Source organism: Nuphar pumila, chromosome 15 (genome assembly GCF_984573655.1).
Source record: "Nuphar pumila chromosome 15, dmNupPumi1.hap1.1, whole genome shotgun sequence".
NCBI classification, from domain to species: Eukaryota; Viridiplantae; Streptophyta; class Magnoliopsida; order Nymphaeales; family Nymphaeaceae; genus Nuphar; species Nuphar pumila.
The window spans coordinates 7399945-7472033 of NC_143263.1; the positions used below are offsets into that span (position 1 = coordinate 7399945).

At 37.6% G+C, this 72089-nt stretch overlaps 2 protein-coding genes and 1 pseudogene across 3 annotated transcripts in view; 1 reads left to right on the top strand and 2 right to left on the bottom strand.

Annotated features, from left to right (window-relative positions):
- Positions 1-297: 297 nt before the first annotated feature.
- Positions 298-675, bottom strand: LOC149814337 (short-chain dehydrogenase/reductase 1 pseudogene; annotated as a pseudogene).
- Positions 676-4037: 3362 nt separating this feature from the next.
- On the bottom strand, positions 4038-43339 carry HEME1 (Uroporphyrinogen decarboxylase). Of its 2 annotated transcripts, none has more exons than XM_089989270.1 (6): positions 43168-43339; positions 42898-43034; positions 41635-42017; positions 11026-11310; positions 9382-9617; positions 4038-4668 (listed from the first exon to the last, which is right to left on the bottom strand). In XM_089989270.1, the coding sequence occupies exons 1-6, from the start codon at positions 43188-43190 to the stop codon at positions 4500-4502; spliced, it is 1233 nt and encodes a 410-aa protein (XP_089845396.1). In that variant the 5' UTR covers positions 43191-43339; the 3' UTR covers positions 4038-4499. The 2 variants fall into 2 exon arrangements, with proteins under 2 accessions (XP_089845396.1, XP_089845395.1); XM_089989269.1 differs by having other exon boundaries at positions 42898-43037; positions 43168-43288.
- A 5968-nt stretch (positions 43340-49307) lies between these two features.
- Positions 49308-72089, top strand: part of LOC149814339 (calcium-dependent protein kinase 1-like) — a 30698-nt gene continuing 7916 nt past the window's right edge. Inside the window, exons 1-5 of the mRNA XM_089989268.1 lie at positions 49308-50073; positions 55487-55630; positions 55726-55878; positions 56704-56819; positions 56918-57085. Coding sequence (XP_089845394.1) covers positions 49371-50073; positions 55487-55630; positions 55726-55878; positions 56704-56819; positions 56918-57085 — 1284 coding nt within the window. The 5' untranslated portion in view covers positions 49308-49370. The remainder of the gene's footprint in view (positions 50074-55486; positions 55631-55725; positions 55879-56703; positions 56820-56917; positions 57086-72089) is intronic.

A 72089-nucleotide genomic window follows, 5' to 3' on the forward strand; every position in this document is an offset into this window, starting at 1 on the left:
GGTCTCATTTAACTCATGTTGATTAACAGACAGTGGCTTTTCAGATGGGCATCGTTTGGCTCTGTGGGTCTGTCTACTTTCTATGGAGGAGACAAAATACTAAACAGAAAAGATAAAAGTATGAGAAGAACTCAGAAGCACCCATCTTTATTTGTTATTACATATCTTATTGCAGAAAGAAAACCACTAGTCTGGTGTACTTAGGAGCAATATGTTCCACCACGGTTTACATAACAGTCTGTTGAGATCAGATGAGAGAAAAGCATATTGTTTTGCATTCATTACTAACATAGGGATTCAAGCGGATAGAAATTTGGTGATCGTCACTTGCTGGCCATCAAATGGATAGTCCTCACCTTCGAGGAAGTTGTGTCCCGAAGGACCACCGGTAGGGAAGAGAGCAACACGCACCACATTCTCAGCTCCTTGAGTGGCAGATATATCACCAGAGCCAAACACCATGTCAGTCTTCACATACCCAGGATGCACACTGTTCACGCATGCTTTACCCTCCAATTCACTCGCCAACAACCTCGTGTACGCGTTCAAGGCAGCCTTGGAAATGCAGTAAGAAGGAAACTTGAGGGGCCACTTCTTTAGGTCCTTCCTAGACTTCAGATCCTCCAAGAACAGGTCTAACACCCCATCGATCTTTTGCTCTGTCAAGCTCGACATCTCTGACAATTGCTTCTTCAAATATTCATCTCTTACAAACTGAAAACAAGCATTTTAGTGTTGGGACCCTTCATGCATCAAGTGGGCTTATTTGTTTAGCATGTCATTAGTGAAAAGAATTAAGATCATAAAGGTTAATTGGTCATTGATGGTGTGCCTTGCCGATCTTAGATAGCATGGAATGGATGGTATGAGCATAATTGTACGTTGATGGAGCAATCTAAACTCTTAAGTTGAAAACTAGATGTGTAGATGTTGCGAGCTACAAATAAGAATACGTCAACTGCATAAAATCTCTCAAAGATGACAAGTTGTGAATCCCATATATAGTCATAAATATTGGTATTGGCTATATCTTGGTGAGGAAAACTCTTAGGATATTATTGTTTTCTCGATAAAAAATTTAAAAAAGATGAAAAATATAAAAAAATACGTGTTAAGCAAATAAGCAATAAAACATGAATATAAATATAAATAAGGAAAAAAGCATGTTAAGCAATAAAGATAAAACATATATAAATATAAATTTCCAAGATTTTTTTTTATATTATCTTGATACTAGACCAAGGACGTTACATGGTCAAGTTGTCATGTTTTTTATTTGTTCCAAAAACATGTCTATAATAGGACTTCCAGGATTCCAACCATATGTGATACATGAACCAAATGTCAATTGGACATACCAACTAGGGCCAACGTGATCGGGTTTCATACTTTGAACATCTAGAAGAAATACTAGAGTATGGGTTGTAGAGACTTACACTTAGCAATCCCAAGCTAGAAGAGACGTTGACTATTCTGGGCTTGTGAGGAGAAGGTCGAAGGAGAGGCAGTAAGGCCTTGGTCAGCCATTTGGTTCCGTAGTAGTTGGTGCCAATGCACTCCCTTGCTAATTCATATTTCTCTGAGATCCCATCTGTACAGGTAAAGTCCACCTGCACCAACCAAGTTTTAACACTCTTTGTCACCAGCAAGAGTTTTTTCTTTCTTCCCTTGAGAATGAGTTATTTCCTAATAAACATATATAAACTAGCGGAAGAAAATTAGTGTCGCAAGAATGGTAAACATATTTTGATGCCGTGAATAAACAAAAATTACCTGGAGCTAACGGGAGTGTCACAAGCTGTAGGCACTGTTGAGCACACAGGTGAAAGAGGGCACTCGGTGTTTTGCACCAATGTGTATGCATAGTTTGGGTGCAGACATATGTTGTGTGCTGGGTGTTGCGAGGCAGCATCATTGGTAGAACCAGTCATGAGTGTGATAACAGGTACTCGACATTTAGGCAGACAATGGGCGTATTTGGTAGGAGATGTGTATGCAGTGTCCAGTGTTGAGAGGGTTGGAATGTGACAAGGGTAGTGTGAAACACCATTAAGTGAAAAATATATCGGGCGTAGTAGTAGCAGGTGGTATGTGTTGCCATCGGTGACATGCAGTTGTAGCATGACATGCTATGGGCAACGATATCGACATTGATACGACAATGTGTGACATTGTTTTGCATTATATTGTATCTATTGACTAGATGATGCCTTTGAAGATGTGGATAAGTACTTCTCAACTTGGGATAAGAGTATCCCACACATAGTGTTTGATACACACAGGAGTGCGTGCAAGCTAGAGCTAATTCTCTCAGGGATTGCATTACACGATCCCAATCGTGCATGGTGGCATAGACCAGATAAGTGAGTGACTAGGGGTCGATGAGTAATTTGGGTAGCGTTGCTCATTATGACATATAGTTATCAACTGGCCACAAGGTTGGTGGCCATTAACAACCTTTCCAAGTCCTGACGTGTCTGAAGGTCTCCTAGGTGACACTTTCAGGAGATTGCATTGTTGCTTTGGTGGTGTGACATTGCAATTTCATTCGTTGTTGGTTTGGAGGGGTGCGAGTGTCGCCCCCTTCTCAAAACTTGAACGATAACTACTGTCGCACATTTATGAAGAATACTGTGGCATGATGCATAAGGTGGTGAGTGAAGTCGTGGCTTGGGCTAGGTCGTTGCACATGAGGTGGTGTGTAGGGATAAACATTCATCTAGGCAGCTACATATGGGATCATGTGCAATGTTAATTATCATTTTGGCAGTCACACATGGGTAATGTGCAGGGCCTAGGGCTACTAAGTTGGTCAGGTTGGGTATGCCTGGCATAGCACATGCTCACAAAGAATTAATCTGTGACAACTGGTAGCAGATCAGAATGATTCATGGTGATGTTGCTAATGATTGAGTAGCATGTTGTGCACTCTCATGTGGTCATGAGGCACATTAAGTCAAGTGGTAAAATAAAGACTATTTTTGGTTTAGATTTGGTTTCAAAATTGCTGGCTTAATAAGTTGTTGCTGATGGAAAAACACACTAGATGCCTGTGGTGTGTGTGAAGGGGTGCTTATGAAGTTTGCAACATGAGAATTTTATGATTGGTATCAGACTAGAAGTAAAAAGACCTATATCTTTGATCATGCTTGCAGAGGAGCATAAAGAAATACTTCGCTTTGGTGAACATGGAGCATGCGGTATTGCTCGCAATTCTCATTATGGATTCCGCTCTTGATTTATCTGGGATTTATCAGGATAAGATCAAGCATCCAGGCCCATGAATATGCGTTGTCAAGTCCTGTGGGCACATTGAAGAACTATTTAACCATGCCCAGTCTCAGCTTGATTAGCTGAAGAAACAAGCGAATGTGATCCATCAATCTTATACAACATGGTCCAAGCTCTTAGGGGGGCGCTTGTTTCATGCCCTCTTTCCTAAGAACAGTGAACAAACATCTCCAATGGAAATATGTGACAGGTCTCACGTAACAAATGCAAAAAAAAAAGAAACATCTTTCCTGTAAAAATGTGTTGCACACCATCCATCAGAAAGTACTTCCCCTCCTAGTCATCCCTTTAAGGGAAAGTAGCTCCGCTTGGGTAGGGATGCCCCATTAGAAGCACAAAAAGGATGGGAAGAAAAATAATTTCTTGACCAGGTACTTGTTTTTAAAATGAAGTCCCACTAGCTACCTTTTGACAACCTTTTCCGTTACCCACATTATACCCTGATTTTTGTACGTTCCTGTGGCCTGATAGAAACTTGAGTTAGGGCGTCATTCTAGGTCAACATATTACAATTCAAGAAAGCAAAACTAAAAGGATATCATCAAACCCCAATTGCATGGGCAATTTCAGAGAATGTTTATCAGCTTCATCGATTAGGGAGAGCATCAATCATAAAAATCCTCCTAAAGCAAAGATAAGAAACTTGGTTAAATGACTTCCTAAACCATCTTACAGTTTAAGAAATGCAATTTAAGATGATGTTTTGTGGACAACCCAAAAATAATGCAAGTGTCCTTGTGGACAAGTTTAATGGAAAAACTGCCTCTTAAATTGATGAGAAAGGACCCACCACACCTCAATCTATGATGAGTTCCAACATTGGAAGTCAGGAATTTGTAACAAGGATTAAGAGCCTTGTTCCCTTGTAGTTTGACCATGAATGCTCTCTCTCTCTCTCTCTCTCTCTCTCTCTCTCTCTCTCTCTCTCTCTCTCTCTCTTGCAGCATTTCCACGAGCAGAGTAGACAGAGATACAAGAACACAGTACAACAGAACTTCCATCATTGAGGCTGAAGGAGGATTTGAGCTCCTTCAAAGCCATAATGCCCTAAAACATCCACAGGAGCTAGCACAAAGTACATATTTCGAATCAGGCACAGATTTCTCAGCAAATATGCTCCCCTGGGAAATGAAGATTCTGAAAACCGAACATAGATCCATCAATCTTGATCATACCAGATGAAGCAATTCACGCATGAAATTCCAGCCTTAAGCAACTGGCTCAAACTCTTCCACGCCGCTATTTTCACGGAGATCATAGTATTTCAGGCCTTTCACCACATCAAAGAAATGTGCCACTGCCTCTTCTGGTGTCCCAACAAGCACACCATGTCCAAGATTAAGTATATGCCCACGAGGACCAGCACATCTCACAACCCTGTAATGAACTCATACCATCAGCAGAAGTGAAAAACAGTAATAAAAAATAGAGAATTAGCAGGCCATCAAGAATGACAGGATCAAAGCCACATGCCAAACCAAAATAATCCAGAAGCTCACTGGGATATCTGTTAGCCATAATGGATTTACAGTTACAAAACAAGCTGAATAGTTTTGTCTGCCATCATCTATATTGTAAGAATGTGATTGCACATACAAGTTTGGTTTTAAATGAATGAAACACTTCACAGGAAGGTGGTACATGTATGAACACCATAACTTGCCCAACATGTGTATCTATCACATGCTCAACCATGATAACAATGTGCACAAGGAATGTAGGTGTTGCATGCACCACTAAGCATTGAACAGAAAGAATAAAAAAAATGAAAGCAAGGACAGAAGAAGATTAAAAGGGAGAAAAAGAAAAGTAAACTGCTAGCTTCTATGAAGGCAAGGAAGAAAAATACGAGCAAAAGGAAAAAATGGCATATAGGTTCAAGTGGGGTGTTAGAAAAGTATGGCAAAGCAGAACATCTTGTTCACTGAAAAGCACATGCACCTAATATGACATAATGTTGTCAAGACATACAGATGATTGTGAAACATGACAGACCCTCCCTTTTTCCTTTTACACATTGCTGGAACTAATTTTAAAAATGTTATCATTCAGTATGATGTTCTTGTAGATTATGCATGCCTCATCTAATGAATATATCATGAAGTTTTTCTCCATGAAGGATGGGGAAACCACCCTCAGAATCAGAGACCTAGTCGTGCTGGCTAAGCCTGCGTAAAGTTGCTGTCCCGACAGTGTAAACCCGTGGGGCACCCCTTGCCCCCAGGGAGTCGCCAAGCTTCAGCTAAGCAAGGGCCTATGAGAATATATGCATTGATGATGAATACCCAAGTCAAATTAGAAAGAGACAAGGTAAAAGATGATTAACATGTTAGCAAATGAGAATAGAATGAAACCTGGAGAAACCTTTTTGTTCCACCAAAAAAAAATGAGGATATTATTTAATTGTCTATAGCAGGAACTACAAGTATAAAAATTCAGATATTTTGCCATTTTGAGCAACTATTTTTTCATGAATATTTGAAGGAAAGCATATATATTTTTGCATTAGCTTCTCATTTTCCTTTTTTTTCATTTTTTTTCTAGGATTTACCTACTAAAGAGTGTGCCAGAAAAAATCTGTAAAAAACTATATTTGTGAAATACCATTAAGTTAATACATCATTTTATGTTTTAGGACAAAACAGCTTTCAATGTTTACATTTGAGATCATTTCTTTGAATGGAAACATATATCAAAATGAAAGTTTCAGTTAAACAGTAACAAGAATGTCTTACCATAAATTACATGCAAAGACTTCCTTTCTGTAATTAGATATCACTAGAATGTCCGGATTGCCTGCCCAGAAGTTGGGCATGAATTTTTTTTGGTACTCATAAATAAGCAAATAAGTAAACAATCAATAAATTAGAGAGAGAGAGAGAGACTTTTTAATTTTAAGTTTAAAACAGTGCCTAGGGGGGGATGGGGGTTGATCCTGAGGACAGGGCTGTCCACGAGACACCCACTGTGTGGGGCCCACGCGCTGCCAGTGTGCCCACGCAAATGGTGTTGGAGGGCATCCTGCAGACAGCAAAACGCTGTCTCGAGGTGTTCCACCCCTTCCCACGGGACACCATGGATGGGACGCTCAGACAAAAAAACAGAAAAAAAAAGAGTTGAGTGGGGTATACTCCGACTCTCTCATCCCCCTCCTCTCTTCTCCGGTGACGAACACCATCCGGCAATACTCTCTTTCTCTCACCCTATTTCAGTCGAAGTTGGAGCAAACCCTAATCTGATTTTAGGGTTAGGGTTTGCTAAATCCGATTTTATTTTTAAGTATACTTAGATTTTAAGGGTATGCTTAGATTTTAGGGGTTTTGTATTTTAATCCCTATTTTTGCAATTTATTGAGTGAATGATGCTAAATTCTATTTTTTTTTAATTATGCTTTAGATTTTAGGGGTTTTGTATTTTAATCCCTATTTTTGCAATTTATTGAGTGAATGCATCCATTTTTGTTTAGTATGTTTTTAGATCTTAGGGATTTTGTATTTTAATCCCTATTTTTGTAATTTATTAAGTGAATGATGCTAAATTTGATTTTTTTTTTTAGGTATGCTTTAGATTTTAGGGATTTTGTATTTTAATCTCTAATTTTGCAATTTATTGAGTGAATGATGCCAAATCTGATTTTGTCAAGTATGCTTTAGATTTTAAGAATTTTGTATTTTAATCCCTATTTTTTCAATTTATTGAGTATATTTTAATCCCTATTTTTTCAATTTATTAAGTGAATGCATGCTAAATCCAATTTTTTTATGCTTAAAATCTAAGTCACACGGACTCGGCTAAAAGGTCGACGCACCTGTGTCGCCCGTAACCGACACGGGTGCGGCTTCGGACACGGGACAGACACGGTCAACCAAGTGTCAGACTCGGTCAACGCACCGGGCAAATGCCCCCTAATTGGACTCAACAACTCATTGTGCATGAAATTCACATATTTGCCATGTAAGCAGCACAACCATTTGTTGAAAAGATTTTGAAATGTTTACAGAAATTTAAAATTTCAGTCCAGAAACAAAAATGAAGGTGTCGTTTGAGAAGAGTTACAGAGAGAAAATCGATTGGCCGACACTACCCCTGCTTTTGCTTTTATATAATTTAGGATAGGATATGCTAAAAGTAATGTCGGCACCTTGAAAAGTCATAACCTATGTCACAGGGATTTGGCTAGTAGGGTGCCGCACCCCCGTCGACGCGACTCGACGCGGGTTCGGGTGCGGCACCGGGTGCGGTCAAACCGATCTTGGGTGCGTTGACCGCACCCAGGGTCATTTCGGTCCATTTTTTGGATTTTTTTTTGTAAAAAAAAAAATTTGCCCTACGAAATGGGTTACTTTTAGCACAACCATTTGTTGAAAAGATTTTGAAATGTTTACAGAAATTTAAAATTTCAGTCCAGAAACAAAAATGAAGGTGTCGTTTGAGAAGAGTTACAGAGAGAAAATCGATTGGCCGACACTACCCATGCTTTTGCTTTTATATAATTTAGGATAGGATATGCTAAAAGTAATGTCGGCACCTTGAAAAGTCATAACCTATGTCACAGGGATTCGGCTAGCAGGGTGCCGCACCCGCGTCGACGCGACTCGACGCGGGTTCGGGTGCAGGTGCGGTCAAACCGATCTTGGGTGCGTTGACTGCACCCAGGGTCATTTCGGTCCATTTTTTGGATTTTTTTTTTTCGTAAAAAAAAATTGCCCTACGAAATGGGTTGCGGAATTTAAAAAAAAAAATCTCCTGACAGTTGCTTGATGCTGCTCTTGTTTTATAAAGGGGCACTTGTGTCCACAACATCTCACGAGCTTTGTTGGCATCCCAGATTCCCATGCTATTCCTGCCTCCAAACAATTAATTCGCAGCGTTGGAAAACATACTGTTAACTTGGAAATGATGATCCATCTTCCTCAAAAATTAAAACCAAAATTCAAGAGCCTTTTGAAGTCTTTATCCTTCAAGGCTTCAACGATCCAGATCCTTCTTCGTCAAGGATTTTCTCTCTCCATAATAAATGATAATGATGGTGGTAGCCTTGGTGGCTATTAGTATTCACTTTTCTCCTGACGAGATGTCGTAGCCTTGTGTAGACCTCTCTTTTCCACATGTCAAATCCAATAAATTTCTTTTAGCTGTCATCTGTGTGCAACTGTATATCAAATGAAATTTGAAGAACCCTAGGCAGTGGCGTGGCAGTGGAGTCGTAGACCTCGTAAAGACTCTCTCCAACAAACCACATCAAACCTTTGCTAATATTTTTTTTCGTGAAGACCAGGGAATTTCAGACATGATTGAATCATGACAGTCAGCAGAACGCAGCAGGCTGGGTCGATAACTGGACCCCGACCCACGCCGTATATATATATATATATATATATATATATATATATATATATATATATATATATATATATATATATATATATATATATATATATATATTACATTTTTGCCCCTGCCACACCCCTGCACCTGGGTTTTTTGGATGTGCCGAATCCCCGCACCCGCACCCGCACCCATGTGACATAGGTCAGAACCATTTGTTGGTCTTTCATCGTGAACAATGCTACAGTAACTCACAAATATAGGTTTTTACATATTTTTTCTGGCACACTCTTCAGTAGGTAAATCCTAGAGGAAAAAAGAAAGAAAAACTGGAAGCAAATGAAAAATATATGTGCTTTCCTCCAAATAATCATGAAAAAACAGTTTCCCAAAATGGCAAAATATCTTAATATTTATACTTGTAGTTCCTGCTAAAGACAATTAAATAATATCCTCAGTTGTTTTCGGTGAAGCAAAAAGGTTTCTCCAGGTTTCAATGCATATATTCTCATTTGCTAACATGTTAAGCATCTTTTGCCTTGTCACTTTCTAATTTGACTTGGATACAAAGACAAGTTCAAAAATGGCCTGTGGTTTTATTTGGCAATGCATAAAAGGATGAATAGCAGGCTCCAGTTTTCCAATACCAAATTCATTTACCAGAATCTGATGACCATTCACTGAGGCTTAAACCATCTGGTTCCCAATAAAGCAGATCTAATGGGAAAAAGCAGTACTCAAAAATAGCTGCTGACTACTGACCTTTGAATTTCTTCAGTAATGGCTGGAAGAGTAGAAAAGAGAAAAGCGGGGTCAACATTTCCTTGAACACTAATTTCATTACCCAACCGTCTCCTTCCATCCGCCATGTCCACAGTCCAGTCAAGACCAATAACATCAACTCCAGTCTCTTTCATGCGCTCAAGAAGTCCACCATTACCATTGATGTAGAGGACCAATGGTATTCTTGGGCAACTTTTTCTTACTGAACTCACTATCTGCAGTGCAGCAACATGTGCTTTAGCCAAGGTAACAAGAGAAGTTGAAAAGGTATGAAGCAGCAGACCCTAGTCAAGATGTATGAAATTCATACAAGTTGACTCTGCCATGCACAAATGCATCGTTTATTTCTTTAACACTTAAAAACTTCCTGCCATTCATTTTTCCATTTTCTGAACTAGATTAGATTTTTATTTAACGATCCATGCTGCATACATGCACCAACGTAATTCATATGTAATAAACTACTGGAAATCAACCAAAAACATACCAATTTGCAGTTATTAAAACAAAAAGAGCAGAAGAAAGTTTGAACGGGTTTATAAATTTGATGGTGCAGAACATCAGGTCCCACTAAAAGATGGCAATAAGGAGGCAGAAAACTTGTGTGTGTGTGTGTAAGCACATAGTGACAAACCCTTTTTTTTGTTAAATATCGACAGCCAAAATCTCATGAGATTTTGTAATTTTTTATAAAATCTTCCGGTTCTTTCACTAAAAATGAAAAAAAGTGAATTAAAAAATTAACAAACTATTTTTTACAAAGGAAAAAAATATAACTTAAAATTTAAAAAACAAAAAATAATTTCAGCTGATATTTACTGGAAAAAATCCAGGTAATTTCTCGCAATTTTTTTCAAAATATCACCAACATTTGTTACACTGTGTGTGTGACTGTATGTATGTATGTATGTGCATAAAGAAGAGTTCTAAACTTTAACACGGGGAACCAAATGTGGTTAACAAAAAAAGCAGAAAAATGTCCATGTCTTATTCCACAACCACACCGCATGGAAAAAATGAGAAGGCACAGAAGACAAAGACTAGTATACACGTAATGTTTTTTCTTCTGCTTCACAAATATCTCAAACTCGTGCAAAACCACATGAAGCATGCAGAGGATAAAAGAAAAGTGACAACCTAGCTTGCCACAAAAATGCTACTCAATATGCAGCTCCATACATCCAACTTAAGTGAAAAAAAGCAATTCGATATAGAATTGTAGGTACAGTTGATTTAAAGCATTTGAAATCAGTGGGAGATCTGGCAAATTTTGTCATGGATAAAAAGTGTATTATTATAGTATTTATGTGAAATAATGGCAGCAGAAAATCTCATCTGAACAATTCAGAATCTCAGAACACGGACTTTATCAAACCTAAACCAATCATTTATAAGCTAATGTCTGGGTCTCTACAGGTGAATTTGTCATGCATGCAAACCAGTGGTTAAGACTGCAAATTTACAAGAACAAAACTCATCAGACTGTCAAAAACAGCACTACGACATTACATAGGAAGCTACTGTAAAAGATTGAGAGCATGGTTAGGACTTAGGACTAACAAAAGCATACAAAAGGAAATGAGTCTTCTGGTTGAGAATCAAGAAATAAATACAAGGATTCACCTCTTTGATATAAGGTTTTGACCAAGTTTCCCACATATTAGGTGTTAACTGCCCGGCCCAGGAATCAAATATTTGAACACATTGAGCACCAGACTTTACTTGGAAAACAATGTACTCAGCGATTGCCTGTGTCAGATGAGAGAGAAGAGCCCTCAAGACATGTGGAGCAGTATAACACAATCTTTTTATTGCTGTATACGTGCGGGTTGTACCCCCTTCAACAATATATGTTGCAATTGTCCATGGTGCTCCAACAAACCCCAGAACGGCTGCCTTACTCCCAACCTAGAAGAAAAGGAAGCTGAGATGAATAGAACAATTGGACAAATAAAAAGGACTCACAGTTATGATCAAGTGAATGGTTTCAACTTCTAATATGTATACAGAAAATTAGGGCTCAATGTGTATAAACAAAAAATAAAGCAATAAACCACATATTTTTCAAGGATCAAATTATTCCACAAAACCATAACAAATGCATCAAGGACAAAATCAGAGATGATGCAAAAATCAAACCTTAGCAACATGTATAGACCGATTTAATAGGACTGTAATGAAATACAATTGCCAATAACAATGTCACAAAGTGACCACAAAGAAGACGCAAGATGTCACTAATAGACAAAATACAATGGGCCACAAAGGGCAATCACCAAACACACAAAGTGAGAAGAGAACTAAAAATATAAGAAATAATACATTGAGAAATGCTTGAAAAAGCATTAAGAATGAAGGAGGTTTTGACCCCTATTTATACAACTCATGAGGACCAAGGGGAGCTCTCCAACAATCATGTTTATGATCGTTGGGGAGGGTCCCAACGACTCTAAGGGGGATGACTATTATGCCCTTAGCCAAATAAAAAAAAGAAAAAGAAGAAATAAAAATAAAGAAACCCAAAAATGTCCCTAGTGCACGTCTATTTACATATGAGCAAAAAAACTAAATTGCCCTTAGTGGGCGTTCCAAAAGGTATATATATATATATTTAACACCCTCCTCAAGCTTACGGTGAGATCACCGAGAGTTTGCTTAGGAGAAAGTAGAAACGGGAGAATGACAAAGCTTTGGTAAAAAAAATCTGCAAGCTGATACTATGAAGTGACATATAGCAGTTGAATGGTGCCACGCAAAAATTCATCCCAAACATAATGACAGTCCATCTCAATGTGCGTTGTTCGTTCATGGAAGGTGTGGTTGCTAGAAAGGTGTGGTTGCTAGCAATGTAGATGGTAATCTTATTGTTACAATACAGCTTAGAAGGAATAGAGATGATGACTCTCATATCTTTGTTTCTTATATTTCGTATCTATTTACATATTATCAAAAAAGACTAAAATGCCCCTAGTGGGCATTACAAAAGATATACATAACACACACACACACACACACACACACACACACACATATATATATATATGAAATATCCATACATTTTAACAGTAACTACTAGTATATTTGAAAATATTAAATGGTAACATCTGACTAGCCAAGCTAGTTACATTTTAAAAAAGAAACCAACAACAATAGCTAATACCAATAACTTTTAAAAGCACTACTGACTGGCATCATCCCACATGTACCTCCATAGGAAAAACAATGACATTGAAGTGTCCAATGCAGTGCAAATTCAAAGACAAACAAATTAAAGATTAATAAGAATATTGCTTCTATTCATGTTATCTTTTCCACTTTTCTTTCCCCGCACAAAAAGTCCCAGCCTACCAAACTCCAAGGAATGGGCTACCCAGCCCTACTATCACACATTCACTTACAAGAGTGTAGGGCATTTGAAACCCTAAAAGCTCAGCTCATTCCGTAGAATCAATGTGGTCTAGCCACTTCATTTAACTCGTACAAGGTTTCTGTTTGATGATTTTGTTATGCTTTCTTTATTTTGACCTTGCATAACTTGTCAGTTTGATTATGATTGATTTTTGCATTGCTCATTAATGACATTTTGTGCCTAATCTGCTTCAGAACTAAAAAATAACATAAAATTCCTACCACATGCATGTGGTTATTGTATTTCCAGAGGCATTATTGTCTAAATTAAAACCTGCTTTAGTTATACCTGTTGATCTTTTTTATTTTTTTCTAGGTATTTTGCGATGTGATACTTATACCTATCATGCCTGTGAACTCATTAATCAAATGAAAAAACATCCGCTTTGAGTCCTATGCTAATTTTGCTTTTATACTGACACAACAATCTTCTCACCTTTTTCTTTTTTTTTTTCAAATAGTCCCCATGAATTCCTTAATCCCCTTTGCATTCCTCTGGCAAATTTGTCCACGTCTGTGTTCACCTTAGAGCCCCTAAACTCCATTTCAAAAGGCCATCCTTGCAGACCTACATGATCTTATGGTTTACAAGTCTTGCCTCCCATTATATATCCTTTCATGTTCTTCCCTAAAGCTTCTTCCTTCTTGGCTTTCCTTTGAACAGATTCATGTAAGCACTCCACAAAATGTAATTTCCGCACCTACCAGTTGATTTTACTACTCAGGTTTCCTTCTCCACACTTTGTCCTATCCAAAGGTCTTGCCTCTGACTGGCTGCTTTTATTTCTCCTCCTTCAGTACTTCATTCATCTCTCTTCTCTTTTAGTAAGAGCATTCCTGTTTGCCTCTGTCCATTGTTTCTTTTCATGGAGTTGAATTTTACCTCATCCAACTATACCTGCCATTCCTCACAGATAGTAAACCTTTCTAAGGACAAATTTTTCAGATACACAAAAAACACATGGATACATGACACACAAAGAAATCCAAATTAAGACATCCATATAAGTATATATTGAGACTATATTTATCTTCAATAACTTATGAAAATGGTTTCAAATTAGGGGACGATGTCAATCACAAGATCTTAAAGCAATGAACCGATTATATAAATATATTTATATATGACAATGTCAATATTGATGATCATATGTGTTTATCACATACCATTTTTCATTCCATTTGCATCTTTGATTTGTCTACAATCCAGGACTTTCTCTAGCCAATATTGTAACTATCATAATTTCATGACTTAAAATCTCTGAAAGCTACCTCAGTTCCACCAAGAAGGCCAATCACACCAAAGGTGATCCAGAGCAACAATATGACTGCCTTCCAAGGTACTTTACACAGCTTTTCCATTTCCTCTCCTTTCCTTTATCATCCTGTTCATTACTTTCCCTCATACTTTCCCTTCTCTCTTGTTGTAGAAGCTAACATCACCACTTTCTCAATACCTTATGTCATTCTTTCACATCCCACTCATCTTTCTCACTCTTCTTGTCTGAAACACAGACATTTCTTGTTCATGACACAATGGTGCTTTTCAAACTGACTCCCAAAATCAGGAAAAGGGAGCCATCACGTCTAAACTTTAGTCCCTCCTTTACTCCTGAAAACAGGAAAAGAAGGGAACTGCCAAGTCTAAATTCTAAACCCCACCTTTTCAACCACCTCCAAAAAATCAAAGGGGCTTTCGCACAGGAAGGATCTAGAAGCTTCTTCCATTCACACACACAAATCAGCACATGTAAGACACTTCTAAGATTAGGATTCAGCTGAACAGAACCATTCTCGCCAATCACTTCTAAGAAGAAAAACACCATAAATAACACAAAACATTGATAGTCCCGCTGAAACTCCACTAGTTTCATGTACAATAATGAAAAAAATAAAACAAAAAACAAGTACCCCTGTTTGGATCACTTTATAAATTACTCCTTGCCATTTATACTTAGTTTAAAGAGCAAGTTTTGATGTTTGGATCTTTTGCTTTTATTTTTTCTAATGGCATTTTATAAATTTCACACTTTTTTTCAAAAAATAAGGGGAGACTTGCTTTTTTTTACAACAATTTATTTTCTTCCATTCCATTCCCATCATCCCCGTCATCCCCAATTCCCCATAACCACTAGGGATGGCAAAACCTGACACGACCCGCCAACCCGCCTCTTAGGCGGGTTCGGGTTGGGCTTAAGCCAACCCGTTTAATAAACGGGTCGACCCGCGTAACCCATTTATTAAACAGGTCGGGTTCGGGTTGGGGGTATGCCAACCCGGCTGACCCGTTTAATAAATGGGTTAGTCGGGTGGGTCAACCCGCCAACCCGACCTGCCAACCCGCCAACCCGACCTGCCAACCCGCCAACCTGACCTGCCAACCCGTCGACCCGCCAACCCGACCCGCCAACCTGAGAACCCGTTTACCCGACCCAACCCATTTATTAAATGGGTTGGCAGGTCGTGTCGGGTTACCCGTTTATTAAACGGGTCGGGTTCGTGTTTGCCACAGCCGACCCGTTTAATAAATGGGTCGGGTTCGGGTTGAGGTATGCTGACCCGCCAACCCGACACGATTGCCACCCCTAATAACCACCATCATTTCCCTACTGTTGACAACCAAAATTTTATGGGTTTCCAACCAACATGAATGTTGGCCCTGGCAAAAAAGAGTCACCTCGATGACTCGTTGGAAATGAGATGGTTTATTCACATGCCAAAGACTATGGATGTGAACTTGAAGTATTTTCGTTTACAAGGAGTAAAATACTTTGCGAAGGACATCGTTTGAGTACGGTTGACAATCAATTTCGGCCACGATATCATCAAAACATTTTCAAAAGTGGAGGGAGAGACCCTTCCATAAAACCCCACAAGAAGCTCAAGCATATTTCAAGATGTTTTTGACCAAAATGGGTTGTCCGCCATATTTAGCCTTCAAAACAACATTCTTCAAATATTTTCATCAAAATCTAGAGGTTTCAAGTTTTCCAACCAAGCAAAATCACTTCAATCCAACAACGAAATGAAAAGTTATAAGCAAAACAAGTTCATCTTTCAAAAAAAAATTGGAAAGTATTGTCCACTTCAAGTGCATTTTTGACCGATCAAATGGCCAAAGTTGACTTTTGGCTCTAAAAGAATTTTGTAAAGTATGTTAACTTTTCAACGCATCAAACCGTTCGTCGATACGGCTTACAATTTGGTTTTATGGACAAAATATCGGGAGGTGTTGGGCCAAGACACCATGTGTCAACAATACATATACTTGTCAACACATTCTGTCGGCAAGATACACTTTTGCCGACACAATGCATCAGCAAGATACACTTGTTGAAACACATGTATTGGCAAGACACCCCTTTGCCAAGGGGTGTGTGTTGGCAAGTATGTGCCTTTTATGAGCACGGGGGGAGAGGGTCCAAAGCTGATAAATAGGCCTCAATTCTCTCATTTCACTAAATCTCAACTCAAGCTTCTTTTCTTGAGTCTCTTTTGTCAGTTTCCTTGAGGTTTTAAGGGGATTTTGATCCCCCTGGGTTCTCAACCCCCCCCCCCCCCCCTCTCTCTCTCTCTCTCTCTCTCTCTCTCTCTCTCTCTCTCTCTCTCTCTCTCTCTTGCATTCTTGCCATCCTACTACCTCGAAGTGCCACCAAGGATCCAGGATTGAGTCAACCTTCACTTTCGGGGAGGGGGCTTCAAGGTAATCTCTAATTTCTTTTAAATTTTCATTAAATTTTCACTTGATTTCCTTGCTTTCTTGAAATTCTTTTTCCAAGAATTGGGTTTACTTAGGTTCTTTTTCCCAAGAAACCTTCTTTCTTGGAATCTTTATTCCAAGATCCATTCTCCTACATAGGAAAGCCTCTTTTCCCACTAGGCTATCATCATTAAAAGAGCTTGAGACACCGTCACTACATCGGATCATCCCGGGGAAGGGGCTAGGGTTTTCAAGAAACCTGAGTAAGTTCTCTCTCCAACTTTCTCATTTTCTTAGGATTTGCGCTTTATTTCTTGAATTTTCTTGAAAATCTTGATTGTTCATACATCTTCTCTAATTCAAACACACATATTCTTGTCTAGGGTCTTGCTTGGGTCAGTCCACCGTCAAAGCATACCTCATAGGTGTTCAAGAAGGCTTGGGAAACGACTTTCTTAGGTGAACATCTCAACCTTGATCGAGTTATACCCTGTCATTTGAGAGAAAACTGCTTGAAAACAAGATATGAAAACATATGCGGGTGGATTCTATTACTTGAAAACATATGCGGGTGGATTCTATTACTTGAAAACATATGCAAGTTTATAACAAATTTAAAAAAAAAAATCAAACTATTTTTAAATCTTATTGGTGAAATTTTCCATCAACATATCTTTTTTTTGCCAAAAAAGATTTGTTGATAGAAAAATTCGCCAACAAGGGTTTTTAAAGAATTTTAAAAAGATTTTGTAAAACTTGCCTCCATTTTCAAGGTGATAAGATCTGCTTGCCATAGTGACAAACGTTTTTATCGGCAATTTCTCGTTTTTCAAAAACTCGCGAGAAATTGAAAAGAAAATCATTAATCTCGCATTTTTTGGCAAAATCTCTACAATAAAAAATTTAATTAAAATATATAAAATATACTTTTTATAAGAAAATATTAATAAAATTTATTTAAAAATAAAAATACATGATTTTTTCGTAATAAATAGTCGTTTAAAACGTAAATATCGCGTTTAAATCACGGTATTTGTGTTTTTTTATAAATCGCGTGATATTTTGTAAATCTTGCAAGAAATTGCCGTTTTAAGCTTTCAGGCAATTTCTCGTGAGATTTTCATAAATCTTGCGATATTTGTCACACTGTTGCCTGCTCAGTACGAGATCAAGTTGTTCCCTCTCAAATAGTAGGGGATAACTTGATTAAGGTTGAGATCTTTTACCTGAGAGTCTTTTTTTGAGCTTTCTTGAAGTCCTTAATAACACCTGTGGGATAAGCTGGGATGGTTGTCCCACCCAAGCAAGATCCAAGATAAGAATGGTGTATATGTGTGTTAAGAAAACGAATATTCAATTAAAATTCTTAAAAAAATAAAAAATATAGAGAGAGAAAAGTAGAAAAAATAGAAAGAGGGAGAGAGATAACTTACTTAGGTTTCCTAATCAACCCTAGCTCATTCTTTGGCATGAATCCAACAGCATAACTGCATCCTGGACCCGATCTGATGTGAATCCGATAGAGTTTCTTGGCTCTAGTCAATGCAATTCTCATGGGAAAAGGAGCTTTCTCACAAGAAAATGGATTTTTGGAATAAAGATTCCAAGAAATATAGATTCTTGGGTAAAAAGATCCCAAGAAAGGTAGTTGGAAAAATATTCCAAGAAAGCAAGGAAAATGGTGTATTAGAATGGAAATGAAATTGAATTTAGAACACTTTTAGGAATTACCTCGAGGCTCACTCCCCGAATGTGAAGGTTGCATAGGTTGATCTTCAAAACGAACTTCGACGGAGCTTCGAGGTAGTAGGCTGACAAGAGAGAGAGAGAGAGAGAAGGAAGAAGTTTGGTAACCCAAGGGATCGGAAACCCACGAGAGAGAATGAAGAAAGGAAGCTTGAGTAGAGATGGAGTGGAATGTGAGAAATGGGGCCTACGTAGGGTTTGAAAAATCTCCTCTTGGCTCATTCCTGCTCTAAAATACGCAAAATGAGGCAAACTGGTAAAAATACACATGATCGTCGACACACATTTGTCAACAAGTATAGGTCTTGCCGACATATGTGTGTTTGCAACAAGGTATCTTGCTGAAATGTGTGTCAGCAAGCATATATCTCTTGTCGACACATGGTATTTTGGCTTGACACCACCCGATATTTTGGCGATAAAAACAAAACCATGAGTTGTATCGACAAATGATTTAATACTTTAATGTGTTGGAAAGCCAACATCCTCTTCTACAAAATCCTTTGAAAGTGAAAAGTCAAATTTGGTCATTTGGTGAATCAAAAATGCACTTGAAGTAGGCCCTACTTCATAAAACAAATTTCTCGAAAGATGAACTTGTTTCGCTTATAACTTTTTTATTCTGATGTTGAATCAAAATGATTTTTGTTTGGTTTAAAAGCTTGAAACTAAGTCACAGGGATTCGGTCAACCAGGTGCCACACCCGCGTCGACGCAACGTGGGTGCGGCACCTGGTGCGGTCTACCCGACCCTGGGTGCAGTACTGTCCAATGTTTGGACTTTAAAAAAATAATAATAATAAAGCCCGATAAAAAAGGGTTGAGAGGAGGATTAGGACAAAAAAAATTTGCCCTAATCCCGACCTCAATTGTGCGACGACCCAACCCCGACGCCGATGACGACCCGACCCCAACGCCGGCAACAACCAGTCTCCCTACCCCGACGCCCGCGACGACCTCGAGCGACACCGTCCAGTATGCATTCTCTCTCTCTCATTCTCTCCTTCAATCTCTTTCATTTAGATTGATGAAAAATCTATAATTTTAGGTGTTGAAAATTCTGGTTTTATTTATATGTTCACGTTGGGTTTTAAAGCAACGAGAATCAGATTTTTTTTTAGAGAGGTTCACGTTAGATTTTAGGAGAAAATCTGGTGTTATTTATAGATGTTCAAGTTGGGTTTTAAAGCAACGAGAATCGGATTTTTTTTACAGAGGTTTGAAAATAAGTCGTCCATGGATCCGGACCCGGACCCGTATGCATTCACGTATCCACACACAATGTTGTGTTATGTTGTAATATTAGTTGTTCATTAAAGGGTATTTCAGTACCCTAAATTTTGTAATCACTCACTAATATATATATATATATATATATATATATATATATTATTGAATAGAGCAGTCACGTTGAATAAGTCTCAGCCGTGACCTTCTGCAGCCCCTATTCTCTTCTCTGTCATCTTCTTTCCCCTGTGCAGGTAAGTCTGGAGCTTCTTCCTTCTAACATGGTATCAGAGCTGCCAGGTTAAAGTTGGGCCTGGAGTTGTCTTTCCAAAAGGAATGCCCAAAGAGATCAAATCCAAGTCGAGAAAACTGTGAGTTTTATTCCTGCGTATTCTTTGAATCAGCGTTTTTCTTGATCTAACTCTCAAATCCAGATCTGTGTCTCTCTTCAATCTGTTCTAAACCCAGATCTAACTCTCAATCTATTTCTTTTCTAAACCCAGATCAGTGTTTCTCGGAATCTGCGTTTTCTTGCCTTTTTCTTCAAATCAGTGTCTCTTTTAAATCCAAATTTGGATTTTCCAATCTCAGATTTTCTGTCTCTTAATCAGCGTTTTTCTTTCTTAATCTGTGTCTCTTTTACTTCAGCCGAGATCTCCTCATTCTTGCTTATTTCTAAAATCCCCTCCGAAAATCAAAAACATTTCTGCATATTAAAAAATATTGATTCTTACCTCCTTTCATCCGTCAATTATCCTTGTTTCATTTAAAGGAGATCATTGATAGAATCGCTTAATGCTGTGATCTGCTTTTATCTGGAATACCTTTGCTTTATATTCATCATTTTTATTATTCCAGATTACAGAGTTTCTTGGAGATATTTTGTATTTATTCAAGGAGGGATTTTATCAATTTGGAACCGATTCAGTGTAACCACGATCAGATCAGTCATGCTCGCCGGTCACATCAGAAGATAATTTTCCTGGTTTTAACTTCTGCAAAATATATATATATATATATTAAAAGTGACTGATTCTTCAATAGACTGAATCTGATCTAGAAATTTTTTCCTCCTCTTCAACATCGATTTCTTCTTGTGTTTTTTCTCAATGGATTCCCCCTTCTTACAAACAGGTCTTTCTTCTAACTTTCTTAGTCAACTCGTTTATGAGAAGTTAAGCAACACCAATTTCTTGACTTGGAAAAGACAGATTGTTCCTTTCATAAGGAGCCAAGATCTCTCTGGACATCTGGATTGATCAATTCCAACCCCTCCAGAATTTATTTCTCAGGAAAAGGAAGATGATAAAGGGGCAGCCTCTACTGTGCTTCTCAGAAATCCAGATTATGTTGCTTGGATGAAGAGAGACCAAGCATTGGTGGCATACATCACCTCAACACTGTCGCAAGAGGTTCTTATAGCCATTCCTGATGATTGTTCGGCCATAGAGTTGTGGGACAAGTTACTTCAGACATATTCGCAAATATCTGAGGCTAGAGTTCTGTTTCTTAAGCGAGAATTTCAGATGTTAAAGAAAGATTCCATGTCTATCATGGAATACTTGAATAAAATGAAGAGCATTACGAATCATCTAGCTATCGTGGGATGTGTGGTTAATGATAAAGATAAACTGATAAAGTACAACAGACTTTAAGCGGGTTGGGGCCAGATTATCATGTTCTGACAACGTCCTTATTGTGTCTTCCAGAGCTTCCAAAGTTCGAAGATCTACGTGCAAAATTACTGCAATATGAAATGAATTTGAAGGGTTTTTATGAAAAAAATTATGTGCACTCAGGGACTCAAGATATAGTGATATACTCGCTACAGGATTGATCTATGAAAAAGGAAGAGGAGGTAGTGCTCCTCGAGGCAGAGGTGGACAAGCAAGACATGGTTTTGGGGGTCGTGGTCTACTTCTGACACCTAATGTTCCTACCAATCAGCAAAGTCAAAGGCCCATTCCTACATGTTTTTTATGTAACAAAAGGGGGCATATTAAAGCAAATTGCTGGTTCAATCCCCAAAAATAAAGGAAAAACTTTGCAAACAGAGACTAAGAAAGACTCAGGAGTCTCAAAGGCTGGGGGAGAAGTAAAGGAGTTACTATTGGCAGCATTGGCAGGACTGAATATGAAACAGAATGATAAAGGCATTTGGTATGTTGACTCAGGGGCAGCAACCCACATTTCAGGTGATGTGGGTAAACTCCTAAATCGTATTCCTTATGTTAGTAAAAATAGTATAGTTACAGGAGATGGTTCTCACCACTCCATTTCACACATTGGAAATGCTATTATACCCATGTTTAAGTCTCCTCTTAAGCTTCCAAATGTTCTTCATGCACCAAATATTCAGAAAATTATTGTTTCCGTCTCAAAACTGGTTTATGATATTAATGCCTTAGTTGAATTTACTCATTCTATTTATGTCAAGGATCTTCACACGAGGGAGACATTCGCTGAGGGAAAGAGACTAGGCAACATGTACATTTTTCAAGAAGATCCCTCCACAGTTTATTCCATTTGTTCATCCTTGAAGCTTCATCAAAATCCTCCATTACTTTCTTCTGAGTGTGTGTTCGCCATTTCTGAACGTAATAAGCCAATTCTTTGGCATAGTCGATTGGTTGTCATTTCATTGAAAAACTTGTCTCAAATAATTTGATTCCTAAGTCTAGTATGGGTTCAGAAATAAATGAAATAAAATGTTCAAGTTGTCACTTATGTAAGAGTCGTGTTTTACCCTTCAATTCAATCAATAAAAGAGCTTCAAGACTTTTTGAAATCATATATTCTGATGTCTGGGGCCCTGCCCCAATTGCTTCTGATTCAGGTAGCAGATATTTTTTTTACAGCTATTCACGTTATACTTGTATATTCTTCATGAAGCATAAGACCGAAGTCTTTGGATTGTTCTGAAAGTTCTATTATTTCATCAAAAATCATTTCTCTGAAAAGATTCTACATTTTCAATGTGATGGAGGGGGAGAGTTTTCTTCTAGTGATTTTATTGATTTTCTCCAGCATAACGGAATAAGGAGAAGAGTGGCTTGCCCACATACACCTCAACAAAATGGGATAGCTGAAAGGAAACATCGACATACTGTTGAGAGTGCAATGAGCATGATGCATGATAGTAATCTCCCTATTACTTTATGGACAGAGGCTTTTCATTCTACAGTGCATGTGATAAATCGTCTGCCCATGACATTGTTAGAAAACAGATCGCCATACTTTACTCTTTTTGGTACTCATCCCGATTATCATGAATTACGTGCTTTTGGATCTGTTTGTTATGTGCATATTGACAGCTCGTTAAGACCAAGGTTTTAAAACCCGTGACTCGGGACTTGACTCGTTCTTTATTGACTCGTGACTCGGCAGGTCAACTCGGTGACTCGGACCGGGTTTTGTTAACTTTTGATTTTAAAAGAAAAACAATTTATAATTTGTCTCAAACCATGTTTTTCAGTAAACAAGAGATCCTTGGGTTGTGTTAAGGCATGTAATCACTGAAACTCGGAGAGAGATGTGACTCTTTCTTAGGTTGCTTTTGAACTGATAACAATTGGCATCAACTAAATTAGCTTGGCTTTTGCTTGTATTACTTCCTGGGTTTGTCATTTTCTAGTTAAACCATTCATAGAGACCAGTAGCATTGAAAAATGCATAGGCTGATCTCTGCCGGACTATCTCACAGGAATATTCCCAACTTACCAGTTACCCTTGTGTCATGCCCCCTTATACAGTATTCTTAATGAAAAATTGAACAATGGCATGCCATGTGTCCTTTTTGTTGTCCATGTGACCATATATAAATGTACATCCTTGACAAATGAACAAAGGTCATTAACTCTAGGATAGCCTGCTAAATAGCCTTCAAATTTCTTTTTTAGACAAAGGACTATGGAGTAAGTTGAAGAATAACTATGGTGTAAGTTGAAAAATATGAAATTAAGTGGCATGACAAAAAATCTCGAAAGAGATGCAGCATATAAAATCCTGGTTGTTCACTCCCAAACAGAGCTAAAACTCTTTTCCCTATGAACACTGGCTCCTAATGTTGTTTCTTATGAATTAGCGGGATATTTGTATTTTGATGGTTCTGTGCATTGTCAAGCAATCAAGAACTTATGTGAAGCTCTGTCGACATTTGTCTTATTGGTAGAAATTTATGGAAACGTTACGAATCCTCTCTTGAGTGACTTCTAGCTACTGGCTACCACAAGGCCAATTACCAGTTTCCAACATATATTTAGTTCCTTAATTTTATGCTTCTGATAATACATGATGAACATTACAATTGATTATGCTATGATAGTGATACCTAGTAGCTGTTACGAAGTTAACACACACACAGGGAAGATCCAAGAGCACACATACCACAAATCCAATGAGCACATCAGTCCACCAAATCAGCCAACACAAGGACCACTAAGGACACACTCACAAGAGACCCTAAGGGTCTGTCTGATTGCTTGTCCAAGATTGGACAGACCCTTAGAACATAACAGACAAAACATATGTTTTGTCTGTAACAACCGTACTTCATCTCATGTTTGTTTCAACTCAAATAAAAAATCAAATTTCAAACATCCCAGAACTCACCTGAGTTAGGCCGAGTCAGGCCCGAGTCTTGGCAAGCCGAGTTTGCCTTGCCGGGTTGACTCGTTGGAGGGCCGAGCCGAGTCAGCCGAGTCAACAAAGCCTTGAAGTGCAGATTTGTGGGGTATGCGGATGACTATAAGGGGTACAGGTGCTATGATCCTTCGAGCAGAAGCATCAAAGTGTCCAGAAACGTTATTTTTGATGAGATGAACTTTGATAATCAACCAGCTAACATCTCAAGTTTAGGATCCAATGTTGAGGTATATTATCCATAGTTAACTTATGAACTTTTTTCCAACATTAATGATGATTGTCCTCCAGACTGTAGTCAAAAGGAAATATGTGAGGAATCAGAAAATGCACCACAGCCAGAAGAAGTTGTTGTGCAACCCTTGGAAACAGGAAGGTACAAGGGCATCACTTACACCCGACGTGAAAAAGAACCTCCACTCGTCTTTGCTTCTTGTCCAGATCTTAATATAACTCTGCCTCCCTCATAGGAGTTGGTTGTCAGGAGGTCTACTCGGCATCGACATCTACTTGATAGATGGGTCAGCAACAAAAACTTTTCACTGGATTTTCAATTGTTTCTGACATCCATAAACAAAGAAGATGAACCACTCACCTTTTATCAAGATGTCAACTCCAAGAAGTGGATTGAAGCGATGAATGAAGAAATGGAAGTCTTACATGAATGTGAAACTTGGGAGATTATGCCTAGACCGTCCAACAAAAATGTGGTTGGATGGAAATGGGTGTATAAGATCAAATATAAACCAGATGGGAGTATTGAAAGGTATAAGGCTAGACTTGTTGCCAAAGGATTTACGCAAGAACAAGGGTAGGGTTTTAATGAAACTTTTAGTCCTGCAGTGAAAATGGGGACCATTTGGATTGTGTTAGGTCTAGCTATTGAGCATGGCTGGACATTAAGTCAGCTAGATGTTAAAAATGCTTTCCTACACGGAGATTTAAAGGAGGAAGTTTATATAGAGCAGCCCGCTGGATATGCAGAACAAGATGCTAATCAGTGCGTATGTAGATTAAAAAGAGCGATATATGGTTTGAAATAGGCATCTCGTTCTTGGTTCGAGAGTTTTTCCCTTGAGATACAAAGACACGGCTTCTCTAGGTCTCTTCTAGATCATTCATTATTCATTTACAAGAAGCAGAATGTGACCACACTCCTATTGATATATGTAGACGACATCATCATTACAGAAAACTGTGAAACTCATATTGAGGAAGTAAAGAAATTGTTGAATCAGAGATTTAAGATGAAGGATCTGGGAGATCTGCGATATTTCCTTGGGGTAGAAGTAGACAAGATATGTAATCTTCTTACTCTCACTCAACACAAGTATACAGTGGACATTCTCAGTAGAGCAGGTATGATGAATTGCAAACCCTTGGGAACTCCAAGTGTAATACATCAGAAACTGAGTTCTAAAGAAGGAGACCTATATGAAGGCCCTGCCAGATACCGCAGCATAGTAGGTATGTTACAATACCTAACTTTCACTCGACCTGATATAGTATATTCAGTCGATCAGGTGTCTCAATTTATGCATGAACCTCGTACGTCACACATGGAGGCAGTTAAGAGAATATTACGGTATTTAAAAGGCACTGTCGGTGATGGCTTGTGTACAGAAAGGGTGGGCTGGATCAGGGTGCACATGAGATCGTTGTTTATGTTGATGTTGATTGGGCAGGTGATCCAGATGAACGTCGATCAGTATCTGGTTATTGTGTTTTTCTTGGGTCAAACTTGGTTTTTTAGAGCAGTAGAAAGCAGAAAGTCATCGCTAGGTCAAGCACAGAAGCCGAATACAGATCAATGGTTGTCGCGATTGCGGAAGCTACATGGATAAGGCATCTCCTCACAGAAATAAGAGAATTGATTGCTCGATCACTCCTACTATGTGATAACCAAAGTGCTATCAATATGTCCTTCAATCCTATTTATCATAGTCGGGCAAAACACATTGAGATAGACCAACACTTTGTGAGGCAAAAGGTCGAAGAAAAGGAGATTGAACCCAATTTTGTCCGCACTGAAGACCAAGTTGCAGACATATTCACAAAAGGATTGACGAAGGACAGGTTTTGGATGTTAAAAGGCAAGTTGTTCATGATCCAAGACCATGTACAACTTGAGGAAGGGTGAAAAGAAGTCGTCCATGGATCCGGTCCCGAACACAGACCCATATGCATTCACGTATCCACACACAATGTTGTGTTATGTTGTAATATTAGTTGTTCATTAAAGGGTATTTCAGTACCCTAAATTTTGTAATCACTCACTAATATATATATATATATATATTATTGAATAGAGCAGTCACGTTGAGTAAGTCTCAGCCGTGACCTTCTGCAGCCCCTATTCACTTCTTTGTCATCTTCTTTCCCTTGTGCAGGTAAGTCTGGAGCTTCTTCCTTCTAACAAGGTTCACGTTGGATTTTAGGAAAAAATCTGGTTTTATTTATAGATGTTCAAGTTGGGTTCTAAAGTAACGAGAATCAGATTTTTTTTTACAGAGGTTCACGTTGGATTTTAGGGAAAAAATTGGTTTTATTTATAGATGTTCACGTTGGGTTTTAAAGCAACGAGAATCAGATTTTTTTTTTACAGAGGTTCATGTTGGATTTTACGAAAAAAAAACTGTTTGACAAATGCTCACGTTAGGGTTCAAATTAAAAAAAAAACTTTGTTTGATAGGGATTGGAATGGGTTTTAGGATTCATGGAAAAATTCTATATTCCCTATTTACCTATATGATGTTTGTTATTTTACTGTGCACATGTGCAATTTAATTGTTTCTCTTTATTGCACATGTATGCATTGCTCCTGCAAATCTAGATATACTGTGTGTTGGGATTTTCATGCATTTCAGTAGGTTGTTTGCTTCTTCTTCTTTCATTTTTTTTTGTTAGCTATGTATATTCTATGTGTAGAGGTTTTACATGCAGATTTTAGTGCCTATGTACATACCATTTTGGTAACACTTGTACATGAAGCTTTTAATGCCATGTACATGCAGTTTTTATTTAAGAACCCTTTCGGTTTCGGTATTTATTTATACGTACTACTACTATATTTTTTAGAACTTATTGTATTTTATTGACCTTGCACTCAATATTTTTAATCTTGATAGTGAGTGTGCATAATTGATTTTAATATAACATTTTTTTGTTTTAAGGACAAAAATGTTGGATAAAGAGAAAGGACTTAGGCCGCCCTCATCACTATATGTGAGTTCTGCTGCTAGTGTTGCTGGTAGTTGTAGAGGGAGTGTCGATTCAAGTTCTTTAGCTGCAACCTGTGATGACGGGGGGGGCACTATGGGCACATGTAGATAAACTTGCAAAAACTGGAGGAGGTGGTAGAAACAAGAGATTTTGATGCAAGCTCTGTGAAAGAGATTTTGTTGGGTCTTACCATGGTTGTCAGTCAAATTAGCTATTAAGGTTAAAAGAGAGTGTTATAGAAATCTAAGTAAGAGTCGTGATAATGAGAATTTGGAGAAGTATATGATAGCAAAGAAGGAAGCTAAAAAAGTTGTTCGAAACGCGAGGGCTAAGGTATATAAGGAGGTTTATGACAAGTTGGATATCAAAGAAGGCGAGAAGGATATTTATAGGCTTGCAAAGATGAGAGATAGGAAATCGAAGGATTTGGGTATGGTTAGATGTATCAAAGATGAAACGCAAAGGGTTTTAGTCAAAGATGAGGAGATTAAGGAGAGATGGAAAGATTATTTTGATAAGCTTTTTAATGATAGTCATGCTCAAGATCTTGGAGACTTCTCCATTCCTTTTCATGAGATAAATCGTGACTTCATGCACAAGATTCAAAAGAAAGAAATTGCAGAGGCTTTGAAGAAAATGAAATCAAGAAGGGCAGTTGGCCCAGATGGTATACCTATCGAGGCTTGGAAATGCTTGGGAGAGAAAGGTTTAGAATGGTTGACAAATCTTTTTAACTTGATTTGGCGAACAAATAAGATGCCTAATGAGTGGAGGAAGAGTACTTTGGTGCCTTTATATAAGAATAAGGGTGATATACAAGATTGCACAAACTATCGTGGTATAAAACTCATGAGTCATACTATGAAACTTTGGGAGAGGGTGATTGAGTCTAGGTTGAGGAAGGTTGTCATGATATCGGAGAATCAATTTGGTTTTATGCCTGGAAGATCAACTATGGAAGCTATACATCTTCTTAGACAACTTATTGAAAGATATAGAGAGATGAACAAAGATTTGCATATGGTTTTTATTGATTTAGAGAAGGCATACGATAGAGTACCTAGGGACGTTCTCTGGTGGACAATGATGAAGAAAGGTGTTTCTCTCAAGTACATTAGTATAATTAAAGATATGTATGAAGGAGTAGTAACCAATGTCCGCACTTGTGGAGGGGTGACAACCAATTTTCCGATAACGGTTGGGTTACATCAAGGATCTGCTTTAAGCCCTTTCCTATTTGCGATAGTGATGGATGAGCTTACGAGATCAATTCAAGAAAATGTACCGTGGTGTATGTTGTTTGCTGATGATATTGTTTTGATTGATGAGTCTAGAGCTGGGGTTAATGCTAAGTTAGAATTATGGAGACAGACATTGGAAGCTAGAGGTTTTAAGTTGAGTAAGAGTAAGACTGAATATATGGAATGTCGGTTTAGTAAGCAACGAAGTAGTGATGGGAGTGTAGTGAAGCTTAGTGAGCAAGATATACCGGTGAATGATTATTTCAAATATTTGGGATCCATCATTCAAAAGTATGGAGAAATTGATGGAGATGTAAATCATAGGATAAAGGTTGGGTGGATGAAATGGAAAAGTGCTACTGGAGTGCTGTGCGATCGTAGAATGCCATTGCGGTTGAAGGGAAAGTTTTATAGGACGACTATTAGACCCGCTTTACTATATGGTACGGAATGTTGGGCTGCCAAGAGACATCATATTCAAAAAATGAGTGTAGCTGAGATGCGGATGCTTAGATGGATGTGTGGAAATACAATAAAAGATAAGATTCGGAACGAAGAGATACGTAAGAAGGTAGGTGTTGCACCCATTGAAAATAAGATGCGAGAGAATCGTTTACGGTGGTTTGGACATATTCGGCGAAGGCCTAATGATGCTCCAGTTAGAAGGTTGGAGAAATGGGAAAATATATTAGTTAAAAGAGGTCGGGGTAGGCCTAGGAAAACTTGGATGGAGATGATAGGAAAGGATATGAATGCTTTGAACCTCACCGAGGACATGGCGTTGGATAGAAATGATTGGAGGAAAAGGATTCATGTGGAAGACCCAAAATGAATTTCTTTTTGGTTCATATCGCTGACCCCAATTGTTTTGGGATGAAGGCGTAGTTGTTGTTGTTGTTGTTGTTTGTTACCATGGTTGTCAATTGAGGAAGCGGGAGCGGGAAGCGAGGCACTTTCAAAATTAAGCGTGGGATCACTTAGGAGCGAATCAGGAATCGTCTCGAAAGCAAACCGAAAGCGACCTAGGAAGCGAGGGGAAAGCGAAAAAAATAAAAAAAATTAAAATTAAAATTAAAATTAAAAAATAGAGGAAGTGAGGGAGAAGCATGGGAAAGCGCGATGGGAAGTGCGCTTCTCATTAAAGGGAAGCGTGCTTTCCATTAAAAAATAGTGTTTCCCGCACATTTCGCGCTTCGAAGAAGCGCGCTTCTCCACTTACCTAAGCGCTTCTGGTAACTCTAGGTCTTACACAAGAGTTAAGGCTCATTTGTTGAAGATATCAGGATACGGCATTTCAGGATGCAGAAGAGTTGATGAGGCAATGCGAAGACAATACAAGAAAATACAAGAAGAATATGAAAAGAAGAAGAAGAAGACAATGAGTGATTCTTGTGTAATTAGTGTACCATTTTTAAGCCACCAAGAAGATGCTCAAAAAGAAAAGAAAAGTGGATATAGGAGGAAAAGGAACGATACAAGCATCATTCAATACATATGAAAAGAAAGAGATGGATAGAAAAGTAGGAAGGTATTTTTATTCTAGTTCAATCCTATTTAATACAGCTAGAAATCCTTATTAGAAGGATTTAGTCACTTTAGCAAATTGTAATTTGAGTAACTATGTACCTCCAAGCTCAGAAAACTATGAATCACACTTCTTGCAGAAGAGAGGGCAAATGTGGAGAGATTGCTAGAGATTAAAAAATATTCATGGGAGCAAAATGAAGTTTATATTGTTTCTGATGGGTGGACAGATATTCAAAGGCGTCCACTAATCAATTTTATTGCTTCTTCGCTTAGTGGCCCAGTATTTTTGAAAGCAGTTAATGCATCTAGGAAATATATAAATGTGGAGTATTTGAAGAGGTTGTTTATAGAAGTCATAAAAGAAATGGGTGATCAGAAAATAGTACAAATCATCACAGACAACACTCCAGTTTATAAAAGTGCAGCATTGAGTTTGGAGAGTGAGTACCCTCATATTTTTTGAACTCTCTATGTAGCACACAGCTTAAATCTGGCCATCAAGAGCATCTGCAACCCCAAAGAAGAAAAAAATTCACCAGCATATGTTTTATGTTCATGGATTGAAGAATTATAAAGAAATGTCAAAAGCATTAAGAATTTTGTTGTTAACCACCAAGTTAATGTTATATTTAATAGGCATTCTGACCTGAAATTGTTGAAGGTCATTGAAACACGTTTTGCGTTCATCATTGTGATAGTGAAGAGGATTAAAGAAGTGAAGAGGATTAAAGAAGTGAAGAATGCTTTGGTTAGCATGGTGACTTATGAGAATTGGACATTCTATCGTGTTGATGATGATGTCAAGGCTCAAGAAATTCATTGTTGATGATGGGTTTTGAGCTATGTCACACGGACTCGGCTAGAGAGGTGTCGCACCCGAGTCGACACGCCCCGACACGGGTGCGGACACGGGTGCGGCCTCGGACACGGCCTGGACTCGGTCAACGCCGAGTCGGACTCGGTCAACGAGTCCAGGCCGAGTCCGTCTTAATTTTGGACTCGGTCAACGTTGACCGAGTCCAAAAATGTCCATTTTTAGTACAAAAAATAAAAAAAAAAAGATCTTTTTATATATTTTTTAAAAATATATATATATAGCATGAGTCTTAAACATTAGGCCCAGAAAAAAAAATTATTCTTAAATATTATCATTTAATTCTCTCTCTCAATCTTAAAAGCTAATAAATTCTCATCCACGAGTACCAACACTTTTCATCCACCAAGTTCTCTCTCTTATAAAAGCTAATAAATTCTCATCCACGAGTAGCAACACTTTCTCATCCACCGAGATCTCTCTCTCTCTCTCTCTTTTTCAAATCTAGCTTTGAAAAATTAAAAGCTTTTAATGCTTTTAATTAATGTTATGAATTTTAGCAAAAGATATTTAATGCATTTACCAGAACATGCTTTTAGTTAATGCTTTTAATTAATACCTTGATGATGTTTTATTCCCATGGTAGCTAAGACTCGGCTGAGTCAATGATAAACTCAGCCTAGTTTGGTTCTAACCCAGTTATACTACTATTTTAACTCAGTTAGTTGAGGATCTGAGACAACTTGGAAGAGTCACGAGCCGAGTCCAAAATTTATATAGACATATGCACACACTGGATATATATATATATATATATATATATATATATATATATTTTAAATATATATATATATATAGCCGAGTCCCCGTGTCCAAAATTTTTAAAATTGCGCCGCACCTGTGTCGCACCCGCACCCATGTGACATAGGTTTTGAGACAAAGTCGTATACTTCCTTCAATTTACGCAACCTATTTGAAAAATATTGAGAGAAGTTGATAAGAATGAGCTCATACTTCACAAAGTTTATAAAATATGGGATAATATGATTGAAAAAACACAAGTAGTTTTCAAGCATAAAGGAAAAAATCTTGCTTTGAATGATTCAAAAATTTTTAACCATATTCATTCAATTTTAGTCAGAAGATGGGATAAGAGTAACACTCTTTTGCATTGCATAGCAGATTCTCTTAATCCAAAATATTATGCAAAAAAGTGACAGGAAGGTGGTATTGGTCGTGTCCCTCCAAATTTAGACCCAGAGCTATTAAGACATAGAAATATTGTATGACAAGATTTTTTCCAAAATCACATATTTTAAATCAAGTCACACAAGAGTTTAAAAATTTTGCATCTTCAAGATTATATGGATGCCTACTCGCAAGAGAGGATGATAATATAGATCCTATCAGATGGTGGTCAACATTTGGATCAGAAACACCTCTTCTCCAATGTCTTGCATTAAGATTATTATCTCAACCTGCTAGTTCATCTTGTTGTGAAAAAAATTAAAGCACATAATCTCAAATCCACAACATGAAGAGAAACAAACTCACCAGCAAGCGTGCAGAGGATTTAGTATATGTTCATTCAAATCTTCGACTACTTTCGCGAACCAATGATGAATACAGGTATTAATTTGCTCTCTTAGTTATTTGACTATTTCTTAGTTTTTCATTTAAATATACTTGTATTTAACATTTTCAAATTGTTTAAAATTTTTAATAATGCAGACAAGGATCATCCAAATTTTGGGATATAAACCCAGAAGAGTAACTTAGAGGGAGAACATGATTTCAACATTACAAACATGGATTTATCTTAGCACAGTCTTCCTTCTTATGATGCATTTGATGATGAAGCAGAAAATTATTATGATCCATTACCTCATCGTCATATACATTGTGTAGGATATACTTTGGGTATGTAATTAAGCATTTTTTGCTTCTTTTGTTAGTATACTATATAATTTACTTCTTTTCTGCTTTACTTATTTTATTGTTTCTATAATATATTTAGGTTGATTTAATTATGGTGTTAGTTTTTATGATGTAGAATAGAATCGTAGATTGTTAATTTGATTTATTGCATGCATGATGATAAATTGATTTGATGATATTATGATAATTGTTTTTTATTTCATTTGTGTTACTGTTATTTCTTAACTCTTAAAACTTAAAATTTATATAATATATATATATAATTCTTTATATTTTTGCCACACTCCCGCACCCAAGTTTTTTTAAAGTGTCACACCCCCCACCCATGTGACATAGGCTTGAAACCTCTAGATTTTGATAAAAGATTTGGAGGATACTATTTTGTAAGCCAAATATGGCGAAAAATGATTTTAGCTAAAAGTTTCCAAAACACTTAGGAAATGTTCTCGAGCCGCTTGTAGGGTTTTATGAAAAGATCTTTCTCTCAACTTTTGAAATTAATGTAATGGAATTGTGTCTGGAATTTATTGTCAACCTTACACAAAAGAGTCTGTGAAGTATTTCGCTTATTGCAAAGGAAAATACTTCAAGTTCACATCCAAAGTCTTTGGCATATAAACAAGCCATCTCATTTCCGACGAGTCATCGAAATGACTATTGTGTCGGGGCCAACATACCTGCTGCTTGGGAACCCAGAAAATATTGGGTGTCAACACCCATCATCACTATCACCACTTTTCCACTATTACCACCACCACCACCTCAGTCACCATTACCACTACCAGCATTCATCGCCACTATTACCACCACCACCATTACTAAATTGGGTTTCCTTGGGTACTTTTTCCCAAGAAACCTTTTTTCTTGGAATCGTTATTCCAAGATCCATTCTCCTACATGAAATCCCTTTTTCCCACTATGCCATCATCATCAAAAGGGCTCGAGACGTCATCACCGCGTCAGATCATGTGAGGAAGGGGCTAGGGTTTCCTGAGTAAGTTCTCTCTCCAACTTTCTCATTTCCTTGCATTTTCCTAGGATTTTCCCTTTATTTCTTGAATCTTGAGAAACTTAATTGTCCATACATCTCCTCTAATTCAAACACACATATTCTTGCCTTGGGTCTTGCTTGGTTGGGTCCACCATTCAAGCTTAGCTCACAGCTGCTCTCCATAAGGTGTTCAAGAAGGCTTGAGAAATGACTTTCTTAGGTAAAGATCTCAACCTTAATAAAGTTATACCTTGCCAGTCGGGAGAAAATGGCTTGATCTCGCACTGAGCGAGCGGATCCTATTACTTGAAAACAGAAGCGAGTTTATAAATTTTTTAAAATCTTTTCAAAATATTTTTAAATTTTGTTGATAAAATTTTTCATCAAAATATCTTTTTTTTGCCAAAAAAGATTTGTTGATTAAAAAAATCACCAAGGATTTTTAAGGAATTTTAAAAACATTTTTTGAAAAATATTTTGTAAAACTTGCCTCTGTTTCCAAGGTGATAGGATATGCCAGCTCGGTACAAGATCAAGGCATTCTCTCCCAAATGACAGGGGATAACTTGATCAAGGTTGAAATCTTTTACCTGAGAAAGTCTTTTGAATTCCTTTATAACACTTGCAGGATAAGCTTGGATGGTGATCCCACCTAAGAGAGAACCAAGACAGGAAAGATGTAAATGTGTGTTAGGAAAACAAATATTCAATTAAAATTCTAAAGAAAATGGATTTTTGGAATAAAGATTCCAAAAAAGACAGATTCTTGGGTAAAAAGATCCCAAGGTGAATCTTGAAAAAAGATTCCAAGAAAGCAATGAAAATGGTGTATTAAAATGGAAATGGGATTGAATTTAGAAGACTTAGGAATTACCTTGGGGCCCACTCCCCGAATGTGAAGGTTGCATAGGTTGATCTTCAAAACGAACTTCGACAGAGCTTCAAGGTAGGAGGATAACAAGAGAGAGAGAGAGAGAAGGAATAGGTTTGGTAACCCAAGGGATCTGAAACCCCTCACAACCAAAAGGAAACCCACGAGAGAGACTCGAGAAAAAGTTGGAGTGGAGATGGAATGGAATGGGAGAAATGGAGCGCACATAGGGTTTGGGAACTCCCCACCAGGTTCATTTCTGCTCTAAAACACGCAAAATGAGGCAAAACAGTAAAAATACACATGTGTCGACACATATCTGTCGACAAGTATAGGTCTTGCCAACAAAGTGTATCGACAAGAGGGAGTATTGTCGACATATGAGTGTCGACAAAACGGTATATTGCTTACACGTGTGTCGGCAAGTATGTCTCTTGTTGACACATGGCATTTTGGCATGACACTACCTAGTATTTTGGCGATCAAAACAAAATCATAAGTTGTATTTACAAACGGTTTGATGTGTTGGAAAGCTAACATCCTCTTCTACAAAATCCTTTAAAAGTGAAAAATCAAATTTGGCCATTTGGTGAGTCAAAAATGCACTTGAAGTAGGCTTTACTTCATAAAACAAATTTATAGAAAAATGGACTTGTTTCGCTTATAACTTTTTATTCCGATGTTGAATCAATATGATTTTTGTCGATTTTTGCTAAAAGTTTACAGAACACTTATGAAATATTCTTGAGCCGCTTGTGGGGTTTTATAAAAAGATCTTTCTCTCAGCTTTTGAAATGATTGTAATGGAATTGTGTCCAGAATTGATTATCAACCTTACGCAAAAGAGTCCTTCGTGAAGTATTTCGCTCATTTCAAACGAAAATACTTCAAGGGCACATCCAAAGTCTTTGGCATGTGAACAAGCCATCTCATTTTTGACAAGTCATCAAAATGACTCTATTGTGTCATGGTCACATGCCTATTGATTGGGAACCCAGAAAATTTTGGGTGTCAACAACCATCACTACCATCGCTTTTACACTATTATCAGCATCCATCACCACTATTACCACCACCACCATTACTATCATATGGGTTTCTACCATATTTAGCCTTCAAAACATCTTCTAAATATTTTCATCAAAATTTAGAGATTTCAAGCTTTCCAATCAAACAAAAATCACTTTGATGCGACAATGAAGTTAAAAGTTATAAGCAAAATAAGTTTATCTTTCGAAAAAATTGTTTTGAAAAGTAGGGTCCATTTCAAGTGCATTTTTTATTGACTAAATGTCCAAATTCGACTTTTCATTTTAAAAGGATTTTGTAGATGAGGATGTTATCTTTCCAACACATCAAATTATTTGTCGATACAACTTTGTTTTTATGGCCAAAATATTGAGCGGTGTTGGTCCAAGACACCATGTGTCAGCAAGACATATATTTGTCAACACATTGTGTCGGCACGTCAGCAAGATACACTCTTGCCGACACACATGTATCGGCAAGACAACCTCTTGCCGACAAATGTGTTGGCAAAGTATGTGTATTTTATGAGCGTGAGGGAAGGGGGTCTCAAAGCCTATAAATAGGCACCAATTCCCTCATTCTATTCCATCTCATTTCAAGCTTCTTCTCCTTAGTCTCTCTTATGGGTTTCCTTGAGGTTTTAGGGTGATTTTAATCCCTTGGGTTCCCAAACCTCCTCTTTCTCTCTTTAACTCCTTTTACATTCTTGCCATCCTACTACCTCGAAGTGCCACCAAGGAGCCTGGATCGAGTCAACCTTCGCTTCCAAGGAGGGGACCCTGAGGTAATATATAATTTCTTTTAAATTTTCATTAAATTTTCACTTGATCTCCTTGCTTTCTTGATATTCTTTTTTCAAGAATTGGGTTTTCTTGGGTTCTTTTTCACAAGAAACCTTCTTTCTTGGAATCTTTATTCCAAGATCCATTCTCCTACATGGGAAATTCTCTTTTCCCACTAAGCCATCATCATCAAAAGGGCTCCAGACGTCATCACTACGTCAGATCATCGTGAGGAAGGGTCTAGGGTTCCAAGAAACCTAAGTAAGTTCTCTCTCCTACTTTCTCATTTCCTTGCATTTTCTTAGGATCTTCTCTGTATTTCTTGAATTTTCTTGATTATCCTTACATCTTCTCTAATTCCAACACACATACTCTTGTCTTGGGTCATGCTTGGTTGGGTCCACCATCCAAGCTTACCTCTCAGGTGCTCTCCATAAGGTGTTCAAGAAAGCTTGGGAAATGACTTTCTTAGGTAAAGATCTCAACCTTGGTTGAGTTATACAGTTGGGAGGAAATTGCTTTATCTCGCACCGAGCGGGCGGATCCTATTACTTGAAAACAAATGTGAGTATAAATTTTTTTTTTAAATCTTTTCAAAATATTTTTAAATCTTGTTGGTGAAATTTTCCATCAACATATCTTTTTTTTTGCCAAAAAAGATTTGTTGATGGAAAAATTCACCAAGGATTTTTAGAGAATTTTAAAAATGACTTTTGAAAAAGATTTTCTAAAACTCGTCTTTGTTTCCAAGCTGATAGGATCTGCCTGCTCAGTACAAGATCAAGTTCCCTCCCAAATGGCAGAAAATAGCATGATCAAGGTTGAGATTTTTTACTTGAGAAAGTCTTTTATCGAGCTTTTATGAATTCCTTGATAACGCTTGTGGGGTAAGCTTGGAAGGTGGTCCCACCCAAGTGAGATCCAAGACAAGAAAGATGAATAAGTGTATAAGGAAAACAAGTATTAAATTAAAATTCTTGAGAAAATAAAAAATATGAAAAAATAAAAAATATGAAAAAGAAAGTATAAGAAATGGAAAGAGGGAGACAGAACTTCCTCAGGTTTCCTAAGAAAGCCTAGCTCTTTATTTGGCATTGAATCGACAGCATAACTGTGACTCGAGCCCGATCTGATGCGAATCTAATAGAGTTTCTAGGCTCTAGTCAGTGCAAATATCATGTGAAAAAGAGCTTTCTCATAAGAAAATGGATTTTTGGAATAAAGATTCCAAGAAAGATAGATTCTCGGGTAAAGAAAGGTAGAATCTTGGAAAATATTCTAAAAAAGCAAGGAAAATGGTGTATTCAAATGGAAATTCAATTGAATTTATAAGAGTTTTAGGAATTGCCTAGGGGGGCCTCCCCGAATGTGAAGGTAGCATAAGTTGATCTTCAATCCGAACTTCGACGAAGCTTCAAGGTAGTAGGATGACAAGTGAGAGAAAGAATGAGAGAGAAGGAAGAGGTTTGGTAACCCAATGGATCGGAACCCCCCAAAACCAAAAGAAAACTCACAAGAGAGACTCAAGAGAAGAAGCTTGAGTTGAGATCGAGAGGAATGGAAGAAATGGGGCCTATATAGGCTTTATGAACTCCCCCCCCCCCTTGGGCTCATTCTCATTGTAACACACTCAAAATGAGGCAAATCAGTAAAAATATACATACTTGCCGACACATATTTGTCGACAAGTATAGGTCTTGCCGACAAAGTGTATCGACAAGAGTGGGTCTTGCGGACATATGTGTGTTGGCAAGAGGGTGTCCTGTTGCTGACACATGTGTGTCGGCAAGAGTGTATCATGTCAACACATTGTGTTAGCAATTGTATATCTTGCTGACACATGGTTTTGGCTTGACACTGCCCGAAATTTTGGCGATAAAAAACAAACCATAAGTCGTATCGACAAATAGTTTGATGTGTTGGAAAGCTAACATCCTCCTCTACAAAATCCTTTTAGAGTGAAAAGTTAAATTTTGTCATTTGGTAGATCAAAAATATACTTGAAGTAGGCGTTACTTTCTAAAACAATTTTCGCGAAAGATGAACTTGTTTTGTTTCGCTTATAACTTTTCTTCTCGATGTTGAATCAAAATGATTTTTAGTTGGTTAGAAAGCTTGAAACCTCTAGATTTTGATAAAAATATTTGCAGGATGCTATTTTGTAAGCCAAATATGACGAAAAAATGATTTTGGCTAAAAGTTTCCAAAACACTTATGAAATGTTCTTTAGTCGTTTGTGGGGCTTTATGAAAATATCTTTCTCTCAACTTTTGAAATTATTGTAATGGAATTATGTCCGGAATTGACTCTCAACCTTACGCAAAAGAGTCTTTCGTGAAGTATTTCGCTCATTGCAAACGAAAATACTTCAATTTCACATGTGAACAAGCCATCTCATTTCCAAAGAGCCAGGGCAAACATGTGTGTTGGTTGAGAAACCAAAATTTTTTAGGTGTCAACATCCACCATCGCCACTACCACCATCATCACTATCACCTCTCTCTCTCTCTCTCTCTCTCTCTCTCTCTCTCTCTCTCTCTCTCTCTCTCTCTCTCTCTCTCTCAAAGTGCCACCAAGGAGCCCGGATCAAGTTAACCTTCACTTCCGGGGAGGGTGGCCCAAGGTAATCACTAATTTCTTTTAAATTTTTACTTGATTTCCTTGATTTCCTTGATTTCTTGAAATTCTTTTTCCAAGAATTGGGTTTCCTTGGGTTCTTTTTCACAAGAAACTTTCTTTCTTGGAATCTCTATTCCAAGATCCATTCTCCTACATGGGAAAGCACATTTTCCCACTAGGCCATCATCATCAAAAGGCTCTAGATGCCATCGCTACGCTGGATCGTTGCGAGGAAGGGGCTAGGGTTTTCAAGAAACCCGAGTAAGTTCTCTCCTACTTTCTCATTTCCTTTCTTGCATTTTCTTAGGATCTTCTCTTTATTTCTTGAATTTTCTTGGGAATCTTGATTATCCATACATCTTCGCTAATTCAAAACACATATTCTTGTCTTGGGTCTTTTTTTTTTTTTGCCAAAAAAGATTTGTTGATGGAAAATTCACCAACAAGGATTTTTAAAGAATTTTAGAAAGATGTTTCGAAAAGATTTTGTAAAACTCGCCTTTGTTTCAAAGGTGATAGGATCCACCCGCTCAGTACGAGATCAAGTCGTTCCCTACCAAATGGCATGGGATAACTTAACCAAGGTTGAAATCTTTTACCTGAGAAAGTCTTTTCTTGAGCTTTCTTGAATTCCTTGATAACACTTATGGGATAAGCTTGGATGGTGGTCCCACCCAAGTGGGATCCAAGACAAGAAAGATGTATACATGTGCTAGGAAAACAAATATTCAATTAAAATTCTTGAGAAAATTTTATAACAATATGGAAAAGAAAGTATAAAAAAATGAAAAGAGTGAAAAAGAACTTACTCAAGTTTCCTAAGAAACCTTAGCTCTTTCTTTGGCATTGATCCGGCAGCATAACTGTGTCCCGGGCCCGAACCTATGCGAATCTGACAAAGTTTCTATGCTCTGGTTGGTGCAAATGTCATGGAAAAAGGAGCTTTCTCAAAGAAAATGGATTTTTGGAATAAAGATTCAAGAAAGATACATTATTGGGTAAAAAGATCTCAAGAAAGATAGAATCTTTGAAAAAGATTCCAAGAAAGCAAGGAAAATGGTATATTCAAATGGAAATTGAACTTAATTTAGAAGAGTTTTGGGAATTACCTCAGGGGGGCCACCTCGAATTGGAAGGTTGCGTAGGCTGACCTTCAATCAAAACATCGACGAAGCTTTGAGGTAGTAGGATGACAATAGAGAGAAAGAATGAGAGAGAGAAGGAAGAGATTTGGTAACCCAAGGGGTCGGAATCCCTCAAAACCAAAAGGAAGCCCATGAGAGAGACTCAAGAGAATAAGCTCGAGTCAAGATGGAGTCGAATGGGAGAAATGTGGCCTACATAGTGGTTGGGAACTCCCCCCATGCTCATTCTCTCTCTAACACAAAATGACGCAAAATGGTAAAAGTACACATATTTGCCAACACGCATTTGTCGACAAAGTATATCGACAAGAGTGTATCATGTCAACACATTGTGTCAACAAGTGTATATCTTGCCAACAATGTGTCAGCAAGTATATATCCTGATATTTTAGTGATAATTAACAAACCATAAGTCGTATCGACAAACGGTTTGATGAGTTGGAAAGCTAACATCCTCTTCTACAAAATCCTTTTAGAGTGAAAAGTTAAATTTTGTCATTTGTTAGATAAAAAATGCACTTGAAGTAGGCCCTACTTTTCAAAACAAATTTTTCTAAAGATGAACTTGTTTCGCTTATAACTTTTCTCTCCAATATTGAATCAAAATGACTTGTTTGGTTAGAAAGCTTGAAACCTTTAGATTTTGATTAAAATATTTAGAGAATTTTGTTTTGTAAGCCAAATGCGGCGAAAACCGATTTTGTCTAAAAGTGTTCAATGTTGTTGAGCCGCTTGTGGGGTTTTATGAGAATATCTTTCTCTCAACTTTTGAAATTATTGTAATGAAATTGTGTCCGAAATTGATTGTCAACCTTATGCAAAAGAGTCCTTCGCGAAGTATTTTTCTCATTGCAAACGAAAATACTTCAAGTTCACATCCAAAGTCTTTGGTACGTGAACAAGCCATCCCATTTCCGGTGAGTCATCAAAGTGACTACTGTGTCAGGAACAACATGCGTGTTGGTTGGGAACCCATAAAATTTTGGCTGTCAACACCCACCACCCTTCCACTATTACCACCACCAGCGTTACCATTACCACCACCACTATCACCATTACCACCACCACCATCCATCACCACCATTACCAATTACCACCATCCACCACTACCACCATTATCACTACTGCCCACTAATCTTCTTTTCTTCTTTACTATAATTTAAACAGTCGGTGATTCAAACATTCACCTAATTAAAAGTAATGGAAAGAATATTCTTCATAAAATGTGCTTAAATTTATATATGTAAACAATCAATAAAATAGATCCAAACAGGGCCTAAAAATACCTTTTCAATATAAAAGCATAAGAATTTCATCTTAAGGACACAAACCTCCTTGCGCAAAATGGTTAGAGATTCTCCAACAAACTGTAATTTTTCCAGCTCAATAGGATGCAGCGCTTTAAGTCCCTCTTCTGAATTAATTGGATTATGAATTACTGGACCCCTAACTTCCTCAATATCAAATGGGACCCCAAAGGCGGGCAGAGGAGTGAGGATATCAGAAAAAAGTATAACACCATCTGGATGGAAAGCCCTCCATGGCTGCAAAGATATTTCCACAATGAGATCAGTTGTTTCTGACCTCTCTCTAAAGGATGGAAATTTCTCTGCAAGCTTTCTGTAGACAGCCATGTACCTTCCAGCTTGTCGCATCATCCATGCTGGTGGCCTGCTAACAGGTTCCCCTCTAGCAGCTTTAACTAGTAATGGGTCTGAAAGAATTGGAAAGCAAACCAATATCAACACCCATTATGACAATAAGCGATGGCATAAGTGTTAACGAAAAATAGCATATACAAGTTCAAAAGCAAAGAGGTTTGGAACTTTGGAATGAAGAGACTACAAGTGGTCCTCCCCATAATAGCACTAAATCTATGTCACACGGATACTCCATTTTGACTGCCGTTCCGTATCTCTTTATACAGAAATCATATTGGAAATTTCATAAAAATGGCCATCCCTGTATCCTCAGCAGTATCCATGTGACATAGGCACTAATAAAATCACAATAACTCGACTCATGTCCTACCAAAATGTAAGCAGGTTGAATATGTAGCACATGTTTTCTCAGTTCTTCAGCTGGAATTTTCAATTCTATATTAGAAACCCTTATCATTATACTGCTTCACAAAAATGTGCTGAGAAGCGTTATTTCTACAGAGAAGCATTATAAAACCTTACAGTTTTCAGGGTTTTAATTTGAATTTCATTATTTATAATATTAGCCCTTCTGTTAGATAAAATCTTAGGCTCCTTGAAGGAACACTAGGGTTTATTAGTAAATAGAAATCACCTACTTTTCAAATCTTAGGAGTGACTATGCCTTTTGAGCAGAGCTCGAAGCGGGAGAGGATCTAATTCCATATATGGATTTATTATTCTAAGCAATACATATAACAATCGACGAAAAGAGCCATTAATGATTAGTGCAGATTGTGAACAAGAATTCATCTGAAACCTTCAGAATCGCGAATTGGAAACTCGTAAATCTCGCTAAAACCCTAATTATGACCAAATTCAAAAACCACAACTTAAAAAAAAAACATAAATTTCAACCGAAAATGAGGGAGAGTGATTGAAGGACGATCATACCTGAGGAAATGCCTGCCCTAACGACGCCGGGAAAGAATCTCCGCCGTCCGCAGCGTCGAACGTCGGCGCCATCGCTGTTGCAGTGGAACCCTAACGCTAGTGGCACGAACAAACTAGAAGAGCTCGACCCCACCGAACTACTGAGGAAGAAAACCATAAGTGCATTCCGATATTCTATTCCAAAAATTTGTTCCAACAAATACCGAAAATCAGGAAAAAAAACAGCAAGAGATCTAAACTCTCTCCATACACAAGAGAACGAGAACTCACCCGGACAGCAATGGCGGATACATCGACGAAATTTTTATTAATAAATAAATCGAACCGACTCTCTCTCTCTCTCTCTCTCTCTATATATATATATATATAGGCTCTTAACTGTGGTAACTGTGAGTTAGGTCAGGGAAGGGAAATCCGATTTGTGGTTCCTGAGTAGATCATGCTGACGTGGCAACTGCCACGTCGGAGAGTGGATGGGATGCAAACAGGTCGGGTCATGCTTGACCCGACACTAGCCTTGAGTCCTTGACTGTAGGGATGTCAACGGGTCGGTCCTCCACAGGAAATGGGTGGTTTCAGACCCGGATCAGATTGAGATTGCTGGTACTGGATCTGGACCTGGGAATGTCTGGATTCTTCAAGAGGAAAAACCATACCTGGACTCGAATAACGATTGTGTAGATCAGACCTGGTCCATACCCAGTAAAATAATAATTTTTATATTTTTTTACATTGAAAATTGTGGATCTTAATTGGATCTTGGATTGGATCTGAGTTTGGTATGAAGTTACATAAATCATACCCGTGTTCGTATATTTTCCAGATTGCGCACAGGTTCAATCCCAATAATTAATGGGACTCCTTTCTTTGTTACCTGACCTTAATGAATCCAGTTCAAGTTGGGATCGGCTTGGACCGGACCTATTTAGGCCCTAGCCTTGAGTTTTGAAGAGTGGGTTCGGTTTTAGATTTGAATTCAATTTGGATCTCACTGTGGAGTCCTATGTCTGGTTGTTGATAGTTGCCAAAACGAGGTATTGATGTTGGTACTTGAGTTTAAAAAGTTTCAGTAGGTTGGCTAGCTAGAAACACTTATAAGTTTCTAATAAAACACTAAAAAAAAAAAATTAAATAATTGGTATGCAGTTTCCAAAAATTGTCAGAAAGCATATATTTTGCAAAAAAAATATTAACTAAAATAGCTAAACGTTAATATTTAATCAATCATTGTTGTATCATAATTTTTTTTAAGCCATAATATTTAAGTGTTAATGAAAATAGAATATTTATAAAGTGGAATTATTTGTATGCAAAGATATTGATAGAAAGAAATTTAATAGTCATATAAGGGTATATATTTAATACAATTGATTGTAAGTAAAATATAAATGACCATATTGTCCTTGAAAAATGATGCATTATCTGAAATGCCTCACAATTTGTTGGAATCCTCTTCGTATCCAAAATATCATATTCTCAACTTTTTAAAGACATTTTGCCCTCCATAAATATGATACAATTGTCACAAATCATTTTTTTGAATGTGATCCAAAATGTGTGAAGCTCCTTAAGTAAGCACCCTCGACGATGTCTTTAAATATAGTATGATTTTTGCAAATCATGTTTGTGAATATCACCTAAAATATGTGAACCTTCTTTAACTAAAATACTTCAAACATATGTATGCAAATATAGTATGACCTTCACACATCATGTTTGTAAATATCACTCAAAATGTGTAAACCATCTTTATTGACCTAAGTTCTTAAATATAGCATAATTTTTGCAAATCATTTTTGTGAATGTCATCCTAAATGTGTGAATTTTCTTTAACTAAATACTGTCAACTATGTTCGCAAATGTATTACAACATTCGCAAATCATATTTATTGTCATTTGTGAATGTTTTTACCTTGCATGCTTTCTGAATTATATATAAAGTCATTATATTTATATATATATATATATATATATATATATATATATATATATATATATTATGTTTATTTATCATTGGAACCCTAACAATTTTTTTCTTTATAACCCTAACACTTTTCCTTCTCATTTTTGCATTGAATTCTGTAAAATTCGTCTTGCAACATTCCAACGAGATTGCGTCTTTTTTGTCAACTTCTTCATCTTTCGATCAACTCTAGTAACTTAGGTCAAAAGGTGGGTTTCATATATTTTCTTGCATCCTTAAGTTTATATATATATATATATAGCTTTGTAGTATTTGTTTTTTGTTGTTACCGTTGATGATTTATATTTGCTTGCTTATATTGTATTTAATATTTAGCATTAAATTGTATATTTAGGGTTGACTATGTTTATTATTATTTTGTATATATATATATATATATTTTTTTTTTTTAAGGTCTTGATATTAGTATTTTATTGGAGATACTTTCACAACTATACACCCACAACAGCAATCGTAGGCTGCAGATCTGATTTCATTAACATATATTTGTGTTTACAATAATTTAGGGTACTAAACTACCCTGCAACAGAAAATAGAAACTATAACAAAGCCATTATTAAGTGGCTGGCGCATAACACACACGGGTCTGGATCTGGCTCCAATAAAATCCAGTCCAATAACCGATTCTGTTTTTCACCCCCCTTCAAGTTGTGCATGGTCTTGTACCATAAACAACTTGTTTTTGAGCGTCCAAAACCTATCTTTAGTTAATCCTTTAGTGAACAGTTCTGCTACTTGATCTTCGGTTCTCACAAATTCAGGTTCAATATCCTTCTCTTCAACCTTCTGTCACACGAAATGTTGATCTATCTCAATATGCTTGGCTCGACTGTGGTGGATTGGATTAAAAGACATGTTGATAGCACTTTGATTATCACATAGCAAAGATGATCGTGAAATTTCTTTCCCTACTTCTATCAATATGTTCCTGACCCATGTAACTTCTGCAGTGGCAACAACAATAGATCGGTACTCTGCCTCAGTGCTTGATCTAGCTACAATTTTTTGTTTCTTACTACTCCATGAGACCAAATTTTGTCCAATGAAAACACAATACCCCGAGACAGATCTTCACTCATCTGGATCCCCGGCCCAATCCGCGTCATTGTAGACAGCAATTTTATGTGTGCTTTGTCATGTCGGCCTTTGTCTGTAGAGAAGTCCATCACCAACTATGCCCTTTAAATATCTAAGGATTCTTTTGATCGCTTCCATGTGTTGAGTGCGCGGTTCATGCATGAATTGAGACACCTAGTTGACTGAGTACAATATTTTCAAAGTACTGACCACTTATCTATCATGAAAATATTGCGACATTTTGAAACTTGTTGTTTTACACTCTCTTTAACTGGCAAAATCGCATGAAAATCAAATAAATTTAAACTTATGAAAATACAAAGAAAAATAAAAAAATAACATACCGTGTGGAAAACAAAACAGTCGCTATTTTGCTGATATTTTGCCCTATATCTTTACACGTAAAACCATGCTATTTTCATCTACTTGTTAATATAAACATATTGTAAGAGCATTGCAACATTTGACAAGTTTTAATGAGAGGGTGGTGTATGCTCTCCTCCGATGATTCACTGAATCCCACGTCTGTGTTCGGGGGTCTGAATGAGAACCATGTATATAAGCACATGAGGCTCATATTCCCGTGTATGTTGACATCACTTAGCATTGAAGTTTGTTGTGGTTGCAAAGACTTGAGTACCCTTTCTTGCTATTCTTGTTATAAAACGACGGTTTGAGAAAATAACAAAAATGTCCTTCATTAAAAAAAAAAAAAACGGTTAAAAAAAAGGATAAACATGTCCTCCATCCAAAAAGTCGAGGATGATGTTGACTCTTCAAAGTCTACACAGCGAAACAAACCTTAGCCGACGATCTGATGGTGAGCCGACGATCCGAAAAAATGAACCTGAGCCATAAAAATTGTCGGTTTGAACTTTTCATTGTCATATTCTTCTTTTTTATTTTTCGTAAAACACTATAAAACCCTCTCTCTCTCTTGAAAAGAAATCAAGGGAGGCAAAGAGTCGCCAATCCAATAGTGATCGTCATCCTCTTTCTACTAGCAGAGGCCGGAATGTTGCTCTCGTCCAGCGGACAACCGACTATGAAGGCTCCTCCTCTGCCTTTGAGGGACACCTACAACAGAATCTTCCTTCAGTACACCTACAACGGAGTACAGCCTTCGGCTTCCCCATCATGGCGAAAATCGTAAAGCAAAAAAAACAAAAAATTTGTGGGAAAGGGTGTTATGAAAACCTCGAGAAAGAAACAACCGAAGAAAACATGAGCACCACGATTAAACAAAACACTTTATTGTCCTTTTTCGATATTTACAAGAGGGAAAGAAAAGAAAAAATGTATACAAGGCCCAAAAAAAATTGAGAGTATCGATTTACAGTAGAAACCAGATAAATGAGTAGCGATTTACAGTAGAAATCAGATCAGAGAGTAGCGATTTACAGTAAAAACCAGGTCAATGAGTAGCGATTTACAGTAGAAATCAGACCATAGAGTAGCGATTTACAATAAAAATAAGATCAGCGAGTAACGATTTACAGTAAAAATCAAATTAGAGAGCAATGATTTACAGTAAGAATCATACCAGAGAGTAACAATTTATAGTAGAAATCAGATCAGAGAGTAACAATTTACAGTAAAAATCAGATAAGCGAGTAACAATTTACAATAAAAATCAGACCAGAGAGTAGTGATTTACAGTAGAAATCAGATCAGAGAGTAGCGATTTGCAGTATAAATCAGACCATAGAATAACGATTTACAATAAAAATCATATCAGAGATTAGCGATTTACAGTAGAAATCAAATCAGAGAGCAGCAATTTACAGTAGAAATCAGACCAGAGAGTAACGATTTACAGTAAAGATCAAATCAGAGAATAGCGATTTACATTAAAAAATACACCAGAGAGTAGTTATTTACAGTAAAAATCAGATTAGAGAGTAGTAATTTATAGTTAAAAATAGACCAGAGAGTAGTGATTTACAGTGAAAAACAAATCAAAGAGTAGCGATTTACAGTATAAATCAGATCAGAGAGTAGTGATTTACAATAGAAATCAGACCATAGAGTAGCAATTTACAGTGAAAATCAAATTAAAGAGTAGCGATTTATAGTGAAAATCAGATAAGAGAGTAGCGATTTATAAAAAAAATCGTATAAAGGCCCTCAAAAAATTTGGTCTGAGGGGCGTTGTTCCCCGAGTCCCCCCCGCTAGGGGCGACCCCCCCTAGACTCCTGCCCCGCGCCGGGGGGAGCCCCCTGACCCCCTCCTGTAAGGGCAAAAACTCTTAATCAAGCTCCACAACTCATCAAATTGAATGATGCTATCCACGCTGGGAAGACCCCCCAAACCCTCCTCCTGTAAGGGCAAAAACTATGCTACCCACGCTGGGAGGAGCTCTCAACCCCCCTGCCTGTAAGGGCAAAAACTCTAAATTAGACTTCACAACTCATCAAGTTGAATAATGCTACCCACGCTGAGAAGAGCCCCCAAACCCCCTCTTGTAAGGGCAAAAACTATGCTACCCATGTTGGGAGGACCCCCCAAACCCCCTTACTGTAAGAGCAAAAACTCTGAATCAGGCTCTACAACTCATCAAGTTGAACGATGCTACAGTCAGTGTGCAGGTCAGTCAATGTTTGATGGAGCAATGTAGGATCGTCTGCTGGATGTGCACAGAAGTAGAAAGAGAAGAGAGTGAGAGTGAGAGAGTTGATGTTCATGGCCTTCTTCAGGGGGTATTCCTTTCTCAGATAATCCTGCAGTGTAGGGATTGAATCTTAAATAACCATATTCGGGGTACTTAAGTCTTTACAACCACTATTTTTCTATAATCATTGTTTTTTTTGGCACCAGTAGAAGAAAGAATACTTAAGTCTTTGCAATCACATCAAACTCCAACACTAAGTGATGCTGACAAACATAGGAATACGAGACACACATGCGTATATACGCTTAAGTTGTCTCTCTTCATCTGGTAGGAGCTACTTGTGAATGTCACCAAGTTGACTGGATGACATAATTTAGAAACCCACTGGTGGCATCCCTTGCGGCAAGGCCGAAGTTAGGTGTACTCTCCAATGGGTAGGGGGAGCTCAAGGGTTTTAAGAACCGGAGGCCAGCTAATTCTTGGTCAGTGATGTTTTTTTTTCCTTAGATTATCCCCAAAAGAAAAAAGTGACTTAAATATCGCGTTTTTTATCCTATAACTTAAATATCACCCGATATTCTAAAAATATCGCTCAGTATTTGTCACTGCGCGCAGTTTGACTTGCCTGGAGGCCCTGGATTTCCAACTACACCTAACCATACAAGAAACTACCCACCAACCGACCCCACGTTCTCTAATCTCTATCCCCAACCCTATGAAACTCTCTCTTTGTCTCTCTCTCTACACTGGAACACTCTTGCCTCTCACTCTGTAACACACTCTCTCACTCCACCGCCACCATGGGCAACCACAACAGTCTACCAGAAGACCCTTCGCCTCCTTCCACCACCACCACCACCGCCACCGCCACCGCTATCTCTACCGCAACCAACAGGATCAAGGTCGCCCCTTCTGAGCCAGAGGAAGGCCCAAAACCACCACCACCACCACCACTACCAGAAGCAGAAGGGCCACCATCAGCAGTAGCAGCAGTGGGGCGGGTGCTGGGGAGGCCGGTGGAGGACGTGCGGTCTCTGTACGAGTTCGGGCCGGAGCTGGGAAGGGGCCAGTTCGGGGTGACCTACAGGGTGAGAGACCGGCGCACTGGGGAGAGGCTGGCCTGCAAATGCATCGCCACCCGCAAGATGAGGAACGCCGAAGACGTCGAGGACGTGCGGCGGGAGGTGCAGATCATGCACCACCTGACGGGCCACCGCGGCGTCGTGGAGCTCCGCGGCGCCCACGAGGACCGCCACTCGGTGTGCCTGGCCATGGAGCTCTGTGAGGGCGGCGAGCTCTTCGATCGCATAGTCGCCCGCAGACACTACTCGGAGCGCGCCGCCGCGGCGCTCTTCCGCGAGATCGCCACGGTCATCCGCGACTGCCACTCCATGGGGGTGATGCACCGGGATCTCAAGCCGGAGAACTTTCTCTTCCTTGGGAAGGACGAGGACTCGCCCCTCAAGGCCACTGACTTCGGCCTCTCCGTCTTCTTCAAGCCAGGTGATTACCATTTGATGCATTATTTTTTTTTTGGTGGTGTTCGGGGATTTTGGGGATCCTGTTTTTCCCCTTCTCTTTTCATGGTTTAGCGTGTTTTCGTTTGTTTTCCCCCTTTTTCTTCTGTGGATGAATGGTGTTGTTTTTTATGTATGGGAAGAAGATCACAACGAGTTAGTGTAATGCTCTCTGCAGAAAAAGCCTCCCTTTTTGTTTATATTTATTTATTTATTTGGGGGTCGTTGGTGATATTTGTCTAGAAGCAAATGACTATTGTTGATGATGTTTTGTGAAGGAAGATCGTGGTATAAATCTCATGAGTCGTACTATGAAACTTTGGGAGAGGGTGATTGAGTATAGGTTGAGGAAGGTTGTCATGATATCGGAGAATCAATTTGGTTTTATGCCTAGAAGATCAACTATAAAAGCTATACATCTTCTTAGACAACTTATTGAGAGATATAGAGAGAGAAACAAAGATTTGCATATGTTTTCTATTTATTTAGAGAAGGCATACAATAGACTACCTAGGGATGTTCTCTAGTGGACAATGATGAAGAAATGTGTTTCTCTCAAGTACATTAGTATAATCAAAGATATGTACGAAGGACTAGTAACCAATGTCCACATTTGTGGAGGAGTGACAACTAATTTTCCTATAACAGTTGGGTTACATCAAGGATCTGCATTAAGCCCTTTCTTATTTGCTATAGTGATGGATGAGCTTACGAGATCAATTCAAGAAAATGTGTTGTGGTTAGGGATGGCAGTGGACCGGGGGAAAGCGGGGCCCCGCCCCGCCTCGCCCCGTTTGGACCGGGGATGAAGGGTATGAAACGGGGATGGAGGCGGGGGTGGAGGATAAAATCCATCCCCGCCGCGGAGGCGGGGCGGGGGTGGACGTGCACTTTTCCCTGCCCCGCCCCGTCCCCGCCACGATTCCCCGCCTAATCCCCGCCCCGACCACTTTTCCCCGCCCCGCCCCGCCCCGCCCCGCCTCATCCCCGTTTGGACCGGGGATAAAGGGTATGAAACAGGGATGGAGGCGGGGGTGGAGGATAAAATCCATCCCCGCCGCGGAGGCGGGGCGGGGGTGGAGGATAAAATTTTGAGGCGGGGCGGGGGTGGAAACCTTGTCCCCCGCCCCGCCCCGCCCCACTGCCATCCCTAGTTGTGGTGTATGTTGTTTGCTAATGATATTGTTTTGATTGATGAGTCTAGAGCTGGGGTTAATGCTAAGTTAGAATTATGGAGACAAACATTGGAAGCAAGATGTTTTAAGTTGAGTAAGAGTAAGACATAATATATGAAATGTCAGTTTAGTAAGCAACAAAGTAGTGATGGGAGTGTAGTGAAGCTTGGTGAGTAAGAAATACCGGTGGATGATTGTTTCAAATATTTGGGATCTATCATTCAAAAGTATTCATAGGGTGTGACTAAGTTTTTACGCTGGCTGTCACTGGCCTACCGCAACCCTCTTCCGTTATCCGGGCTTGGGGCAGACAGTGTATAACTAAACAGTTATGCACAGGATAAAAAAACACAGCCTAAAAATGTATAAAAAGCAAGTTTTTTTTTTTGAAAAGAAACGACATGAAAACGCCACAAAAGGAGAATTTGGTGGAAGTACATAAAAAATACCTTGAATCGTCGCTCATCGAGGGGGGCTACCTTCGTCGCCCGTGTCGGATCTCCCAAGGTGTGAAAACCCCCTCCCTGCTGCCGAGAGAGAGAGATAGATGTGCGGTGGGAGCTTCGTCTACCTCCGACGACCCAGGTTCCGACAATCTTCCAGGCCCCTTGTTTTCTTCTGATCAGTGGCGTGGGGTGCCTCTGACGGAGAGGATGGGTCTCCGGATCAGACACAGGGGAAGGCGAGCTCGGCTGGGTGGGTGCTGCCAGAAGGGAAGAGGCTCTGCTCAGGTGGGTGCCGCCCGATCTGAGAAACTGCAGCCTTCAGACAGGGTTCCAGCGCAGGGTTCCTACTCTGGATCGGTGAGGAGGTCGGTGCAGGGCTAGAGCTTGATCAAATCCGGGTTTTTTTCGCTGCAGAGGAGGTATGTACAGGGCTAGAGAGCGATCAAATCTCGTTTTTATCACTGCAGAGGAGGTTTGTGCAGGGCTGGAGCGCGATTAGATATGTTTTTTTTTTGTTTTGCTCAAGAAGGTCGGTGCAGGGCTCCAACGCGCAATCAAATCTGATTTTTTTTCGCTGCAGAGGGGGTCCAGCCGAGATCGAGTTCTACTCTGTTGTTTTTTTTTTTCGCTGCAGAGAGGGAGGGAGGGAGGGATGGAAGAGGTTGAGAGAGAGAGAGAAAGGTCGGGCGATGGTTGCTCCGGTGCAGAAAGGGGCGATGGTTGCTCCGGCGTGGAATGGGGCGTCAATATAGAGGTCTGGCGGGCGATGGGGAACTTTTATATGATGACAATTAGACCCGCTTTACTATATGGTACGGAATGTTGGGCTGCCAAGAGACATCATTTTCAAAAAATGAGTGTAACTGAGATGCGTATGCTTCGATGGATGTGTGGAAAGACACTAAAAGATAAGATTTAGAACATGGAAATACTTAAGAAGGTAGGCGTTTTATCCATTGAAAATAAGATGAGTGAGAATCGTTTATGATGGTTTGGGCATATTCGGCGAAGGCCTAATGATGCTCCGGTTAGAAGGATGGAGAAATGGGAAAATATATTAGCTAAAAGAGGTCGGGGTAGGCCTAAGAAGACTTGGATGAAGATGATAAGAAAGGATATGAATGCTTTGAACCTCACCGAGGACATGACATTGGATAGAAATCAGTGGAGGAAAAGGATTCATGTGGAGGACCCAAAATGATTTTCTTTTTGGTTCATATCGCCGACCCCAATTGTTTGGGATGAAGGCGTTGTTGTTGTATCATTCAAAATTATGGAGAAATTGATGGAGATGTAAATCATAGGATAAAAGTTGGGTGGATGAAATGGAAAAGTGCAACTAGAGTGTTATGCGATTGTATAATGCCATTGCGGTTGAAGGAAAAGTTTTATAGGACGACAATTAGGCCCGCTTTACTATATGGTACAAAATGTTGGGCTGTCAAGAGACATCATATTCAAAAAATGAGTGTAGTTGAGATGTGTATGCTTAGATGGATGTGTGAAAATACAATAAAAGATAAGATTCAGAACGAGGAAATACGTAAGAAGGTAGGCGTTGCATCAATTGAAAATAAGATGAGAGAGAATCGTTTACGGTGGTTTGGACATATTCGGCGAAGGCCTAATGATGCTCCAGTTAGAAGGATGGAGAAATGAAAAAATATATTAGTTAAAAGAGGTCGGGGTAGGCCTAGGAAGACTTAGATGGAGATGATAGGAAAGGATATGAATGCTTTGAACCTCACCGAGGACATGGCATTGGATATAAATGATTGGAGGAGAAGGATTCGTGTGGAAGACCCAGAATGATTTTCTTTTTTGGTTCATATCGCCGACCCCAATTGTTTTGGGATGAAGGCGTAGTTGTTGTTGTTAGATTGATATGTAGATTAACACTTTTTTTGTGTCTTCTCATTTTCTTTTTCCTTTTCTTTTTGTGGGGTTCCGTTCTTGTACAATTGGTATTCTTTGGAAGCATATGGTATCCAAATTCTTCTGGAGAAACTTTTTCGGAGCATATGGTATCCAGACTCTTTTGGAGAAACTTTTTTGGGTGGCCATCTTAGAAGAAATTTTACAAATTTTCTTTCCGTTTTGTGATATTTTGGGATATTTTATTTTCCTTTTTTTCTATGATATGGATATATGAAAACTGAAGTTTTTTTTTTAGATTAAACTGTCGAGAATCCTGCTACTCTCTTTTTTTCCTTATTTATTTCAAATATTTTGAGATGGAGAAAGTATTTATTTTCATCATTTATGCTTCCTTCCATCTTGTAGAGTTTTTTCTGGAAGATGGTTCTTTGTATATGTTCTGGAAGGGATTTTGGTTCTCTTGTTTTTTATCTGTGAGTGTATTCCATTGATGCCAAGCACACAGATAAAGTGTGGATAGATATGTACATGATTAAGTTTTATCCTATCAAATTTTCTTGTTTTGGTCATTACATAGCTTCATTTCTTTGTTAAATGTCATTCTTTATGCGGTTTTGTAGGATAAGGGTAATTCATGTTTGATTTGTCTAATCGTTGTAGGTCAGCAATTTCCAATTATGCAAACTATGTCAATTCGGTAAAGCATAGGAATCTTGTGTTTGAAAACTTAAATGCATGTTCGCCTTCTTTAACTATGGTTATTTCCTAGAAACTTCTCTTACAACTGTTGGTGACACCTACAATTGACTTAACTCCTTTGACAATCTTGCTAGAGCATAAATTTTATATCATCTTATTTTGGCATTGATGTGGTTCCTGGAACAAGCTGGAAATGGAGGTTCTTCCTCCACAAGTAACCAGGGATACACAACATTGTTCTCAGAATCAAAGAAAATCGGCCTAAATCAACCAATTCAAATTGAATCGACCAAAAAATCAATTTGCTTCAGGTCAAACCAAAGTTACCGGAAACACCTAGGTAAGTGGGGAAGTGCGCTTCGGAAGCACGAAACGTCGCGCTTCCGAAACGCAGGGAGAAGCGCCATTTTTTTTGGGAAACATGCTCCCTTTTATGGGAAAGCACACTTCCCATCGCGGTTCCCCCTCGCTTTCCCCATTTTTTCATTTTTTTTTATATTTTTATATTTTATTTTTTTCCTCTTTTTTCGCTTCCCCCTCGCTTCCGGTTCGCTTCCTAGGTCGCTTCCGAGACGATTCCTGATTCGCTCTTAAGTCGTCCCACGCTTCCCGCTTCTTAAAATTTTGAAAGTGCCTCGCTTTCCTCTTCCCGCTCCCGCTTCCTCAATTGGCAACCATGGGTCAAACCAAATACACCTCAAAAAATCAGCCAATTCAGCTCTTTTCGGGCTGAACCAGCCTTTTGTATCATTTTTTAATGTTTTTTTTTTTAATTTAAAAAATAAAATTGTCCAATTCAGCTCGATTTGATTCAAGCCTGAATTGGCTGATTCTCTGAATCACTTTGAAAATCAATTCAGGTCTGAAACCAATTCTGACAACATTGCTACACGGGAACCCTTTGACACGACCATTAATCTGGAATTGGAATTCGTCATAGAGATTTCAAGTAGTTGCTCATTCATGTTGCCTTTGGCCATCGTTTTGGTGCCGAACTTTTTCAGTTAACTGATGCTATAATAAATAGTGATTGAAGATGTCCTTATAAAAAATGGAAACCCTTTCTATATGTTCTATAGAATGTGTAACTTACACACTAGGTTGGATTTTTCTGCAATTTCTTCCATTTGAAGAACTATTCAACTATTGTGGCATTGAGTGGTTGGTGATTCAGACTTATTGTAAGTTAAGACTGGTGCAGGAGAAGTGTTTAAGGACCTTGTTGGAAGTGCATACTATGTGGCTCCTGAAGTACTGAAGCGGCATTATAGTGCAGAAGCTGATATTTGGAGTGCTGGTGTTATCCTATATATTCTTCTCAGGGGCGTTCCACCATTTTGGGGAGGTTTCCTTTTACTTCAAAAAAGCTTTCTTGGAGTTTCTTTATTGTTATACAATTGAGGTGCATTTAAGCTTGGCGCTCTTATTTTTCTTCTGCAGTGACTGAGAAAGGCATATTCGATGCTATTCTGCGTGGCCATATTGATTTCAGATCTGACCCTTGGCCCTCCATATCCAATGATGCCAAAGAACTAGTAAAGAAGATGCTCAAAGCAGATCCTAAAGAGAGAATTTCTGCAGCTGAAATTTTGAGTAAGCTTCAAACTCGAAAGAGCATTAGAGTTGCATGCATACACTAAGACCTTTTTCCTGTTTGACTGAAATTGGGTAATTTGCTGGATTGGTTTAGTCCAGTGCCATTGTTATGAAATGCATACAAGATATCTACATTGCAGCAACCAGTTTTCTGGGATGGGTAGTTATCCTAGAACTTCTGAGGGATTCTGGCCTTGAATGTAATGACAGCACTTCTGCATATGGAAACTCGAGGAGCTTTCTTTCCAACAAACAGTATTGGAAAGCCTTTTTTTTTTTATCGCTATTGTTGTTTTTACGTGTAAAAGATTGTTAAGGTTTCTGTCTAGAACTTATTAGCACTGATGCTTATAAATTTTCTGTGTCTAGGTTTCTTAAAGATTTTCTTAAAGACCAATGTTATCTTTTACAACGTTTTCTACCTCTTTAAGATAATTATGGATCAGACTCTGCTATCTATGACATAATTGGTGATGCAAGTGTTGCACTAAATAGACTGAATGCTTATAGAAACAACCTTTTTGTGTTATCCCAGAAGGTGTTCATGACATGTCTCTTTCAACTCGGCAGAACTAAAGTCATTCTCTTGGTTAACAAAGCTTTACCATAGTAAAAGGAAGTGTTGGTATATGCTCTGTATTCTTGTTAAGGAGAGGATTTCTTATTATAGTGATTGTCAACAATCGGTTGGAAGGGATCACTCTATGCCGTAAACTATCAATAAAGATGTGGCTGATGCTCAGATATGGCTAAATTTGCCAAGTAGGACTTGTAGATTTTCCAATAACTTGTATATGTTTCTGATAAAATGAGCAACTACAGAGCATCCATGGATCAGAGAAGATGGTGTGGCATCTGATCAACCAATTGACATAACTGTCCTATCTAGAATGAAGCAGTTCCATGCCACAAATAAGCTTAAAAAAGTTGCTTTGAAGGTTAGAAGCTGGAAATTACTTTTCTTTCTTCATTATTGTATGTGGTTTTAGAAGCAGATAAAAATTTTCTTCTTCCTCTTCTTGTTTTGCCTTTTCAGGTAATTGCAGAAAGGCTTTCTGAAGAAGAAATAACTGGCTTGAAAGAGATGTTCAAATCCATGGACATAGATACCAGTGGAACTATTACTTTTGAAGAGTTAATAGCTGGCCTTTCTAAATTAGGCACAAGGATTTCTGAATCTGAAGCTAGACAATTGATGGAAGCGGTATAATCTTTGACCCTAGGATTCTAGTGATTTGCTAATACTTGATTCCTATGACTACTGAAAAGCTTGTCTGTTTTAAACACCTCCATCTCTCTCTCTATTCTGGATTTTTGTTGGTTGATGCCTCTTCTGTAAGATTGAACTGAACAGGTCTGTTCAGTCAACAGAAAATCAGTTTCGGTAAATGATTTATTTCTCCTTGTTTCAAAATGAATTTGAGGCAAGGTTTTTGGCTACAGTTAGTTAACACATCTGAGCATACACTGTAAAAATTTCAGATTTAATTGCAATGTATTCTGACCGTGGCAGAATTTACATCAACTGAAAAATTCTGTCCATGCAGTTCTGAATTGGAACTCATGATCACATGTATGCCATGGTTCAGAAAGTGAATCAGCTGGATATGAATGATGTCCAAAACTGAACCAGATGGACACACTACTTGTTTGAGTATAGTGTGGGGTTCTAATAGTGTTAAATGTACATGTATTTGATCATGTATTTATGAAAATACTGTAATTTTCGGTTACAAGACTAAATAGAATGCATAAGATGTTTACATGCTTGAATGAGAATGACATGCAAAATTGATGTTATGACATACTATACTACACATATTTATGATGTATAACATGTTTATGATGTGCATATGATTCTATGGATGCATATAATGCTATGACATGCAACATGTGCGTATGAGATGCATTCGGTGTTATGAATGCATATAGTATTGTATTGTGCAACATGTGGCCATAATATAATTATGTTGTAATGTTTGCATATGGCATATAATTTCAATGCCAATACAATATGTCATGTATGTGTTTGTGTATTAAACTCTAAAAACCAAAGGTGTGCACGTGTTTGCTCAAAATTGCATATTGAGCTAGGGTTCCAAATGAGAATCGAGACATACTTGATCCAATGGGTTATCTTTGGGAAATAGCCATATTGACTTATGACCTAATAAGTGAAAAGAAGTCGTCAATCATATCTGAGCCCAAATTCATTATGTCACATGTTCATTAATGGCTCATTTGTATTTTTAGTCTATTGTGTAGAGGGTATTTTATTACCCTAATATTTGTATTACAAATACTAAAAGAAAAGCCTAATACTAGATCCCTATTGAGGGTTTTTCAACGGCATACGTTCTCCCCTCCATTCTCTCTCTATTCTTGTGGCTGAACCTTAGAACCTTCAATCTCTAACATGGTATCAAAACAGCAGATCCAACATTGAAGTCCGTGATCTTCTTGGTTCATCAAAATCTGATTTCTCGTCCTCTTCTAAGGTATCTTTCTATTCCATCTCAAATCCCCTTCCTGTATTCTTTCTTCTTACCTATTTTATCAACTTCTTTTTTATTTCTTGGTTTCCAAAATTCAATCTTGGATTGGTCAGACGTGCTTTCTTTTCTTTTCTTCAATTATTGGTTTTCCTCTTCAGTGTCTCTCTAATCAGAACGTGGTCTTTCACAAACAAGATTTCTTCTTGTATAAGATCAGTTTTGATCTGTCACATGGGTGCGGGGGTGCAACAAAAAATAAAATTATATATATAATATATATATATATATATATTGTTAAAATGTAAACTGCAATATATATATATATATATTATTTAATATTATTATATTTTCTTTTATTATTTTTTTTTCTATTTTTTTATTTTCTTTTTTAGCATCTAGTTCAATAGAAACTAGATATTTTGATCCAGTCAAGTTCCTGTTGGAACTTGACTGTGCAAGTAGCTGTTGGACTGTAGTCCAACAACTATAATAAATGCTGTTGGACTATAGTCCAACAGCTATAATAATAAATGTTGTTGGACTGTAGTCCAACAGCTATATTAAGAGACGTTGGAATCCAACGTCTCTTTTTGGAGAGCTCAAAATGAGCTCTCCTCTCTCTCCCATTTTTTTGTATATATAGGGGTGAACCCCTTCAATGTAAATAACTATGCTTTTTAAGCATTTTGTTCATGAATAAAGTATTATTTATTTTTCAAGTGTTCTTCCCTTTATACCCTTTCAAGGTGTTAAAATATGTGTATTATCGACATTTGTAATCTCGTATATATTTATATTCATATATATATATATACATATATATATATACATATATATATATGTATATATATATCTATATATATATATGAATATAAATATATATACTTTATTTCACCCAAAAGGGTATTTCTGTAAATTCCTGTTTTACGCATATTCCATTTTGGAATAATGCTTGTAATTTTTGTTTTTATTTTTCTTCTTTATTTTTCTTCTTTTTCCCTTTTTTATTTTTTGGCTTTTGCGCCACATAGGGAGGCTCCCCAAAGAGTCGTTGGGGAGCCTCCAACGGTCACATATGTGACCGTTGGGGGCTCCCAACGACTCTCTTGGGAGCCCCCTTTGTGGCTCCTTCTTATGCTTATAAATAGGGGCTCTCCCCTTTGTATTTTGGTATCTTTGAGGGAGCTTATGCTCCATTGTAATGGGGTTTTTACCCCTTCTCCATTATTCTTCAATGATATGCAACTTATGACTTTATGTCATATTTTTCCCTTTTTATGGGTTTTATGTGTTAGCACATTATGTGCTTATGTTGTTTCCCTTTAATGGGTATATTTGCACTTCACGTGCATAAGTATGGGTTCATTATTGAACCCCATGTATTTCAAGTCACTTTCTAACATGGTATCAAAGCGAGGTCACGATGGAGTTGTCCTTTGGTACAACGGAAAGCGTGTCGCTCAAGAAATGGTGAAGTATTCATTGCTCTTCCTTTTTGCTTTGAAGTTATTCGGTATGTATCCTTTTTCTTAAAATATTATGCATTTGAAAATATGTTTCTTGCATATAGTTTGTTCGTTTAATAGTTATGATAGTTGAATTATGTCTTTTCACATTTCGTGTGCTCGTATATTTTAAAATTATCTCCCTCAAATTTGGTGAACTCGTTTGTTGTTCAAATATATAATTTGTGTTTATCGAACTACTCATCGCATATAATAGCAATTTATGTTTTTTTTTAAAAAAAAATTACCTTCAATTATGTGAGATTTATAATTCTTACATAACTATTTCATGATTGACCTATAAGTTAATTTTTAAAATTATATATATGATTTCTTGCTAAAGTAATGATCTTTGCTTAAAAATTCTTAACTCTCATATGAACCCATATTTGATTTGAGTTCCTCTTTTGATTATAAATTTTAGTGCATTTTTTGAAAAAATTGATATAATCCTTATATGAAAATCTCTCACATCTAAAAATCTTTGTTGAATCCTAAAGTAGTTCTTGTTAATGATAACTTATAAGAACTCCTAAAAGTTTTTCAATGTTTCTTTTTTGAAAAATTGTTTATGATAAACCATTAGGAAAGATTTTTTAAAAGGAATTTCTCACACTACATAGAGTGCATAGTTCATCTTTTGCATCCTTTTGGTATAAATGATTTCATTTTTCATCTTTATAAACTTGTTGGTTTGTATTTTTCATAAGGTTTCGAAACCTCTTAATAATATCTTTTAAAAATGCCTACATTGACCATAATATGGTTTTCTTTGTCCTCAATTGCAATTGTTAAATTTTGAGAATTTCAAGCATTGCTCTTTTTATAAAGTGCATACTTGCTCACTTTTGTGTATTTTTGTGTTTTGTGCACATTTGTTTCTCAAATATTTGCGCTTGTATGCATTCCCTCTTTTTTATGAAATACATGCCTTAGTGCATGTTTGTTTACACCTTGGTGTGTATTTGTTCAAGTATTGTATGAGTGCCTTCGTGCACATCTTTCATAAAGCCTTTTGTGCTCACATGTGTATTGTCTCTTCGTAGACATTTTTACATTATGGAGCCTTTATGCACATTTATTTTGAAAAATATAATGAATTTAGATATTGAGTCCTTTTTAAATCATTGTAAGTGCTTTTAGTACTTTGAATGTTTCCGCATATCTCATCACAATCAAAGGTTTTTTAAAATTGTTGTATGGGATTTAATCCCAAATTTATAAATTTTCAAGTGTTTTAAATATTCATTCCTTGAGTATTGTGTTAAAGCCTTCTTTGTGAACCATTACGGTTCTTATGATTTCTTTGATTAAAAGCTTGATTGTCTTGATGAATTCTTTATGTTGTTGTGTTTATTGCTTAATAAGTCCTTTTTGGTATAAATGACTTGTTTGAAGATTAAGCATAATTTGTGTTTATGCAAAATTGTTGTTATAAAGCACATTATTGATTATTGGACCTTTTGATTCAATTTTTTAATCGGTCCTCTTTTCTTTATTCCTTAAGTGTTTATTGCCTTTTTGTGGCATTTATATTTGTCCATCACATGTTATTTAATGCATCTTCTATTTGGCCTTATTATTATATTAGAGATGTTTGTTGAGGTGAGTTATGGGCACCTCGTGTTATATCATTTTAGTTTGTCCACCTTCCATATTATAGATGGTTGTTGAGGTGAGTTATGGGCACCTTGAGACTCTTAAATGATTTGTTGTATGATCTCTAATTATGAGTGTGTCACTCATTTTTTCTCTTGTGGCCATTGATATTATGGATGCTTCTATGTAAATGTGATGGACATATGGTGTTTTAAAACCTTAAAAGTTTTAAGGTATATTAAATCAAGGGTTTTGGGATTATTGCCCAACCTTTTCTTGTTTATGAATCTTATGAGTGCATTTGCACATTTATGATTTTGTGTTCTTGTGATTTTGCACAAGTATTCTAAGTGTTCTTGGTGTGTGTATGTTCACACATTTGTTCTCAAGAATTTTATTTTATCAATTATAGTATCTTGTTGAAGATATTTTTTACGTGCATGTTATTGTTATGAGAATTCATTTTAAAAGGAGTATTGTTTTATTCGAGGTTTATTTTCATTATAAGTTTATTGCCTCAAAAGTCTTTTCCTTTTATGCCCATTATCTAAGTGTCATCATATGTAGACAAAAATTTTATTACACCTTCGTGTGTTTTTAGCCCTTTGTTGACTTTTGCTCTCTTGGTCTAGTAGCTGAACACACTTGTCTTGAGTGTTTTTATATGTAGACAAGGCACGTTGATTCATACCATGGTGTGTGATTTTTAGCCTATGTTGGCGTTTGTGTCCTTGTTCTAGTCGCTTAAGATGTATCCCATGGTTGGCTTATTTCACTCATTTCAAGTGCTATCATATGTAGACAAGAGATGTATTATGTTTTAGCCCATGGTTGGCTTATTACTCTTGTTCTAGTAGCTGAACATACTTGGTTTTAAGTGTATTTTTTACGTAGACAAGAGATACTTTTTAGTCCATGTTGACATGTATTCTCTTGTTCTTGTCGTAGATGCACTTATTTCAAGTATTATTATATGTAGACAAGAGGTTCTTTTACACACCTTTGTGTGTGTCTTTGGCCTTTAATGGCTTTATATTCTTGATCTAGTAGCTTATACACTTGATTTATGGGTTTTGGAGGACTAATGAGGAAGATGTTTGTAATAGATAAACTATTGTTGAAATTTGCAAAATTTCATTCATGACTTGTGTTTTTCAAGCAAATCATATTTTTGATAAGCATGTCAAGTTGATTTCTTAGCATTTAATCTATATATTAAGTGCTTATGGTTTTTGCCACCCTTATATGCAAAATGTGTATTAAGTATGTCTTTCATAAATGATTTTAAAACCTTGTGAACTCTTGGGTTTATTTTGCCTAAAGTATGCTTGGAGACTTTGTTTCTCTTGTTTGACACTTCATTACATGTTTGAAGCATGCTCATTAATGAGTTCTTTGAGTATTAATTCATTTCATGATAAGTATATGCATATGCTCTTTATGACCTTTTTGGGCCCTCATGCAATAATGTTTTTGCCTCTTCGTAGGCTTATTGTGGTGTCCCTTAGTGGACCATTTTGTTATTCCCCATTATGGGGTTATATTTGTCCAATATTGGACCTTATGAATGCATTATGCATTCTTGCAATTTATTTATGCATAATTTGCTTCCGCTCATTTTGTTTTAACATGATGTATGATTTTGAAACTTTGGTGTCATTTCTGCATAATTTGCATAACTTCTAACATGTGTCATCCATAATTATGCTAGTTAGAAATGTTCCATTTGAGTAAAAGTGCAAAGATATGTTTTACTTGTTTCTTTGTTGTTTTTCTACAGGATCGCTAAGATGTGGAACATTAGGTACATCATGGATTCGATCGATGGTGAATTGGATTTGAAGACCTAGCTCAACTGTCATGAAGATGGAGCTTTTTCCTTAAAGATTTTTTGAAGAATTGGACTTTGTTTCAAGACTTCCCTCTGTTTTGAAGAAATGTTTTTCCAAACTTTCGGGTTTTTTCCCGCAAAGTTTGAGGGGGGATGTTAAAATATGTGTATTATCGACATTTGTAATCTCGTATATATTTATATTCATATATATATATATATACATATATATATATATATATATATATATATATATATATATATATATATACTTTATTTCACCCAAAAGGGTATTTCTGTAAATTCCTGTTTTACGCATATTCCATTTTGGAATAATGCTTGTAATTTTTGTTTTTATTTTTCTTCTTTATTTTTCTTCTTTTTCCCTTTTTTATTTTTTGGCTTTTGCGCCACATAGGGAGGCTCCCCAAAGAGTCGTTGGGGAGCCTCCAACGGTCACATATGTGACCATTGGGGGCTCCCAACGACTCTCTTGGGAGCCCCCTTTGTGGCTCCTTCTTATGCTTATAAATAGGGGCTCTCCCCTTTGTATTTTGGTATCTTTGAGGGAGCTTATGCTCCATTGTAATGGGGTTTTTACCCCTTCTCCATTATTCTTCAATGATATGCAACTTATGACTTTGTCATATTTTTCCCTTTTTATGGGTTTTATGTGTTAGCACATTATGTGCTTATGTTGTTTCCCTTTAATGGGTATATTTGCACTTCACGTGCATAAGTATGGGTTCATTATTGAACCCAATGTATTCCAAGTCACTTTCTAACACAAGGGTCATGCTTGTAGTGTCTCCAATAGACACTTGTTTGTGAGTTATTTGTGCATTTGTTGAAGACCACTATTTCATTACATGGTATCAAAGCTATGAAATCCTTAGATCTTGAAGTGCTTCCGCCTCGATTTTCGTGCCACATTTACAAAAGGTGTTTCATCACCTTGTTCTTGGCTCAAGAAGATTTGTTTGAAGAAAGGCGAACTTGTGCTACAAAAAAAATTGGTTTTGTATCCTCTCTTATTCCTTTGTCTACTATTTTTTCTTTTCTTTTTATTTTTCTCTCTCTCTCCTCCTATTTATTCCTCTCTTACCCTTGTAAAAGATGGATGACAATGATAAGATCACCATCATTCCTATGAAGCTAAATGATACTAACTATGTAATGTGGGCTTCGATTATGAAGCACCACATTTGGGGAAAAGGTTTATGGGGTATAGTGGATGGTTCCGATTTGGAACCTAAACTATCTCTTACCAAGAAAGAGGGTGATAAAGAGGTTCCTCTAACGGAAGAAGAGAAGAGTAAGGCGTTAGCCACTTATGAAAAGAAATGGAAAGAATGGAGGATAGGGCATGCAAAAATTATGTCATGGCTCATCAATAGCATAGACATTAAAAAATGCTCTAGTATAGCTAAGTTTGAGCATGCCGATAAGGCTTGGGAATACCTCAAAAACATGTATTCCCTTAAAGATATTGCACATGTATGCAATTTACAAGATAAAGTTCGGACAATGACTCAAAAAGATAAAACTATTCGAGAATATTATAATGAGTTGTCCGAACTTTGGGAAGAGTTGGCTCTTCTTGAGCCCAAATGGCATTGTGCCGAAGACATCGAGCTTCGCCAAAAGCAACTCGATATGGAACATTTCTATCAATTTGTGAATGGTCTAAGGCCGGAGTTTGAATCCACCAAATCGGCCCTTTTACATCGTGGAAAAATTCCTTCTATTGTTGATACTATAGAAGAGCTCACTATGGAGGAAAATAGACTTAGAAAAAGTACTCCAAAAGTTGATGATGACTCCGTTTTAGTTGTATCTAGACCGGGGAATCATACTCGTACTTACAAGCCGCCTCATTTTGGAAGGCAAAACAACGACTTTGATAAAAGAAAAGTTATTTGTCATCATTGTCATGAACCAGGGCACTATAGGCCTCAATGTCCAAAGTTAAAAAGAAGAGAAGAAAAAAGAGTTAGCATCTGTTGAATCTGAGTCAGAAGATCAAGATGCACCTGTGTCTATGGCTCAACTGATGGAAATCCTTCAACCTCTTCTCAAAGGGGTATCCTCCTCAACCGAAGCCTCAACTGGAGCGGCAATTGCATCTTTCTCCGGTCCAGGTAACTTTCCTTGGCTATTAGATTCTGGTGCTTCTTTTCATATGACCCCAAATGTTAATAGTCTATCCGAATGTCTTAAAAATGACTCAAGTGTGTCAAAGGTTTTTACAGCCGATGACACATCTCTCGAAGTAAAAGGAATAGGATGTTTTGAAAATCTTAAAAAATCCAAAAGATTTTTTATCCCAGAAGTTAGATATATCCCTAAACTTAATTTGAATCTCTTATCTGTCTCGCAAATATCTGATTATGGATGTAATATCTCATTCTCTTCTCATGGTTGTTGGGTACAGGATCGCCAGTCAGGGAAGCTGATTGGGGAAGGCCATAGAGAATGAGGACTTTATTACATGGACTTTTTGGAATTACCCAAGAATGCATTTTGTTATAATATTCAGAAATTAGAATTGGATTTATGGCACAAAAGGCTTGGCCATCCTCATATGTCTAAAATTCAATATTTTCCAAGTTTGGAAAAATTTTGTAATTCTGAAAATTTTTCTTGTAAAGACTGCATTCTTGGCAAAATGAAAAGGTTACCATTTCTTAGTAGAACTTTTGTTTCCTCACGACCACTTGAATACATTCGGATGTTTGGGGCCCCGCACCAGTTATTTCCAAAAGTGGTTATACATATTATGTCATTTTTGTTGATGACTTTTCTAGACATACTTGGATTTATTTTTTTAAACATAAATCTGATGTCTTTGCTAACTTTCAAATATTTCATAAAATGGTTAAAAATAAGTTTCAAAATGATATTTCTGTTTTTCGCACTGATTCAGGTGAAGAATTTATGTCCAACGAATTCAAAGACTATCTCAATTTACATGGTATTACACATCAAAGATCATGTCCACACACTCCACAACAGAATGACCTAGCCGAACGCAAACATCAGCACATTATGGAAACTACTAGGACATTGCTAATTGCAAATCAAGTTCCAAAAAGTTTTTGGCTGAAGCGGTCCTAACTGCCACCTACCTTATTAATAGGATGCCATCTTCCTCATTAAAGAATACAATTCCAATAGAAAAACTTGTTAATTTAACTCCAGATTATTCTAGATTAAGAGTCTTTGGATGCAAATGTTTTGTTTTCACCAACAGAAATGATAAACTCTCTCCTCGTGCAATCCCATGTGCCTTTTTAGGATATGCTGATAATAAAAAAGGCTACAGGTGTTTCGATTTTCAAAATGACAAATTATATGTGTCAAGAAATGTATCTTTTTTGGAAAAAGAAAGCTTCTTTGAATTTGAAAAATCCAAGGATGTCACTGAATACTCGTTTTTAATTGATCCAACTTCAAAATCCAATGAATGTGATGTTGGATGTGACCTTGACAATGATCAAAGTCCTATTGTTGTTGAAAATGATGATAATGAAGAGCAAATCCATAGGGATGTTAGTCTACAATATTCAAGACGTAGAGAGCAAAATCTTCCATGTGCATTACAAAAATACTCTGAAGTCCCACCTAGAAGAACGTCTAGAATCTCTAAACCTCCAGAAAAATTTGTGTCTTATGAATCTTTTTCACCCACGTATAGGGCCGCCATTACATTAATACAATCATATGTTGAACCATCATCCTATTCTCAAGCAAAAAATCATATAGAATGAATAGAAGCCATGAAAATAGAATTGGATGCACTAGAAAAGGCCAATACTTGGACGATACAAGATATTCCTCCGGGTAAGAAACCTATAGGTTGTAGGTGGGTATACAAAGTCAAAACCAAAAGTGATGGGACCCTGGAAAGATATAAGGCCCGTTTAGTAGCAAAAGGATATGCCCAAGAGTATGGCATCGATTATGAAGAAACATTTGCTCCTGTGGCCCGTATGACCACTGTTAGAACTTTAATAGCCTTGGCCTCTATTAGAACATGACCTATCTTTCAATTAGATGTCAAAAATGCTTTCCTGAATGGGAATCTCGTTGAAGAAGTATACATGGAAGCCCCACCTGGTATTAGTATCCCTAAGGGTAAAGCTCTTCGTCTAGAAAAAGCTCTTTATGGTCTTAAACAGGCTCCAAAAGCCTGGTATGACCGATTTAGTCATGTTATGCTTGATATTGGTTTTCAACCTTGTTTAACTGACACTGCTTTGTTTGTTAAGAAATCTGATGCAGGCATCATTATTCTTCTTCTCTATGTGGACGATATGATTATCACCGGAGGCGACAAACAGGAAGTTGCAAATATCAAATCTCTTCTTAAAACTCACTTTGAAATGACTGACTTAGGTTTATTAAGATATTTTTTAAGCATTGAAGTTGCTTATTCCCTTCGGGGGTATTTGATATCTCAATCTAAATTTGCTCTTGATATCGTTTTCAGGTCTGGAATTACAGATGATATGAAAGTAGACACTCCAGAAGTTGTCAATGTTAAAATGAAAATTGATGATGGAGAACTTCTTGATGATCCTACTCCTTATAGACAACTTGTTAGAGCTCTTTCTTATCTTTCCATTACTAGGCCAGATATAACTCATGCGGTTCATACAGTCAGTCAGTTTCAGCATGCTCCCACCTCCATGCACATGGGAGCGATTTTGCGTATTATTAGATACTTAAAATCCTCTCTTTCACGAGGACTCTTCTTGTCTGCTTCATCTTCATTAAATTTAATTGCATATACTGATGCTGACTGGGGAGGTGATCCCAATAATAGACACTCAACTACTGGTTTTTGTGTGTTCCTAGGTGAAACCTTAATTTCGTGGAGGTGCAAGAAGCAGCAGAAAGTCTCTCTTTCCTCCACCGAAGCTGAATACAGAGCCATGACAACCACCACTATGGAGGTTGTTTGGCTCAGACGATTGCTAGCAGATATGGGAGCTAAAGCAACGCAAGCTTCAAAGATGTGCTGTGACAACAAAAGTGCGATCTACATTGCAAGCAACCGGACATTCCATGAGCGCACTAAACACATTGAGATGGACTGTCACTATGTCAGAGAGGAGTACTTACATGGAACCATTGATCTGCCATATGTTACATCAGAATATCAATTAGCAGACTTCTTCACCAAGCCTCTCGCTGCTCCCAGATTTCACTTCCTCTTAGACAAACTTTCGCTCATTGTACCGTAAGTTTGAAGGGGAGTGTTAAAATGTAAACTGCAATATATATATTATTTAATATTATTATATTTTCTTTTATTCTTTTCTTTTTCTATATTTTTTATTTTCTTTTTTAGCATCTAGTTCAATAGAAACTAGATATTTTGATCCAGTCAAGTTCCTGTTGGAACTTGACTGTGCAAGTAGCCGTTGGACTGTAGTCCAACAACTATAATAAATGCTGTTGGACTATAGTCCAACAGCTATAATAATAAATGTTGTTGGACTGTAGTCCAACAGCTATATTAAGAGACGTTGGAATCCAACGTCTCTTTTTGGAGAGCTCAAAATGAGCTCTCCTCTCTCTCCCATTTTTTTGTATATATAGGGGTGAACCCCTTCAATGTAAATAACTATGCTTCTTAAGCATTTTGTTCATGAATAAAGTATTATTTATTTTTCAAGTGTTCTTCCCTTTATACCCTTTCAAGGGTCATGCTTGTAGTGTCTCCAATACACTTGTTTGTGAGTTATTTGTGCATTTGTTGAAGACCACCATTTCATTATATATATATAAGGGTGGTCTGGGGGTTCCCCCTGGCGCGGGTCTTGCTACCCGGTCAGCAGGCAGGGGGGCAGCACCCCCCCCCCAAGATTTTTTTTAAAAATTCCGCAGCCCATTTCATTGGGCATATATTTTCTTTTAAATCCAAAAAATAGACGAAAATGACTCTGGGTGCGCTGACCGCACCCATGGTTGGGTTGACTGCACCGGGTGCCGCACCTGCACGCGCACCCGCATCGCGTCGACGCGGGTGCGACACCTGTCTGGCCGAATCCCTGTGACATAGGTTTTGATCTAGGCGTGATTTCAAAATTGAAATGATTATGTCAAAGTTTTCTTTTTCTGATTTCCAAAATAGATGCAAAGCCAAACTTTGATCTAGGCATAATCTTCTTTCTTTTTAATTAACTGAAATTCTCTTTGCTGATCAATCTCTTGAATCTCTTTTGTCTTTTCTTTTAATTCAGAAAACACGCCATTTTCAAAGTGACGTGCTCAACACTGATTGAGTCTTATTCGAAACAGATTTTACAGCAAAATCTGTTTTACTGCTTTTGGTCTGCAAATCGTCTGAATTAAAAAAAAAAGGTGAAGCAAAATTTGTTTGAAATCTAATTTCTGTTCTGAATTTCTTTTGAGTCAGACTTCTACTTGCCACCTTGCTCTAAAATCATCTTTCTCCTTTGTTTCTCATTTCTTTTTGAATTTCCTTTGAATCTTCATTTTTGATTTTGATATTCTTCCTCTCTTGAGTATGGATTCATTTCCTCCTCAATCTAGTCTTTCCTCAAGCTTCCTCAGTCAACTCGTGTCCGAGAAACTGAACAACTCCAGTTTCCTAACCTGGAAGAGACAAATTATTCCGTTTATAAGAAGTCAGGATCTTTTCGGACATCTGGATGGTTCTGTCCCAGTTCCTCCAGAGTTCATACCACAAGAAGATAAGAATGGTAAGGGAGACTCTTCTATTACATATATCAGAAATTCAGAATATGTATTCTGGATGAAGCGAGATCAGGCGTTGGTGGCCTATATCACTTCTACTCTGTCGTAAGAAGTGCTTGTGGCAATTCCAAATGACTGCTCCGCTATGTAGTTATGGCACCGACTGGTTCAAACATATTATCAAGTTTCTCATGCCAGAGTACTGTTTTTAAAGGAGTTTCAAATGTTGAAAAAGGATTCTATGACTATCATAGAATACTTGAATAAAATGAAGACTATTACAGATCAACTGGAGTGTTGTGCGATCGTAGAATGCCATTGCGGTTGAAGGAAAAGTTTTATAGGACGCCTATTAGGCCCGTTTTACTATATGGTACGGAATGTTGGGCTGCCAAGAGACATCATATTCAAAAAACGAGTGTAGCTAAGATGCGTATGCTTAGATGGATGTGTGGAAATACAATAAAAGATAAGATTTGGAACGAGGAGATACATAAGAAGGTAGGTGTTGCACCCATTGAAAATAAGATGAGAGAGAATCGTTTACTGTGGTTTGGACATATTCGGCGAAGGCCTAATGATGCTCCAGTTAGAAGGATGGATAAATGGGAAAATATATTAGTTAAAAGAGGTCGGGGTAGGCCTAGGAAGACTTGGATGAAGATGATAGGAAAGGATATGAATGCTTTGAACCTCATCGAGGACATGACATTGGATAAAAATGATTGAAGGAGAAGGATTCATGTGGAAGACCCAGAATGATTTTCTTTGTTGGTTCATATCGCCGACCCCAATTGTTTTGGGATGAAGGCGTAGTTGTTGTTGTTGTTGTATTATAGTTAGCCATCTTGGGGTATGCAGTTAGTGACAAGGATATGGTGTAGGAAACTTTGAGCGGGCTGGGATCCGATTACCATATGATAGTTACTTCCTTGTTATGTTTACCAGATTTACCTACATTTGGAGATCTTCGTGCCAAACTTTTTCAGTATGAGATGACTTTGAAGGGATTTTCTGAAGAGACTCATATTTCTATTGGAGCACAAAACGTGCTTGCCACATGGGTTGCTTATGGGCGGGGACGTGGTTGGTATGATTTTAGAGAGAAGGGTGGTCAAGGAAGGAATGAACAACGAAGTCATGGCATATTACCTACACCCAACATTCCTCCCAATCCGCAGAGACAAAGGACGATACCAACTTGTTTTTTATGCAACAAAAGAGGGGACATCAAAGCTAATTGCTAGTTCAACCCCCAAAACAGAGGAAAGCAATCAGAGACAAGAATGAGGACAAATAGTTTGAGGAACAATGGAGAAGTCAATGAGCTCTTATTACCCGTCTTAGCTGAATTAAACTTAAAACAGAATGATCAGGGCACTTGGTATGTTGATTCCGGTGCAACCATTCATGTTACTGGTGATGCTGGTAAACTCCTAACTCTTGTTTCTTATGTTGGTAGAAATAGTATAGTCATTGGGGATGAATCTCACCACCTCATTTCTCACATTGAAAACTCTGTTATTCCTATGTCAAAATCCTCGCTCACCCTTTCGAATGTCATTCATGCCCCTAACATCAAGAAAAACATTGTTTTTATTTCTAAGCTTGTTTATGATATTAATGCTTCAGTTGAGTTTACTCTTTTTTTTGTTCGTGTCAAGGACCTTCACACGAGGAAAACGTTCGTTGAAGGAAAACGATAAGACAATATGTACGTCTTTCAAGAGAATCCTTCTACTCGTGTTCGGCCTGTTGGTTCCACCTTGAAGCTCACCTCACTGCCCTCTTCAGTACTTCCTAAGAGTGTCTTTAGTCTTTCCGAATGTATTGAGCCAAATATTTGGCATGGTCGTCTGGGTCATTGTAGTGGTCATTTTATTGAAAAGCTTGTTTCAAACAGTCTTATTCCCAAGTCAAGTTTAGGTTTAAGTGTTGATAATAAAAAATGTTCTTGCTGTCTTCAGTGTAAGAGTCATGTTCTTCCATTTCATTCTATTAATAAAAGAGCTTCAAGACCGTTTGAAATTATCTCTCTTATGTTTGGGG

Excerpts from the sequence above, each read along its gene's own strand:
- HEME1 (XM_089989269.1), bottom strand. The coding sequence starts at position 43,190 with ATGTATCCGCCATTGCTGTCCGG. Across the intron at positions 43,038-43,167 it reads TATCCGCCATTGCTGTCCGG|TAGTTCGGTGGGGTCGAGCT; the intron begins GTGAGTTCTCGT and ends TTTCTTCCTCAG. Across the intron at positions 42,018-42,897 it reads TAGGGCAGGCATTTCCTCAG|ACCCATTACTAGTTAAAGCT; the intron begins GTATGATCGTCC and ends CAATTCTTTCAG.